The following is a 71,302-nucleotide window of genomic DNA, read 5'->3' as shown; positions in this document are numbered from 1 at the left end:
AACAAGTTTGTGAAGTCGGTTACTTCCACCTTTAAGTGGGTTTTGGGAATTGAACTCAGGTCACCAGGCTTAACTGAAACAAGTGCCTCCCGCCTGAAAGCTTCTTTCTTTCTTTCTCTCTTTCTTTCTTTCTTTCTTTCTTCCTTCCTTTCTTCCTTTCTTTCTTTCTTTCTCTCTTTCTTTCTTTCTTCTGGTTTTTCGAGACGGAGTTTCTCTGTGTAGCCTTGGTGGCAGTCCTGGATTCTCTCTGTAGACCAGGCTGGCCTCGAACTCACAGAGATCCACCTGCCTCTACCTCCCTGAGTGCTGGGATTATAGGGGTGTGCCATCACACCCCACTTACTCTGAATTTCTTAAGAAAATTTTGTTAATTTGGAAAAGATTGAGAGAGGCTGGAGAGATGGCTCACAGGTTGAAAGTACTTGCTGTTCTTCCAGAGGACCCAGAGGGATTCCCAGCACTGTCTAAAACTCCATTTCCAGGATATCTAATGCTCTCTTCTGTCTTCAGTGGGCATCAGACACACACGTGGTGCCCAGACATATATTCAGACAAAACACATACTATCAATACAAAAAATATTCCTTTGAGAAAAAGAAAGAAAGACAGGTGTGGTGGCACACGCCTTTAATCCCAGCACTAGGGAGGCAGAGGCAGGTGGATCGCTGTGAGTTCAAGGCCAGGCTGGTCTACAAAGCGCGTCCAGGACATCCAAGGCTACATAGAGAAACCCTGTCTCAAAAAAAGAAAGAAAGAAAGAAAGAAATTTCAGAATAAAAGGCCTGTCACGATGAGCACAAAGGACAGCCATGCCTCAGAACTCCTCCTCCAAACTCACTCATGAACATTTGGCCACGTTCTGGTCATCCGTGTTCTACTGAGGGAACCAAATTTTATGTTTCACGGTTTTGGGGGGTAGGTGGAGGGTTAAGACTAGGGTCTCACTTTGGAGTTCAGACTGACCTGGAAATTGTTAACACTCCTGCTTTTGCCTCCTAAGTGTTGGGATTACAAGTGAGAGTCTGTCTAGATTTGCTTATTTCCCACAGAGCTATTCTCTGACCTCTACATTTACACAACACAAACACACACACACACAGGGGTTGGGTAGGTCTCTTAGAAACAGAGTCACAGACAGGCTGACAATCAAACCTGGGTCCCGACTGCCAGGATACCTTTCCATCCAAGGCGGACCACTTACAGCCTCCCAGTGAGGTTGTAAGCCAGCCTTGATTAAAGGTGTTCCTTTATAAGAGCTGCCATGGTCATAGTGTCTCTTCACAGCAGTAGGAACATTGACTACGACAGCCACCAGTGACAAAAGAGTGAGACTAAAATTCCAGACCACTAATTTCAGGAGGCTAGGGCAACAGCAGAGAGGTTTGGGTGAGGTCAGGGGCAGTGAAGGTTGAAGCAAGGACACTGAACAGGGCTTTTGTAGTATCCTGGTAGCATTCCCAGCATTCCCCAGGGAATCATTTGACCTCTCCCACCCTATTCACACCTCTGAACAAAGTCATTCTCCTAGGCATCCATTCTCCAGAAAAAAAAAAAAAAAAAAAAAAACGGCCTACGTGATGAGAGAATCCATTCTCAGTGAGCAAGTTCCCTCTCCCACATGCGTGCCGTGCTGGGGATGATGCCAAGCAGTCGCAGGATGGTTTCTTTCTTCAACAATATCTGCTTTGTGTGAAGGGGGTAAGACGCCAAGGCGATGCTGGAGAAACTGCCCTGCGCTGGGAGGCCCCGAGTCCGGGCAATTTCAGAATTGGGCCATGGGAAGAAAGAGACACTATCGTGCGATCTGCAGCATCCTATTGGGTCATTGTCCAGTGAAACAATGGTGGGACTCTGTCCTTCCTACCTCCCAGATGCTACCGTGACCCTGCCAACATCACAGAAAAATCCTACAGAGAGAACAACTTTTCAAAGCAAGCATCAGACCCTCTAGTATGGGTTTCCAAGGAAACCAAACTTTCTTCTTTTTATTTGCAGGGTGGAGGGGTGGGAGCAGGTTACAGCCTGCAGGGCCGGGTTCCAGAAATCAAACTCCGGTCCTCGGGCTTGGTGGCCAGTGCCATTCTCCACTGCGCCATCTTCCTGGCTCCAAGACCGACAAACTTTCAGAGAAGCTAAGTCTTGCGTTTAGTAACTAAGTTTTGATCAAGACATTTTTAGAACTTGTTCCTCGGTCCGCAGGCTGCTAAACAGCTTGCCCGCTGTAAATTGATCTTTCCTTGGTGGTTGAATGTCACCTCGGAGAGCGCCGTTTGTGCCACGCGCTGAAAAATGAAGCCAGGAACGCAGGAGTGAATTCAGCACTCGGGATGTTTTGCTGAGCGGACAGTGATGTCAGCAACAGCCCTGCAATGTGCTTTCTTTAGAGAAACCCGAACATCAGCGAGTTTTTCCCTCAGAAAAGGGTGGCCTGTGTTCCCCTTTCTCCACAGAAGAAGCTGTGTGACCTCGGCCAAGTCCTGTCATCCCTGGGTTCCTATGACTTAATTCTTCATCCGAAACTGGGAATTATCTTGCGTGTTTTGAATTAGGTGGTGTGTGTTTAGGATCCACCTTTGAGGCCTTAGGACAATGCTTGGGACCCTGTTCAGTATATAAATTTGATGCTGTTCTTGCTGGCTGCAGATAAGTCCCCGTATGGAGCTAACGTCACCTCCTTTCACCACAAGCTCGCCAGCCAGCTAAGTCTTGGTAACCACACCACCAGTGACCTCATCCCCGGGTCTCACGTGGTCTCTAGTCATTCTGTCTGTTCTAGTCAACCAGTCAAGCCCCAGCCTGTGTCTCTTCTAGAAAGAAAAAGAGGGAGCTCCTTCCCTGGGTCAGATCCCCCCTGGACACACACAGGCCCCTTGCAATCATGCTAACACGTGTGGAAAGGGAGTGCTCTACAAGCAAGCACTTCCGCCTTCGCCCGGCACTGGACTGAAGGTTAAATAATAAGCAACTGTCATAGTTGAAGAGGCGAATGGCAGTTCTACCCATGGCATGCCTGCTCCACCCAGATGAGAGCGGGTGTCTGAGAAGGAACAGAAAGATCCTGGGAGAAAAGCTGCAGACTTCCTCAGCAGCTTGGGTTTAGTGGCCCCTGCGGGGGGAGGCCAGGGGGTCTGTTGCCACACTCTTTCCTCTAAAGCCTGGATGGATGCTTCCTATCCTCAACTTTCTCCCCCGGGGGTTGCATCGTCCCGAGATCGCCAACTTGGAGGAAGTGAGACCAGAGTTCAACAGACATTGCAGGCACCGTGGCCCAAGCCTCAGCCACCCTGCTCCACCTCGAGCTCCACAAACAATCCTGTGGACTTATGAAAACCTAGGGACCCCTCTGCTCCACTCCATCTCCTCAGGGACCCCTCCCACACCAGCGGCAGGAAACAGGAAAGCCACTTTCCACCCACTGCAGGGTGTGAGAACATGCTCTGTACCAGGCCTGGGAGGGGAGGCTGTTGTCTCAGAGCGCATGCCAATCACACCGTGATCCCTCACCTGCTTCCTCTGCCCTTTCTTTGGAAGGCATCACTCTGAGCTTTCTAAAGTCTGACTCTTTCCATGGATTCTGCCAAGGCGCCGGGCAGAGGCTGCTCTAAGCACACGGCCAGAGCCTGCCCCTGTGCCTTCACAGAGCCCAACTTCATCACGACCTTGGTGCCTTCATTTCATACATTGTGCATACCTGTCCCTAGCTGCCCTCACCAATGGAGTAACTCAAAAAACAGGCTGAAGAAGAGGCCAAGTGCCTTTGGGGAAAATGCCTTTCCCAGGAGGCTGGACTGGGTGGGACAGGGAGTCTGGTACCTAGTGTATGTACATGAATACTCTATGATCATTTATCTCTGTTTAGCCTTTTGCATCTTTTTTTTTTTTTTGACACCATCTCCTCTCTGTTCCTCCATTTACCATTTCATCCCTTCTCCTACTTTCTCTCCCTTGAATGAAACTTCTTATATACCAAGAGCACTCAGTAGAGCTGAGGGGAAGCATGCGTGCACGTGTGACACAGACACACACACACACACTTCTCCCAGTCCCACAAGCAGCTTCTACCCACAACTCTGCATGTCCCTAATGAGTGGTGTTTGGAGATGTTTTACAGGGGCCAACGCTAAGTAAGAGCGTGACAGGTGGCCGGGGAAGGGCAGTCCATGTGGATGGCACAACGTGTTGGAAGGGCACAGAGGTATGAGAGCCGCTTTGGGCTGGCTCCTAATCCACCCCTGGCTTATGCAGTGTAGTTGGTGAAAACATTCAGATCTGAATTAACCAAAATGTCCCTATTTTCTTCCCGAAGTACAAGCACAGTTAAGGGATTTTCTGGATTTGCCAAACATGTCCCTGGGGGTTTCAAAATACCACCCTTTGAATTGGAGCCATTTGGTGCCCATCTATTAGAGAAAAGTGGTGTGGTGCCAGGAAGTTGCTTCAGGAGAGTATAGAAGGCCAGTAAGCAGATAGGGGCGCAGGCAAGGAAGCAATGCCCTGAGTGACATTTCCTGTGACTAGAAAGAAGTGTCACAGTTCTTAGTATTCCTCTGCCTCCTTCCCTCACCACGCAAACTCCAAAGTGATGCTCAGGCCATCGAGGTGGGAAAAATAAAGTCATGAACAAAGACTGGTGGGTTGTAATTAATAACTGTTGAGCACGGGGGTGACGGTTACATGTGAGCTTGCTATTTTCTCCATCCCTTTAGTATGTTTTCAAGCTATTATAATGCTTAAAACATGTAAAGTTTTAGGGCTGGCAAGATGGCTCAGCAGGTAAGATGCTTGTCACGCAAGCCTGAGGACCCGAGTTCAATCCTTGGAGCATGTATGATGGAACCACCTCCTGCAAGACGTCCCATAGCCTTCACACATATGCTGTACTTGCATGGCCCTAAGCACACATACACGGATGGATAAATAAATGCATTAAGGTAAAAGGATCAATACCAACCAGCTGTAACTGGCCATGCAGTGCAACTCTGGGGCTGGCATGTGCTAAGGAATTGCTGGTGGTCACGTTTTTTCTCTCAAAGATGGGCACATGGGGACACTCCAGAAAGCAGGCTTCCTTGGCTGGGCAAAGCTGCTTCACACCTCTGTGCCTTCACACATGCACTGCCCTCCACATGGACTGCGTTTCTCTAACCCATATGCTAGGTTCTCACTCCACTTTGGCTCCTGTCAAGCATTATTTGATGTTCTCTGCATGACCACGGGGTCACAGCATGTAGAAGAATTTTTATCCAGCAACATGGCTGCCCTGGCAAGAGATCACATCCAAAGACCTAGAGATCTATCTATGTGATCCATCTGGAAGGTAAACACACTCTAAATTACAGTATGGTCTGGCTGGAATACAGACATGCTCTTAGTACACACCTTTACTCCCAAACAGTGAAGATAAGGTCCGGTTATAGAAGGAAGTTGCCATTTTGAAAGTAGTGTCCAGTTGAGGGGCAGGCAAAGTGATGAACCAGAGAAAGATTTGACAGAGATAGGATACGCCTAACTCTCACAAGAATGGGACAGGAAGGAAAGGCTACTTAAGAGCAGCACAGGAATAGAAAAAGAGTTTTTTACTGAGAGTTTCTTACTGGAACAGTTTTACAGAGAAAACAAGCTAGACACAGGTGAAGACAGAACGATCTGGAGAATGAGAAGGAGCCAGGAGACTAAAACATATTGCCAGAATTAGCTTGAGGCCAGGAAGAACAATTTAGACAGAAGCCAAGAAAAGCCAACTTGAATCAGTCAATCAGTCAGCTTGGAGAGAAGTTTGGGCCAGAACAGCTGAGTTAAAACAGCCATCGAGAGTTCAGAAAGAGCTAGAGAAGCTTGGGAGTGGATCTCATCTCCTCCCTCGTCTGAGGGAATGAAAACACAATACCACTGTCCTTGGATTCCAGTTGCCTACATGCCTGGCCCTTCCCCACAGCAGACGCCTGGCTCCCCAGGAGCAAGGTAGCTTTTCATTCAACTTCAAATCCCACCCAAATATAACCAACTCAAGGTTGATGCTGCCAACAGCAGAGGCAGCCCATCCAAGCAGGCTTCGGCCCCTCGGTCCCAATGTCCTCTGGACTTCTCTCTCTGTCAATACCTCAAATTGAGTAAGTCCCCAAATGATCACACTGTCTTTCCCTTAACCTGACTCCTGCAAACTCCTCTAGGCCTACCCTACCCCCACTTCTCTCTGCCTTCTGTGTCCTCCATAGATCCTAGAGACATCTACCCCTTTTGTTGCCACAGACCAGACTTATTCAGGGCACCATCCTCTCTCACCTAATGATTTTTTTTTCTTTTCTTTTTCCATTTTAATGTATGTGGTATGCAAATGTGTGTGTGTGTGTGTGTGTGTGTGTGTGTGTGTGTATACAAATGCATGTGGAGGCCCATGGTTGATGTTTAAAATCATTCTCAGTGACTCTTGTACCTCATTCAATGAAACAGGATCAGTCAGTCAAACCTAGAGCTCTCTGGTATGGCTAGATTTACTTCTGGGATCACCTACTTCTGCCTTCTTCACTATTTTGCCCATTTAGCATTTACATGTGCTCCAGAGATCAAAACTCTGGTCTTCTCAGTAGCATAGCTTGGTCACTTGGCCATCCCCATGACCCCCACTGTTCTGTTCCCTAATCTTGCTCATCCATTCCCACCCACAAAAAAGAATCTGATCTTTCTAAGATGTCTCTTCTATCATGTCCTAAGAAACTTTTTCATGTCCTCCTCAAACTCCTCAGCATCTGAGGTGGCTTCCCAGGCCCAAGGCGACTGGTTTCAGCCTGGCTTGATTGCCGTCCCACATCCCAGTATACACAGGGTAAGTTCTAGCCGCTTGAAGCTACTAGCAGTTTCCCAACGTGTCTCAGTCTTTCTGTGTGACACAGACAATGTGACTCACCACATACCATGTGTGACCCAGGAGTCATTGCTAGCACGGATCAGTGAGTCACCCGTGGAGGACAGGTGGGTGCTGCACTCACATGAGACTTCAGAGGACTGGGAAACAGGCTTTTCTTCAATTAAACTACTGGGGATGCTGGGAGCCTTAGGGTTTCCTTTTCGCTGTTGTCATTGACTTTTGGTTTTGTGAGAAAAGAGTCTTACAAGGAATGGTGGAGTGGTGGCTCACACCTGTAATCCCAGAACTAGGGTACTGGAGGAGGAGGAGGATCTCTGTGAGTTCGAGGCCAGCCTAGTCTACAAAGCAAGTCCAGGACAGGCAAAGGTACACAGAGAAACCCTCTCTTGTAAAGCCAGAGAGAGAGAGAGAGAGAGAGAGAGAGAGAGAAGATATACTCAAGGACAATTTTAGGTCCACAGATTAGCACAATCCCTCCTACACTCTCCAACTGTTTTTACTTTATGTTTCAATGTTTAATCTCTTTGAAGGAGGTATGAAAATAACAGAAGAATTGAGAGAGTATGAGGTTCCCTTTTTTTTTTTTTTTTTTTTTTTTTTTAATGACTTATACTCAGCTGGGGAAGTTGAAAAATCCACAGACAAGTCCCTCCTCTACCCGCTCTCTCTGTGCGCCCTTGAGTCTCCATTGCCTGCATAACCACCACTTCACCTCTTCACGAGGCACTAAACCAGCAATTAAGCCACCAAGGCCAGCATCTGCAACCCTGCTGCTTTCTAAGGCCATAACTGTCCTACAAAGCCGCAGCGGAATCAGGTGGCCGGGAGGGGTCAGGAGTCGGGGCTGCAGAACCCCCCATCTCACCGTCAGAAGCCGGTTAAGGCAGGCAGGTCCTTTAGCTTCTCCACTTGGGATTTGCTGTGGACATAGGAGCTCAGATCTCTGGGGATCCAGGCAGGCCAGTGCAATTTTCTGCAAGTATTTCAACTCAATCTGAGTTTAAGCCCCAGGGAATCAGAGGATAAATAAGCAGATGAACAAAATTAACACAATTCAAGGCAGCAATGATTTATCAACACACAACCCAAATCTAAATCCTTAAAAGGGATTTTTTTTTTTTTTAAGTTTCTGTCCCAGGTGGAGATTTCAGGAACCTGGACCTCATGAGAAAACAGGCGTGCAATCCTAGGACTTAGGATGTGGAGGAAGGACGATGAAAAATTTGAGGTCAACCTCAGTGATATAGTGAGTCTGAGGCCAGCCTGGGCTACATGAGGCCATATCTGTAAATTAATTAAGACAATACAAAGCAAGTGATGTGTTACAAAGTGTAAAAAACAGCTTTAAGAATGTTTAGATTACCAGGGCTTGGTGGTGCAGGCCTTTAATTCCAGCAGTGGCAGGTGGATCTCTGTGAGTTTGAGGACATCCTGATCTACAAAGAGAGTTCCAGGATAGCCAGGGCAACACAGAGAATCTTGTTTAAAAAAAAAAAAAAGTTGAGACCTAAGCCAGCTTCCAGGTACACATATGTTGGTTTTAGTCCTGCACTCTCTCCCAAGGTGGAAGGCAACACTAACCTCAGCCAGTGACCTTGGAAAATGCATGCTCAGTGAAGTTAACAGGCCATGGTCCAAGGAAACTGGGAAAAGTCTCTCATTGCACCATAATTCAGTTTAACTCAAGTAGCTTGTATGTTTCCATATTCCTTCATGGTCAGTTTTTATTTGAACTGGTAAGATGTGAGAAAAAAAAATCAGATGTGATTGTTTTAGGACTGGGACACATTTTTGAGGCTGACTATTTCTGAAATCTGGGTATATAAGCTGCCTTAGTGAGGCTCTGTTGATGAAGATCATGAGCCCTTTCCGTCCTGGGTTGCCTGTGTCCACTGTGTAATATTATAGCTAGGTGTTTTCTTTTTTCTTTTGTGTGTGTGGGGGCGTGGAGGGGGCACAGTGTTTTCAAGACTGGGATTCTCTGTGTAGCCCTGGCTGTCTTGGAATTCACTCTGTAGACCAGGCTGTCCTCAAACTCAGAGATCCACCTGCCTCTGCCTCCTGATGCTGGGATAAAAGTCCTATTCTAACCTTCAGCAAATTGGCTGGATACAAAATTAACTCAAAAAAGTCTGTAGCCTTCCTATACACAAATGACAAGCTTACAGAGGAAGAAATTAGGAAAACCACACCCTTCACATTAGCCACAAGCAATATAAAATATTTAGGAGTTACTCTAACTAAGCAAGTGAAGGACTTGTTTGAAAAAAATTTCAAAACTCTGAAGAAAGAGATTGAAGATGACCTGAGAAGATGAAGTGATCTTCCTTGCTCATGGATCGGGAGAATTAACATAGTAAAAATGGCCATTCTACCAAAAGCAATCTACAGATTCAATGCAATCCCTATCAAAATACCTACACAATTTTTTTAAAGACATTGAAAGTTCAATTCTGAACTTCATATGGAAAAGCAAAAAACCCAGAATAGCTAAAACAATCTTGTACAATAAAAGGTGCTCCGGAGGAATCTCCATACCTGATCTCAAACTGTACTATAAAGCAATAGTTATTAAAACAGCATAGTACTGGCACAGCAACAGGCTGGTTGATCAGTGGAATCGAATCAAAGACCCAGATATGAATCCACACACATATGGTCACTTGATTTTTGACAAAGAAGCCAAATTCATTCAATGGAAAAAGGATAGCATCTTCAACAAATGGTGCTGGTCTAACTGGAGGTCTATGTGTAAAAAAATGCAACTGGACCCATATTTGTCACCTTGCACAAAACTCAAATCCAAGAGGATTAAAGACCTCAACATAAAACCAGAGACACTAAGTCACTTAGAAGAAAAAGTGGGGAGGAGCCTGGAACATATTGGCACAGGAGACAACTTCCTGAACAGAACACCAACAGCCCAGGCCTTAATGTCAACAATTAATAAATGGGACCTCATGAGGCTGAGAAGCTTCTGTAAGGCAGGAGACACTGTCAAGAGAACAAAGCGACAGCCTACAGACTGAGAAAAGATCTTCACCAACCCTACATCTGACAAAGGTCTAATATCCAAAATGTATAAAGAACTCAAGAAATTAAACACCACCAAACCAAATAACCCAATAGAGAAATGGGGCTTGGAACTAAACAGAGAATTCTCAACAGAGGAATATCAAATGGCTGAGAAACACTTAAAGAAATGCTCAACCTCTTTAGTCATCAGGGAAATGCAAATCAAAACAACTCTGAGATTCCATCTTACACCCATCAGAATGGCTAAGATCAAAAATTCAAAGGACACCACATGCTGGCGAGGATGTGGGGAGAGAGGAACACTCCTTCATTGCTGGTGGGAATGCGAACTAGTACAGCCACTTTGGAAATCTATCTGGTGCTATCTCAGAAAACTGGGAATAGGGCTTCCTCAAGACCCAGCTATTCCACTCCTTGGAATATACCCAGAAGATGCTCCAGCACACAACAAGAAAATTTGCTCAACCATGTTCATAGCAGCCTTATTCATAATAGCCAGAACATGGAAACAGCCTAAGTGTCCATCAGTAGAAGAATGGATAAAGAAACTGTGGCACATAGACACTATGGAATACTACTCAGCTATTAAAAACAAGGAATTCCCGAAATTTGTGGATAAATGGATTGAGCTAGAAATTATCATAATGAGTGAGTTAACCCAGATACAGAAAGACTTAAATGGTATATACTCACGTATATCTGCATACTAGCCCAAGGGGCATGTCCCGTGAAAGCCTTCACTTACCAGGAAACTGGGACAGAGGGGAGGACGTCCTATTGGGACTCTAGATGAAAGAAGCATGGGAGAATAACAAAGTAGAAGGATCCAGAGGGTCCTAGAAACCTACAAGTAGAACATTATGATAGGCAGATTTGGGCCCAGGGGTCCGGCTCAAACTAAGGCACCAGCCAAGGACAATACAGGCGGTAAACTTTAAACCCCTACCCAGATCTAGCCAATGGTCAGAACATTCTCCACAGTTGAGTGGAGAGTGGGGTATGACTTTCACACGTACTCTGGTGCCTCACATTTGACCATGTCCCCTGGAGGGGGAGACCTGGTGGCACTCAGAGGAAGGACAGCAGGTTACCAAGAAGAGACTTGATACCCTATGAGCATATACAGGGGGAGGTAATCCCCCTCAGGAACAGTCATAGGGGAGGGGAATAAGGGGAAAATGGGAAGGAGGGAAGAATGGGAGGACACAAGGGATGGGATAACCATTGAGATGTAACAAGAATAAATTAATAAAAAAAAAAAAAAAGTCCTATTCTACCACCACCCGGCAATAGCTAAGACTTTTGAGGAGAGCTTCATGGCTCAGTTTTTGTGCCTTTGTGTTTTCCGATCGGCATTAACATGTTTCAATGCATTTTAAATACTCTCATGTACAGACAGTCCTAACTTTTCTCCTCTACACACCAACGCTACAGAGGAACATGCTGAGGTCACAGGGGTTAGCTTACTTGCCCTGACAGAACTATTCAGTTGTACAGACAGGTTTCCGGCCTCCAAAACAAAACAAACAAACAAACAAACAAAAATGTAGCGCACTATGTTCTCACTGAGCATCTTTCTAACCTCTTTTTATTAATTAATTAATTAGTGTGCACTGGTGTTTCACTTGCATGTGTGTCTGTTGAATTTCCTGGGACTGGAGTTATGGACAGTTGTGAGCTGCCATGTGGTTGCTGGGAATTATTTCGGGTTTTTGGTTTGGTTTGGTTTTTGTTTGTTTTGGTTTGGGGTTTTGTGGGGTTTTTTTGTTTTGTTTTGTTTTGTTTTGAGACAGGGTTTCTCTGTGTAGCCTTGGCTGTCCTGGACTCACATTGTAAACCAGGCTGGCCTTGAACTCACAGAGATCCACCTGCCTCTGCCCCCTGAGTCCTGGGATTAAAGGTGTGCCCCACCACTGCCCAGTGGTTGCTGGGAATTGAACCGAGGCCTTCTGAGAGAGCAGCCAGTGCTCTTACCCACTGAGCCATCTCTCCAGCCCCTCTTTGTAACCCTTGACAAGCAACATAGCCCTCTGAGCCTCAGCTGTCTCACCTGTAAAGACATTAAGGGATGGTGCCTAGGGGTGATAGTGTACATTAACATTGTGGCTGTCATCCTTCAAGTATATGACAAGTGACACCAGCAATGACAGTATTGATTCATTGTCTGCTTTTACCCAATGAGAGGCATGCATAAAGCAATCCACAGCCACAGTCAAATGCAGAGAGAATGCTACTTCGTGCTTCTTACTCAGCTCGCCTTCCCACTCTTGTATAGTCCCAGACCCAAACCCCGGCGTAGTCCTGCCTACCTTTAAGCTGCGTCCTTCCAAATCAACTAAAATAATCGAGGCAGTGACTCCCTGGTGCGCCACAGGCCAACTGACCTAGGCAGTCCCTCCTTAAGATTCTCTTCTCTGCTGATTCTACATTGTGTCAAATAGACAATTAGAAGTGACTGTCCCAGGTGGGCACGGTGGAGCATGCCTTTAATCCTAGCACTTGGGAGGCAGAGATAGGTGGATCTCTGTGAGTTCAAGGTCAGCCTGGTCTACAAAAAGAGTTTCAGGACAGCTAGGGCTACACAGAGAAACCCTCTCTTAAAAAGAAGAAGAAGAAGAAGAAGAAGAAGAAGAAGAAGAAGAAGAAGAAGAAGAAGAAGAAAAGAGAAGAAGAGAAGGAGAAGGAGAAGGAGAAGAAAGAAAGGAAGAAGAAGAAGAAGAAGAAGAAGAAGAAGAAGAAGAAGAAGAAGAAGAAGAAGAAAAAGAAGAAGAAGAAGAGGAGGAGACTGTCTCATTGTATAAAAGAGGAAGGAAAGAAGTGACTCTACAGAGATGTCCTCTGACCTCAGCACAAGCACTATAGCAGCAATGCACCTACACACTTATGCATACTTACATACACTCACTCTCACAGCCTCACACACTCACACACTCACATGCACACTCACACACATATCACACACTCACATGCACACTCACACACATATCACACAAACACATACTAGCACTCTGCTCATGTGGATGCTAGAGATTTAATTCAAGTCTCCATGTTTGCTGGCTTCTTGTGCTTTTCTTTGGTTTTTGTTGTTTCAATTCTGGGTCACTTGTTTGTTTGCTTGGGTTTTAAGGAAGGTGTGGAGTTGGGCGGGTAGGGAGGTAGAGGGGGACCTGGGAGGGGATGCAGGAAGGGAAACTGTTATCAAAATAGATTGTATGATGATAATTTTATTTTTAAAAGAAGGAAAAAAAAAACAGATGCTACACTATCCACTTGTAACCTCAGCCCTGAGGGAGCCAAGACAAGAGACTCCTGGGAACTTAGGCTGGCTGGTCAGGGTAGCCTGAAGAAATATGCTTTCAGCTCCAGTGAGAGCTCTTGTCTCAAAACAAAAGGAAACAAGGTGGAGAGCCATAGAGGGAGCCCCAGAGTTGGCCTCTGGCCTCTGCTCAGGCACCACATACACACCCCCACCTCCAACATCAACGCCAATAACAACAACAAACACAAATCAAAAAGCAGCTAGCCACCATGGGCAAAACTAGATGGGCCTAGGAAAAGAGCAAAGCTGGATAAAACAAAGGCAGAGAGAGCAGAGTGGCCCCTGTGCTGTTCTCAAGGGTTTTCTCATCCGGGCCTCTGTCACCGACTAGCCTTAGATCTGCCTCAAAGGGCTGCAGCCTGACCCTGTATCTCCTACCCTGGGCTGTGCTCCTTATAACCTGCTGTCTACAGAACATCTGGCTATGGATGTAGCCCAGAACACTTGGGAACAGCTACCCCTGTCTGCACGGAGGAACAAGGAGAAGGGACCCGTGCTCTCTCCCCACAGTCGCACAGGCAGAACTCACTCACAGTGGCTCTCCTGAGGCACAGGCGCTGTGGTGAGACCTACATTAAACTTTCCAGATTGGGCTGCTGAGACCTAAGGGGTCAGCCTTAGCTGGGCCAAGTGCAACCAAGCATCTGGGCAGAAGGACCCACACACTGAGGTAGGAAACTAACTGGCTCTGCAGCAGCATGCTAACAGTGACTGCTGGGGAAACAGCTCGGTGGTAAAGCACTTGCCTCTAGCACTCACAGGGCTCTGAATGCAATCCTCAGATAACCCCCCCTCCCACCCCTTCAAAAGAAGAAAGAAAAAACAAAACACGAGGCTTTAAATTGAGGAAAGAGGCCAGGCGGGGTGGTGCACGCCTTTAATCCCAGCACTCGGGAGGAGCGGCAGGCAGATCGCCGTGAGTTCGAGGCCAGCCTGGTCTACAAAGGGAGTCCAGGACAGCCAAGGCTACACAGAGAAACCCTGTCTCAAAACACAAAACAAAACAAAACAAAAAACAACAACAACAGAAAAAATGGGGAACAAGCTGAACCTCTAAACTGGGCTAAAGTAGTCTAAAGTGATTCCTCTGGAGGCTTTCCAGGAAGGCTTTCCCTGTAGTACATGGTTAGGGGGAGGCCCGAGTGTTACCCCAGAATCCAAGTGAGGAGCTGGAAGAAGGAAATGAATGGGGGAGCTGAATGTCAGGCCCTATGCAGTAGAGCTCGCCCAGAACAGCCCCCTCCCTCAAGCCACAGTTAAAAGCCACATCGGAAAAAGACACATCATATGGAGAGTTCCTTTTTCTAGCAAAGAAATACCGGTGAAAAGGCCCAGGGTTGTGCTGGAGCTAATGAGCACAGCTACAGACTCGAGGGGGCGTGGCTGTCCTGAGACGGGAAATGGTCTATTCCCTAGAGCCCTTGGTGGAAGGAAGGCTGAGGCCAGGGCATCATGCTGTAGCAGGGACACACACACACACACACACACACACACAGAACGTTGTGTGGGCACCCAGCAAAGAAGCTGTGGCCTGACTAGGCACCCAGGTAAAATCGTCTCTTTAGAGGCCTTGAACACCTGTCCCTGCGGCTGACTCCAGCCTTTAATGTCAGCAGCCGCTACGGAGAACAGTAAGGCACTTCTCCCAGGTGCAGAATGTTCTCTCAGAGGACCCTGGGAGTCCACCCTGCAGTGACACAGCTGGCGCCAGTAGTGACTAACCCAGGTTTGAGGCCAGACTTTCCATGATGGGACAAACCTCAGAAAAAGCCCACCCGCTTCTGCAGGGGCTTTTCTTCGCCCATCTGCAGTTGTCTCATCCTGAAGTCACAGAGAGCTTATCTTCCTCTTCCCCATTTTCTAAGCCCCTTCTGTTCCTACGGGAAAGGCCCAGAGCCTGGCTCTTAGTCACCAGCTGTTCTATCCTGGGCGCCTGCACATCTGCTTTCTAGGGGCTAGAGATGCGAGGCCTGCTGTCTCTACACATACCCATATCCGTATCCAAGCCACGGGCCACGGGGGGACAGACAAGAAAATCAACAGTTCTAATTTGCAGCGTGGCGTGCCCCCACATTACAAAGAAGCGCAGGTTCCTCCAGGGGCCTGGAGACTGCGGCCTCTATCCAGCCTGGGTGGGTTGGGAAAAGCTAACTCAATCTGGCAGACAGTGATCCAGAACTAGGCCCTGAGGGTAATGTGCTAGCCTAGCTGAGAATCCGGGACAAACATTTCAGATGGGGGCTGGAGAGATGGCCATCTGCTCTTCCAGAGGTCCTGAGTTCAATTCCCAGCAACATAGTGGCTCAGGACCACCCTTAATGAGATCTAGAGCCTTCTTGTGATGAGCAGGCACACATGCAGGCAGAATACTGTATAAATAATAAATAAATCTTTTTTTTAATATTTTATTTAATTTTTTAAATGTATGTGCATTGGTGTGAGGGTGTCAGATCTTAGAGTTACAGACAGTTGTGAGCTGCCATGTGGGTGCTGGGAATTGAACCCAGGTCCTTTGGAAGAGCAGGCAGTGCTCTTAACCACTGAGCCATCGCTCCAGCCCCTAAATCTTTTTTTAAAAATTCAGACAGGAGACCTAAGGAGATGGCTAAGTCAGTAACTTGTCCTGAGGACCTGAATTCAATTCCCAGGACCCACATTTTTTAAAAGCCTGGTGTGGAAATACAAACAGGATTGCTAGGGCTTTGCTGGCCATCAGCTTAGCTTAAAAAAATTTTTTTTTTAAGAATTAAAAATTTTAAAAAACCAGCCAGCTCCAGGTTCAGTAAGAAGATAAAGTGGAGAGTGGCAGAACAGGACAGCACCTGGCATGTCTGCTCCCTGATGAAAGGTTAGGTCACAGAGCTCACTTGGTGATGAAATTTTAGCAACTCTGACGCCCATGTCCTTTCCAGACAGGAAGCGTAGTTCAAGAGCCAGCAACCCCCTTGCCCCACCTCTCCAATAGCGGACGCCCCTAAGGGTATGGAGCTTCAGGCTGGACTCAAGAATGGTGACCCCTGTTGATGTGTCTTGGGCACACAGCATGAGAAAATGGAACTGGTTCGTTTGTTACTGCAGCACAACCTAACCTGTTCCTGACTTAGCCATCTGCAAGGCTCAAACAGGGGCTTACTCAGGGAAGGTCAAGGGACCAGCCTGTAGCTCCAATTAGGCTCCTGGCCCTACTATCCTTCCTTCTGACCTCAGAGAACCACAGAGGTGATGGCCAAGTGTGCTTCTAGAAGCTCTCACTACCATTTACCAGCTCTGTGACCTTGGGGGGCCTTAGTTGATCCCTCTTAGGCTAATTAACATTTTGGAATTGAAAATAATAAAAAGCAGTATTGCCTCCTCCATGGGGCTGAAGGCATGCGTGCTGACTTGCTCAGTTACTATCTTAGTACCCCCCTGTTCCCAGGTGCCCTTGGGCTTATTTAAAATGCAAATGTCTCCCCACTCCCAGCCCAGGCTTACTGAATCAAAGCTGTTATACAAAGGCCCAGAGATCTATTCTTCTAGAAAATTCTCCAGGAAGTCCTTTCCTTGGGACAACTAAATAATGACACTCTCAAGGTTTTGATTGACAGGCAAATTTCCGCTTTGAGGAAACAAAACAAAACACTCAGTCTTAGGAGGCTGGCCTTGTCTGAGACCAAGGACTCTTGTCCTAGAGTTAACACTTAGCCATTTCCCCTCAGATAAAAGCCTGAGCCTTACCAGCCCAGCATCGTTAGTACAGCACCTAGAGGTGCAGCCAGCCCAGATCAGGTGCTGAACTGAGAGTCTTGGACAACGCAGCCCCTCCCACCATGGTGCCTGCCAGGGGTGGTGAGCTGCAGGGCCGGGGAGACAGCTGCAGAACTAGGCCCTGGTAAGATGCATCCTGGGTAGATAGTTCCCTCCAATGGAGAGTCACTGGGGATACAAGCCACTCTTTCCCTCCCCCCCGAAACCCCACCCCTGTTATTTATCAATTTAATCTCTTTGCAGCCTGGTCCCAGCCCTCTCCTGCCTTTCTTCCCAGGTCTGCCCTCATACCCTCTTCTCCCTACTCCCTCCTTTCCTTTTTCTCAGAGAGGGGGAGGCCCCCAATGGGTATCAACCCACCCAGGCACCTCAAGTCATAGCAGAACTAAGTGCATCTTCTCCCACTGGGACCTGCAACAGCCCAGCTAGTGGAAGGGATCCAGTGGCAAGCAAGAGAGTCAGAGACAACCCCTACTCCCATTGTTAGGGGACCCACATGATGACCAAGCTGCACATCTGCTACATGTGAGTAGGGGGCCTAGGTCCAGCCGTTCATGCTCTTGGGTTGGTGGCTCAGTCTCTGGAAGCCCCTATGGGACCAGGTTAGTTGACTCTGTAGGTCTTGTGGTGTCCTTGGCCCCAGCAGCTTCCTCTGACCTTCCTCCCACACAGAAGTCCCCGGAGCTCGGCCTATTGTTTGGCTGTGGGTCTCTGCATCCATTTCCATCAGCCATTGGATGAAGCCTCTCAGAAGACAGTTATGCTAGACTCCTGTCTGCAAGCACAGCAGAGCATCATTAATAGTGTCAGGGGTTGGCTCTCTCCCATGCAGACTTCTTGCAGGCAAAACAAATTTTGGGACTACAGTTTTATGGGTAGTGTCCCCCTCCTTCCACTGGAAGGCCTACCTGGCTACAGGAGGTGGCCACTTCAGGCTCCTTAACCCCCAATGCTAGAAGTCTTAGCAAGGATCACCCCTCCCCCCATAGACTCCCTGGAGCCTCCCCTGTCCTGGAGATGCCCCCCCCACTGATTTCCCTTCTTTCTTCTTGTCTTCCCCTCAACACCACCCCTGCTCTCTCTGCACCCGATCCCCACCTTCATTACCCTCCCCACCCACCCCGCTCCCTCCCTCCATCTACTTCAGATGTCTATTTTATTTGCTGTACAAATTTCTCTTAAAGTAGATGATCAGCACAAAATGAACTCAATGGCTTCTTTGGAGGTTCTTTGTCTCATAATGTTTGTCTGGGCATTTTGTTGTTGTTTTATTTTGTTCAAGATAGGGTTTCTCTGTGTAGCCCTGGCTGTCCTGGTATTCACTCTGTAGACCAACCAGGCTGGCCTCAAACTCACAGAGATCCGCCTGCCTCTGCCTCCCAAGTGCTGGGATTAAAGGTGCATACCACCACTGGCTGGCTTGGGCATTTGTTTGTTTGTTTGCTTGTTTGTTTTTGAACCTTGCTGTTCCTTTGCATATGAATTGTGGTTTCTGGTTTTGTTTTTTTTATACAAGTCCTACGTGAACAATATGTGTTTCTACTTCTGTATGTGTCTCTCTTGCTTTTCCTGGGCTCTTTCTTCTGTTTATTTGTTTGTTATGACCTACTCTGTTTGTTTTGTCTTATTTTATTCTTTAGTGCCTGTGTTTTCTAGTGAGAGACAGAAAACATGTGACTTCAGGTAGGAGGGGAGTTGGAGAGGGGAACTCATAATCAGAATATATTATTATGGGGAAAAAAATCTATTTTTAATAAAAATAGGGAGGAAAAAAAACTTGCCTGGGAGAGGAGTTGAGGCCAAACCCCCGTACCAGGTGCTGACTGTGCCCTAACAGCCCCACCCCTTGACATGGGACCTGAAACAGAAGACGAGGAGGGTACCCCTACTTCCTCCAGGGAGGCCAGCTCTGCAGTGAATCAGGCTGAGTGTGTCACGGGTGAGCCTCTTCCTTGTAGGGCTTTGTCACTTGTCACTTGCCCTCTCCTGGTTCTCTCACTTCCTCACAAACGTCCTGCAGAGAGAAGTCCCTCTGGAGTCAACCAGCAGGGAAAGTCCCTGTCCTCGTGGGTTTCTGTTCAGGAAGCTGGAGCTGAAGCACAAGCCTGTCATTCCAGAAATCACCTGGAGGCCACCTTCCCTCCAACTGTAGTTCACTAGGCCACCTTCCCTCCAACTGTAGTTCACTAGGCCACCTTCCCTCCAACTGTAGTTCACTAGGCCACCTTCCCTCCAACTGTAGTTCACTAGGCCACCTTCCCTCCAACTGTAGTTCACTAGGCCACCTTCCCTCCAACTGTAGTTCACTAGGCCACCTTCCCTCCAGCTGTAGTTCACTAGGCCACCTCCCTCCAACTGTAGTTCACTAGGCCACCTTCCCTCCAACTGTAGTTCACTAGGCCACCTTCCCTCCAACTGTAGTTCACTAGGCCACCTTCCCTCCAACTGTAGTTCACTAGGCCACCTTCCCTCCAACTGTAGTTCACTAGGCCACCTTCCCTCCAGCTGTAGTTCACTAGGCCACCCTCCCTCCAACTGTAGTTCACTAGGCCACCCTCCCTCCAACTGTAGTTCACTAGGCCACCTTCCCTCCAGCTGTAGTTCACTAGGCCACCTTCCCTCCAGCTGTAGTTCACTAGGCCACCCTCCCTCCAACTGTAGTTCACTAGGCCACCTTCCCTCCAGCTGTAGTTCACTAGGCCACCTTCCCTCCAACTGTAGTTCACTAGGCCAGCTTCCCTCCAACTGTAGTTCACTAGGCCAGCTTCCCTCCAACTGTAGTTCACTAGGCCACCTTCCCTCCAACTGTAGTTCACTAGGCCACCTTCCCTCCAACTGTAGTTCACTAGGCCACCTTCCCTCCAACTGTAGTTCACTAGGCCACCTTCCCTCCAACTATAGTTCACAGGCCACCTTCCCTCCAACTGTAGTTCCCTAGACCACCTTCCCTCCAGCTGTAGTTCATGCTAGTGCACTACTCAGATCACAGACAAAAAGCCTCGGCCAAGCATAGCAGGCCACACCTGTAGTCCCAGATCTGAAGGAGCTGAGGTGTGACATCTGAGAATCTAAGCCAGCCTGGGCTGCATCGCCCCTAAACTGCCTCAAAAACAAAACAAAACAAACAAAAAACAACAAGAGTAACAAAGAAAGCTGGGCATAGTGACACCCATCTTTACTCCCACAACCAGGAGGCAGAGGCAGGCAGATCTCTGTGAGTTCAAGGGCAGCCTGGTCTACATAGGGAGTTCCCAGACAGCTAGGACTGCATAGTGAGAACTCATCTTAAACAAATAAACAAAAAAGCCATGAAGCAGGACCAGAAAGGCTCACAGACCAAACTAGAATCCTTGAATCACAGTGATATTTAATCCAATTAACATATACAAGAAAAGGAGGAGTGAAGACACAGGACAGACAGCTGGACACACTTGGTGTTGGTGTTAGTAGCTCGGAGAATCTCTACGCAGCTTCCAGGCTTCCCAATACTCATATGCCTTGTCTTCTGCTATGTTGGCCTCCCCTCTAGCCTATATGGGTTCAGGGTTACAGCTGGGGCATGCAAGGGAAACAGCTAGAAGGAGGTCCCTGGAGTCAACACTTGATTGGAGGACTCAGGAGCAAGCTGGTCTACCTCATACCAACAGATTCCCATTAGTCTGCTCTGCAGCTTTGGTTTGCTCTATGTTTCTTGGCGCGAGTTACACACATGAGGTGACATGATCTATGCCTGATAAATAATGAAGGGTAGCCTGTCAGCTCATTGCTGTCTGTGAGTCACATTCTCATTTGTTTCGTCACTTCACACACAGTGCATAAATCCCATCTCCTCAGCAGTTTCTCTCGTATCCCTCAGTAGAATTCAATGTCTTAAGTGCTGCTGCACACACAAGACAGCTCCCTTCCCTGAGTGTCTATACATACCCGTAGGTCCTGCTGCTGTTTGTGTTATACACAGATATAGAGCCACATTCTTCAATAAACAGAACTGGGATTTCAGTGCCAGTCTGTCCGGCCCCATATGTCTGTGATGTCACATAATGGTGTCACTTGGTGTCTTCTGTCTTAGTTAGGCTTTTATTGCTGTGAAGAGACACCATGACACCATGACCATGACAACTCTTTTTTGTTTTGTTTTGTTCTTTGAGACAGAGTTGGCTGTCTTGGCTGTCCTGGACTCACTTTGTAGACCAGGCTGTCCTTGAACTCACAGAAATCAACCTGCCTCTGCCTCCCCGAGTGCTGAGATTACAGGCGTATGCCACTGCTCCCGGCTCACTGTTTATTCATCAAACATCTTTCTATCTGGGTTTGTATTATTGATATTGGTTTCCTTGTTTGATGTTCCTTTTCCACACTGGAAGTAACACTCTGTAAGTATATCTATTTTATCTCACATAAAACAGCCTGCCATATAACAGGTGCTCAGTAAAGGTTTGTGAAGAGAACGACCGTCTCCCCTGTGTTGCTATAGTAACACGCTCAGTCTCTTCCACCTTGAGTGGCATGACCAAAGATCGCCTTGTGTCGTGCTCAACTTCAATGTGGCAAGCCCTAGAAAGGCAACCAGAGAAAGACAAGGAGAAATATACCATCCTACCAAAGGGACTCAGACTGTTCTGGTGACAGAACATCTGGCCTGTTCATACTGCTTGCTATTGGTCTGTGTGTAGCAGAACAGTTCTATAGTGAGATTTTTTTTTTTCTTTAAAAATCCAGCTAGGGGGGCTGGAGAGATGGCTCCGTGGTTAAGAGCACTGTCCTCTCTTCCAGAGGTTCTGAGTTCAATTCCCAGCAACCATATGGTGGCTCACAACCATCTATGCTGAAATCTGATGCCCTCTTCTGGCCTGCAGGTGTACGTGCAGATAGAGTGCTGATAACACATAAAAATCCAACTATGGAGCCGGGCATGGTGGTGCGCACCTTTCATCCCAGCACTCTGGAAGCAGAGGTAGGTGGATCTCTGAATTCAAGGCCAGCCTGGCCTACAAAACTAGTCTAGGACAGCCAGGGATACACAGAGAAACCCTGTCTCAAAAAAATGATAAAATAATAATAATAATAACAACAACAACAATAATAACAATAATAGTAATAGTAATAAATCAAGTTGTGTTATGTGAATATGTTTTTGTTTTAATCCCAGGTGTGTGATATGGGGCTGCTTCAGATTGTTCACAACAGCTGACTATAATGTGTCTCGCCCTAGCAGGGTCGTGATTTTACCAGCTGAGGATAGTTTACCTTTAGAATTCTGGGGACTCTTATAAGTGTCAGAGCCCCAAAAGGGGTGGGGGGGCTCTGAAGAGACGGCTGCTGTTCCACCTGATGCTGCTGCTCCCACCTCCTGCTGCTCCACCTGCTGTGGTTTGTTGCAGTTTGTCAAGTATTTGTGTACAAAGAGATGAGTAGAAGAAATTGAATAACCTATCTGTTAAGATCAAATTTGCCCCCAAGGAACTCAATGCCCTGGTCAGCAGGAAGTAGTCTAAAGAGGTCTACACCCCTTTCCCCTCTAACCTTTTTTCTCTCCTACCTAGTGTTGAGGTAGAGAAGGGTAGTAGATTATAAGAACCCAATAGATGGGGCTGGAGAGATGGCTCACAGGTTAAGAGCACTGGCTGATCATTCCGAGGTCCTGAGTCCAATTCCCAGCACCCACGTGGTGGCTCACAACCATGCATAATGAGATCTGATGCCCTCTAGTGTCTGGTGCTCAAATAGAGTGCTCATATACACAACTAAATAAATCTGTAAAAAAGAACCCGATACGTTAGCCAAAAAGCCCAGTTCCCCTGTTTTGTTTTGTTTTTTGGGAAGAGCTTTGTTTTCACAGGTCTGACCTAAGACCAAGAGGCCTCTCTGAGTGTTGGGCTTTTTTTTTTCCCCTGTTAAAGCCCTGAGGCATTATAGGGTAAGGAACAGTAAGAGTTGGAAGGTGTGCACATGGCTACCTCCTCTCATCTCCCTCCTTAAAACACTAGGATTCAATCGTGGGCCTCTATCATAATCACCTCCTAAGGCCCTGCCTCTAAGTCAGCACTTTAGTCAGCTCTCACGATGGACCACATACTGACACCTGAAATATTGAGGGGCACTCCAACCACACCCAAGCTACGGTGCTGCTGTCTCTAAGCAGTCCTTCACCGGTTTGTTTTATTTTCTGAGGTTCTAGAAATCAAACCCAGAGGCTTATGCACATTACATGGGAGTTAAACCCCTGAGCCACATCCCAGCCCCTGTGGCTCTGGTTTTAATAGAGGCAAGCCAATGAAGCCATTTTGTCTATGTACAGTTCACAAACATAAAACACACAGTGTTCACAGACATTTTTAGTTCTTGTTTAAAAGATATAGTTTATGTGTTTGCGTGTTTTGCCTACACGTATGTCAATGCACCATAAGCATGCAGTGCCTATAGTAGCCAGAAGAGGGTGTCAGGACCACGGGGACTAGAGTTTATACATGGTTGTGAGCCGCCATGTTGAGTGCTACGAATGGACCCAGGTCCCCTGTGAGTGCAGCCAGTGCTCTGAACAGCTGAGCCATCATCTCTCCAGGCCCTAGTTCAGAGGTTTAGTCAAAAAGACCAAAGCCTATGTCATCTTCAGACTCCTCAGATTGTTCTTTCTTTGCTTCGACTTTCTTCTTCTCAGCTGGGGCAGCAGCGGTAGCTGGCACAGGGCCTCCTGCATTGCAGATGAGGCTCCAATGTTGACATTGGCCAGGGCCTTTGCGAACAAGCCAGGCCAGACAGAGTCAAAGTTAACACCGGCTGCTTTAATGAGGGCATTGATCTTATACTCCACAACTGTCACCTCGTCCTCGTGAAGAATAAGGGCAGAGTAGAAGCAGGTGAGCTCAGAGACGGAGGCCATGTTCAGTCCTAGTCACCAATGAAGTGAGGGCCTCACCCCAACACACTTAGATTCCTAGGAATGACGGAGCACCTTGGCAGCAGCTGAGGGAAAGCCCCTAGTTCTTTTTCTTTTTTTCTTTTTAAAGATTTGTTTATCTATTATTATGTATACAGTGCTCTGCCTGCATGTACACCTGGACGCCAGAGGAGGGCGTTAGATCATATTATAGATGGTTGTGAGCCACCATTTGGTTGCTGGGAATTGAACTCATGACCTCTGGAAGAACAGTCAGTGCTCTTAACCGCTGAGCCATCTCTCCAGCCCCCCTTAGTTCTTTTCCTAGAAATAATTTGTCGCTACTGTTGTGTGTGTGAATGTGCCATGGCATGGGTGTGGAGGACAAGCTTTGGGGACTGGTTCTCCCCTTCCACCTTGGGTTCTGAGGGTCAAACTCAGGTTGCGAGGGTTGTGCAACAATTGCCAGTCCTCTTTCCAGCTCTTAGTAAGCACTGAATGTATCAAGCCCCGTGGGGTCGTGGCAGGCTTGCCTTGGCTCCTGCTGGCTGAAGGCGTGCAGAGGTCTTAGCCAACATGGTTTCACACTGTTTGCAGGTTCTCCAATCACAAAATGAGAGCAACCCTGTCATTTCTCCCAGTGAGATCACTGAAACATAATGTGATCCCTGAAACGCAAAGAATGGAAAGAAATGAAAGCCACAGACTTAGAAGCCTTTCTGGCCAGGTATAGTGGCCCAGCTGTTATAGATCTGAAACGGGAAGGTGGTGACTTCCAGGCCACCCTGGGCTGAGTAATGAGACCCTGTCTCTAAAACGAGCAAATGGAAACGGGGCAGGGGATGTAGAGAGGAGCTTGGAAACGATATAGTCAGTAAAGTGCTCGCCACGCAAGCATGAGGCCCTGAGGCAAAACTCCAGTGCTGTGTCACTTATCTACACCCTGATCTGGGGGTGCAGAGGAAGACAGATCTCAGGGGCACACTAGGCAGACAGTCTAGACAAATGAATGAGTTAAAGGTTTGGTGAGAGACCCTGCCTCAAAAACTGCGGTGGAGAGGAGTTGAGGACGATATCAGTTGCCAACCTCTGGCTTCCATGCATGTTTGCACACACCCAGACAAGAATACACACACACACATCTCTCTCTCTCTTTCTCTCTCTCTCTCTCTCTTTCTCTCTCTCTCTCTCTCTCTCTCTCTCACACACACACACACACACACACACACACACACAATTTTTAAAGAAAGAGGAGGAACAGGGGAGAGATTGAGCTGGGCAGATCTCTGTGAGTGAGACCCAGGCCAGCCAGGGTTACATAGAAGAGAAAAAGAAGAAGGAGGAGGAGAAGGAGAAGAAGAAGAAGAGGAGGAGGAGGAGAAGAAGAAGGAGGAGGAGCCGCTACCAATTTTCCTGGCTTCAAATCTCAGCTCTGCTTCTAACTAACAGGCTGGTGTAAGAAAGCTGCTGGGTCTTTCTGTGCCTCCATTTCCTTCATCCATAACAGGGAACATAGTATAACTAGCAACTGTAGTGCTGTGAAAACAAATGAGTGACTGTGTGTGAGAGACGAGGAACACCGGCTCAGTTCAGAACCAAGAGCTGGCTGCTATAGTGTGTGATTCAGTGTTGCACAAATCAGTGGCCATATGAGTCTCCCTCACTTACACATACACCCCCCACTCATACACCCCCAACACATACACACACATAACACATACACACCACAGCTCATGCAGCAGACCACACATTCAATAAAATTTATACACACACATACACACACACACACACGCACACACACACACACACACACACACGACACAGCCAACCTTTTTTCATATCCTATACATTGTGTACTTTGTGGCTTCATTAACTCACCAGCCAAATCCTTCCTTGCTCGTGACCTTCGCTGCTCTTCCCCACTGAATGTCATCGTGACCTCAGCAATGTCATGCAACTTAGCAGTCATTCTAATCGCTCCCACAGCGTGATGCTCGTTAGCCATTTTGCTTCATGGCCTTCTCAACAGCACCGTCTCTCCAACACACTAGAGTTTAAGAATGGAGCTTTAGTTTTGTGGACTTGGATTTGTATCCTGACGCTGCTACCCGCCAGCTGTGGGTGTACGGGCAAGCTGCTCAGCTTCTCTGGTTGTGACTTTATTCCCATGAAAAGGGGTCATAAGATACAGACCACAAAGGCCACATTAGTAAACACGACTTTCCTCTGGTCTGACGGTGCATGCTTGAAATATCAGTGCTTGGGAGAAACTGAGGCAGGAAGATGGAGAGTGTGAGGCTAACCTAAGCTACACAGTGAGACTCATTCTCAAAAGGAAAAAGGAAACAAAACATTATGAGTCTGTGTTGTTGTCTTTTTTTTTTTTTTATTCCCATTTATTGGCTCTTAAGATGAATTAAAAGATAGACTGCGTATTACTCGGGCTAGAGCCTGGCATATGGGGAATCATGCAGATACAGTTGTGTTCAGTAAGTGCTGGGAGAGACTGATGGCATTTCTTTAGACCAGAGAAGTTGCCTTGAATAGAATGCTCGCAGTTAAAGGGACTCCGCGATGGTGCCTTGGTGGGAGTGCTGCATCTCTGCTCTAGATTCCATGGCCTTCCATCCAGCTTTGTGTTGTAACCGCGCCGTTTCCCTTCATGAAATTTGAGTGGTGACATGTTGACATTGTTCTATTTAGTTCCATTTCCTCTTCAGTGGGCAAGCTTAACCTGTTTCTCAATTTAGCCAGAGCAAAGGAAGGAGAATTCTGAGTGGCTGTGAGACAGGAGCTGGGCCTGTGCCCTCCTCCTGAGAATGGGCCTGACTTTCTTTCCTACTTTGCCAAGACATAGGTGCTTCTTCCGGGTTCTCTCTAAGCACCGGTTCTTTCTCCGTTGCTACCACGACTCACCTGCCCTCCCGTTGTCAACTAGCCCATGACACTGGAGACACACACAAGAAGCCTTGCGATGAACTCACCTTTCTGTCCACCAAGTGCTCTCAGATCCAGTCTCCACAGTGGGTGTAAGGGGGACACTAAGAGCCCCTCAAGGACCCCACAGGCCTGAGCATCAGCCTAAAGCTCCTGTCCCTACCTAGCTAAGATGCAGTTCAGTGGAGAACTTGTCTAATCCTAGCGCCAGAAAAAGACAAAAAGAGAAAGAGAGAGAGAGGAATGTCATGTCTCCAGGGCAACCTGAGGTCACCAGCTTTCACTGTGGCAACACGCATATAAGATGAAGCTTACCATTTTTACTTTTTTGTTAGTTGTGTGTGTGTGTGTGCGAGTGTGTGTACTACTGGGTATTGAACCCAGGGTCTCCTGTATGCTAAGTAGGGATTCATCTGCTGAGCCATTAGCCTCTTCTTGTTTTTGTTTGCTTGCTTGTTGGAGATCGGGTCTCACTGGCTAGCCTGGGACTACCTGTGTAAACCAGGCTGGCCTCAAACTCCCTCTGTCTCCCAGTGCTAGGAGTAAAGGTGTGTGCTGTGCCACCAGGCCTCGCATGCAGGGGCCTTTTTAAAGTGCGCAGTTCAATGGCGTTAAGTGCTGTTGTCGGAGCATCACACGGTCCACCTCCAGAACAAACACAAACTCCACCTCCACTAAGCACTGCCTCCCCCTCACACACATATATGGCCCCTAATCCCCATTCCACTTTCTACCTCTTCAGATGTGACCCTCGAGGAGCCCTGTAGAAGTGAAGCCATGGCGTGTATGTCCCTGTGAAGGACAGACACTTTTGTAGTAAGATGTCTACGGAAGTGCCAAGATGATCTCCACTGCACTGCAGGGGCCAGAAAGGATGTCTCATTTTTGTCCTAAAGTCACCTTTCCCCATAGACGTGAATACTCAAAAGATCATTTGATGAATTTGTGATCATTGTCATCACCATAATAAAATATACAGGGCATGGTGGCTCATGACCCAGCACTTGAAAGTTGAGGCAGGAGGGTGGTAAGTGTAAGGTCAGCCTCTGCCACATACAATAAGTCCTAGGCTAGCCTAGGCTACATAGAGAGGCCGTATCTCAAGTAACCAAGCATATACATACTCCTCCCATGCATGCACACACAGAGACACAGACAGACAGATTCCTGAAGAGCATAATAAGGTACCCTGCATTCTACCTCTGAGATTCCCAAGTCCACTCTTCCTCTCCCATATGTGTGTGTGTGTGTGTGTGTGTGTACTGTTTTTGTTGTTTAAAAAAATATATATATTGTGATCCCACACACATGTACCTGTATGTACGTATACACACACACACATACACACACACACACACACACACACACACACACACACACACACACACACACACACACCACCCTTCTATAATCAACTTCAGTTCATCTTTTGCCCAGAAAAATCATCCCAGCTGTGAATCCTTTCTGCCAGGAAGGTCTTCCAGCTTTTCCATCGGCCTTCTCTTCGGTGCAGTAGCTGCTTCTGGCTCTCCTGCTGGCCTCCCTCAACCTCCAACCCCAGGCTCCCCGCCAGCTTTGCCAGCTTCTGTGAGAAGAAGGTGCTGCTCCTCTCCGAAAACAGCCAAGCCCGCCCTGTGGTTTCTATTAATTAAAGAAACCCAGGCTCCCCTGGGCACCAGCACCCCCCCGCCTCACCCGCCCCATCCCCACCCCGGGCTTCCCCCTCAGAGAACTGGCTCAGCTGTCGGCTGGTAAATGAACAAGCTATCACCAGGCAACGGCCTGGCCTGCAGCCGATTGACGGGATGACGCCATTCCTGATGCTCCTCCCAGCCTCACCCAAATCTGTTTGTTTGGGCTCAACTGCGCGTTTGCCAGGCCTTCATTTGCTAGTCAGTTTGCAACAGCTCTTTTGTTGATTGGCTGCCAGGGGGCTGAGGTCAGGAGCCCTGGATTCGGGGAAGGCAGCTCCCTGCCTGGGCAGGAATTTTTTTGGCTCCCTGGGGTATTTCCCCATCATGGTAACAATATCTAGAAGAACCCAGTGTGATGACACATGCTAACCCCTTGGGCACAGTGGAAACCACAAAGACAGTGGGGCATCAGATAATTCGCTAAGGCTCTGACCCCCCGTACCCCGCTTCAATCCAGAGCCCTACTTACTGCTAAGCTGTGTGGGCTTCAAGGATGCCACAGGCATGACTAAAGGCTAGCCTGCTGTTTAATAAAACTAAAGAAGCATTTCAGAAGCTGGCGATGGGAATGATGGGTACCAAACGCTGGAAGCGAAGGGTGAGGAAGGGGTGATGAACTCTGGCCAACAAGAACTGGATGAGAGCAAAGAACAGGAAGTTCTGGTGTGTGGTTGCATAAGACAGAGACTATAGAGAACAGTGATGTATTGTGGGGCTGGGTGGGGGAGCGGTTAATCTCAGTAGTTGAGCACTTGCTTAACAGGCACAAGATCCTGGGTACACAAACACACACACACACACACACACACACACACACACACGCACGCACGCACGCACACGCACACAAAGCAACAATAGGAATGTATGATACATTTCAAAAGGCTAGAAGAACTTTGATGGTTTTTACCATAAAGAAGCAGTCAGTGGGGCTGGCTAGACAGCTCTCTCAGCAGGTGAAGGTATTGGCCACCAAGGCTGACAACCCAACTTCAATGCCCAGAACCCACGCTGTAGAAAGGCAGTCAGAAATGCACATGGTAACAGTAGATAGCAGGGTTCCTGTCAATCTTTGGCTCCCTGAAGAGCGCCCTCTGCTGGTCGTATTTCTCCAGACAGGCGCCTGCTACCACTTGCAAATTGTAAAGGGATTTGTAGACTTAAGGGGGGCTTGTTCTCCATTAGAGGCATTCTGGCGGACCTGGCTCTATAATGGCTGCCGGAATAGACAGAGGTTTCCCCCACCAATGTTGAGTTGACAGCTATGTGAACATTTTACATCTCTAAGAGTGCATCAAGGCGAGCCATAAACTGTCTAACTTAGTGAACACTTAAGTTGAGATTTCACAGCTCAAGGAACCAAAGACCCTCCCATAAAACATTGGCTCAAGCCCAAATTCCCCATCCTCCATCCCGCAGCCTGCCCTTAGCCCTCTACTTCCAGCCTTGAGTTCCTTCTAGCTTGGGGTATCTCCTGGTCTCCTGGACAAGCCGTTCTCATCCACACATACTAACCCTTGCGGTCCACAGAGCTTTTTCCTGATGATCCATCTCTGACATTACCCTTTCTTCAAAACCTTCTCCTGGGCTCCTCCTCCCCAAGACCAGCCAACCCCCCTGGCATCCTACCCAGCAGGCAATCCTCATATGGAAGACCACAACACACGCCTAAGAAACCATTTCATCACATCCTGTCAAACAGAGGACATGGCCTTTGGAGAGATGGGGCGTGCCAAGGATTCATGTTGGGGGATGGTCTGGTGTATTTTGATGCTAGTTACTGCTTGCTGTCTCTGTGACTCACCTTTTGATTAATAAAAAGCCATCTCACCTAGGCAGGGCAGAGGAGATAGATGTGGCTAAGGTTCCCAGGCTTAGAGAGACAGAGGAATTCTGGGAGGAGGAGGAGGAAGAGGAAGAGGAAGAGGAAGAAGAAGAAGAAGAAGAAGAAGAAGAAGAAGAAGAAGAAGAAGAAGAAGAAGAAGAAAGAGGAGGAGGAGGAGGTCCTGAGAGAGAGGAGAGGAAGGCCGCCATGGGCTAGATGAAAAAGAACCTCATGGCAGGCATGGATGGAGATTTGGCCCAGATGAAGAACATTAGCAAGTATTTGGGATTATGGATGGGAGGTAGCTTGATAGAAGTTATTAGAAGCAGATGGCATGGGATTGGGGCAGGAATTCCATACCTGCCCCACTATGGGAAGTAGTTTAGAGGATTAATGTCTGCCCTGCCCCAGGTTAACTAAGGCTGTTTTAAAATATAACAAGGGTCTGTGTCTTGATTGATTGCTAGCCGGGCATACTGATAATATAGACAATTAAAAACAAGTGGCCCCCAACTAAAAACCCCAGGTTCAGGTCTCTGATCTGCCATCTACCAGTTGTGTGTTGTGAGGAAAGTAATGTCACCTTGTCAGCCCACAGAGATTGGGGTACTCTACAGCTCACAGAACATGTGGGAGCATGGAACACAGGGAACACCCTCAGCCCATCCTAGGCTTTGTTGCTTACATGAGAGAATGTGGACAGGGCTTACAAAGCAGTATAAAGCAGTCTTAGGCCTGTTGTAGAAAATGCCCTTTGTTAAGAGTGGAAATTTTTTTTCCTGAGACAGGATTTCTCTGTGTAGCCTTGGCTGTCCTGGACTCTCTTTGTAGACCAGGCTGGCCTCAAACTCACAGAGATCTGCCTGCCTCTGCCTCCCTGAGTGCTGGGATTACAGGTGTACACCACTGCGCCTGGCTGAGAGTGGGGATTTTTTTTTTCAGGACTTTATACAAATATTTTCATTTCTTTTAAAAATCACAAGGGGGAAAAAAAGCCAAACTTTTAGATTAGGAAAATAGTTAACATAGGGCTGTCAAGATGGCTTGGTAAGTAAAGCTTTCATTAGACAAGTCTTGTGGCCCGTTTTCAACATCTAAAGTCCATGCGCCAAGGGAGGGAGAAAACCACTCCATAAAATGTCCTCTGGCTTCTACATGTGCCTAACGTCGCACATACACTAAAAATAATAACAGTAATAGTAATAATAGTAATAATGTAATAATAGTAATAATGTAATAATAGTAATAATGATACACTTTAAGAGAAAACTACTTCGTATCTGGTATTAATGCTTTCCTCTTTACAAGAGGACCACAGACATAAACTGTAATTTCAATGGTCAAATGCCTTTTGACAGGAGTGATAAGAACACTCCCTACCAAGAAGAGTCTCTCACTGCCTCGCAGGCTCTCCATATTCCTAGCGTCCAGAGACTAGGTCAACAACTCAGCCCTGTGCTCTCAGGGTTCTGTAAGTAGTTAACATGCTTTTAAAATGAAAAGTCTAGGCCTTAACAAAGGAAAGTCTTCCTAATAATTGGATAGTCACGTACAAAGAACGAAGTTGGATCTTTCTCTATCATTATATACAAGGCTAATTCAAAGTGGGGTTCTGAATGTAACCCCGTTAGAAGCATATGCTTGTCATTTGTGAGGCCCTGGGTTCAACTCCCAGGACCCAGTGGGAAAAGGGAAAAACAAATTCACAGCAGAACAAAGACTTCAAGTTAAGGCCTAAAACTATATTAGAAGCAAACATAAGGCAAAAGTTAGCATTGGGCCCAGCATGGTGGTGCATGCCTTCAGTCCCTGGGAACTCCCCGGGGCAGGTGGATCTCTGTGAGTCTGAGGCCAGCTAGGTCTATAGAGTGAGTTCCAGGTAGCCAAAGCTACATATAGACAGTCTGTCTCAAAAAACAAAAGGCACTCTTAGGGTTGGGCATGGTGGCCCCCTCCTTTAATCCCAGCACTCGGGAGGCAGAGGCAGGTGGATCTCTGTGTGTTTGAGGCCAGCCTGGTCTACAGAGTGAGTCCAGGAAAGCCAAGGGCTATACAGAGAAATTGTGTCTCGGAAAGAACACCCTTAGGCTGCATGCGCTGCCCGCTGGTATAGTGTCTGCCAAGCAGGGTCCTGGGTTTAATCCCCATCATTAGAGGGAGGGGAAGAAATTGTCAACAAAATAAAATAACAACCAACAGAGTGGGAGAAAACATTTTAAAAGTCACATATGTATCTGACAAAGAATTAATATGCACCAGGGCGGTGTTGATACACACTTTTAATCCCAGCACTTAGGAGGCAAAGGCCGGTGGTTCTCTGTGAGTTCGAGGTCAGCCTGGTCTACAAAGCGAGTCCGGGACAGCCAAGGCTACACACACAAACCCTGTCTCGAAAACCCAAAAACTGGAAATTAATTAATTAATTAAAAGGGGGTGTGCAATGCAAAGCAGCAGAGGCAGCCGGAGAAAAGGGCTCAGTAGCTGAGGTAGCTTCCAGGCCCAGAATCCTTCAGTTCCTGCAATTCCTTGCATCTCTGGATGGCAGGGGTCCGAAACAGAGTGAGTGGATTCTGCAGCGCCTTTACTAACTGTGCTCCTCCGCCTTTAGCAAAAGTTTTTTCCGCCAAGAATTTTGTCCTTGTCATATTCCATAGCTGCCAGAAGAGGGCGCAGCGAGTCAATATTAAGATGGAAATCACAGCCTGGTAGCTTATGCTGCAGGAGGAAGATAGACCCGGGAGCTAGCTAAGTTTCTCCCACAGCTCCGGCCTCCAATCGGTTCCTTAGGCAATCCGTTGGCATCCATCAACATAGAATTAAAGTTCTTCTGAAGTGAGGCGGAGGGAGCGGTGGGGGGGGCATTTTACAGATTTCAAATGAACTGGTTTTTCTTTGCATAAATGCCCACTGGGTGTCTAAAGCACACCAGCTTTTCACAATCCAACAGTGAGCTGAAACAGATTTGTTTGTTTGTCTGTCTGTTCCATCCCCACCCCCACTCCCACCCACAAGAAGCTTCGGGGCTAGTACCATACAGAGAGAGGACCCTGAGACTATCAGAGAGAAAGGGGAGCCCTGATTTATAGGTCTGGCAGGCCTGGGGTGGAGGGATGCCTAGGGGTTGGCTGGGAGAACTGGGAGTTCCTGTTAGGTGAACAAAGTGTTCAAAGGCCACACAATGCGGAAGAGCCCGGAGTGCACTCAAGGAACTGAAGGACAGGCACAGCAGGAGGCAAGAGGGCCCAAGAGGAAACAGAAAGCCACCGAACCAGGGACCAGACATCCAGGGCCCCCTGTGACCTATGGAGGTGGCCTCTCAAGGCCTCAAGTCACTGGGTTTCATTCTGTTTGCCAGGATTTTCACTCCCAGTGCCAGATGTGGACACAGTTTGCCTGGTCTGTTAAGTTTTCCTCTCCCTGGCAGCCTGCCCTTTCCTCTGCTCATCTGTTCTTCACCCAGTCAACACACGCCCTCCACACCTACCTTCCACTCATCTGTACCTCCTTCCTCATTGGACTCAAACCTGCTGAGGCCTCACACACACTAAAACTGAAAGGACACAGAGGCTCCCTTGCCCCTGTGCAAACTTATGAAGTATTCTGTATTTGTTAAATATTTGCCTCTGTGTGTGTGTGTGTGTGTGTGTGTGTGTGTGTGTGTGTGTGTGTGCACTTGAGTTGGAATAGGTGCATATGAGTGCAGGTGCCCTCAGAGCCCAGAGGCATCAGATACACACACACACACACACACACACACACACACACACACACACAGCCTCTAGAGTTACAAACCTGGTGCTGTGAACCGAACCTGGGTTCTCTGGCGTTCTTAATTGCTGAGCCACTTCTCTAGACCCTGGTCCATATTAACCAAGCCCACCTTTGAATATCAGACACAGTGCTACACACCTATAATCCAGCACTTAGAAGGCTGGGGATGCCAAGTTTGAGGCAAGCCTGGGCTACATGGTGAGAGCCTGTCTCCAAAAACCTAAAACAAATGAACAAACCAGCTAGGGGCCTCCACCCAGCAGGAGAAACAACCACTATGTCCACACGCTTCTCCACCCTGAAAAAGACAGACAGACTAGAAATCAGAAGCAATTTCCAAGCACATGCTGTGCCAAGTATCTATTTTTAGAAACCTTTTTTCAGAAAATTCCCAAAACAATGTTTAAGAGCCAGACATGGCAGTACATCCTTGTATTCCCAGCATGCCCAGAGGCAGAGGCAAGAGGACCACCACGAGTTTAGAGCCAGCCTGATCTTCATTGCGTTATCTTATCTTTTTTTTTAAAGATTTATTTATTATTATGTATACAGTGCCCTGCCTGCATGTACACCTGCAGGCCAGAAAAGGACATTATATCACGTTATAGATGGCTGTGAGGCACCATGTAGTTGCTAGGAATTGAACTCAAAACCTCTGGAGGAGCAGACTGTGCTCTTAAGCTCTGAGCCATCTCTCCATCTCTGTGTTATCCTATCTCAAAAACAAGAGTAAAACGGCAAATGTAACTCGGCAGGAGGCTGCTAACCTTGAATGCATGAGACCACAAATCCAACTCATACCAATACCAAACAAAGACGGAAAGAAAGAAAATTACAACAAAACAACTGTATTAAATATCGCCTACCATATTCCAATTTTATACTTGAGGGAAGGAGTACTTTTCTCAGCTGTAAAGAGGATTTAGCCAGGCAGTGATGGCACATGCCTTTAATCCCAGCACTCAGGAGCCAGAGGGAGGCAGACCTCTGAGTTTGAGGCCAGCCTGGTCTACAGAGAGTTTCGGGACAGCCAAGGCTACACAGAGAAACTCTGTCTCAAAAAACCAAAAGAAAAGAAAAGAAGAAAGGAAAGAGGAAGGAAGGAAGGAAGGATGAGTATGTAATTTCCTCCAAAAACACAGCAACTGAGAGTCCTTGCAGGTGGAATACCTGTTATTCAAAGCACTGGGGACTGGAAGTGTTTTGGATTCTGTTGATATCTGATGCACTAAGGTATTCCATCTAAATATGGAATACCTTTTGTGCACTGTGTGAAACAGCGTAGTTCAGAACAGAGGGAGGTGAGAGGGGGAAGGGGCCCTCCCAACTCTCCTGCTCTGATTTCCCTGCCTGCCTGGCAGCCTAGACGGTTCAACACAACGGGCCAATCCTTCTACAAAACAACTCACTCTCCTTTCTGAGAAAGTTCACATATGAGACTGTTGTTTAAAATGGCTAATGGCCAGGTGTGGTGGTGCACGCCTTTAATCCCAGCACTTGGCAGGCAGAGGCAGGGGGATTAATGTGAGTTCCAAGGCTAGCCTGGTCTACAAAGGGAGTCCAGGACAGCCAGGGCTACAGAGCAAATCCAGGATAGCTAAGGCTGCACAGAGAAACTCTGCCTCGAAAAAAATAAATAAATAAGGAAACAAACAAACAAAAAGTACAGGCAAGCAAAGAAAAGAAAAAATCTGCGTTTACCGTCCCACTGTACAGCCAGTATCTGCACCCTCATGACTTTGCAAGCTGGGGTTTTTTATTGTTGCTGTTGCTGCTGTTGTTCTTGGTGGTTGGTGGTGGTGGTTTGTTTTGGATTTGTTTGTTTGTTCATTTGTTTTTATTTGAGAGGGTGAGTTTTAAGGTTTGTTGTTTGTTTTGTTTTGTGGTGTTTGTTTGTTTGTTTGTTTGTCTGGTTCCTACACAGGGCCTCCTCACCAGCCCTCCCCCCCCCCCCCCCCCCCCCCCCCCAGCTATGACTAGAAACTGGGAGAAGGAGGTTTCCCGTTTACTTTGTACTCTTCAAACAGCGGCTCCAAGGCTAGGCTGCTTAGCTTTAGCCTTGTTTGGGATCCCCAAAGAACAGCTTACTTAATGGGAGAGGCCTGGCCTTCATCAGTTTGAAAGCACAAGGCACCGGTGTGCTGTCACAGGGGACAAGAGCTGTCAAGTGTGGGGTCCGCCGTATTATGATTCTTAAGACATTGAGATTGCAACACTGACACTGTATGATTTTGCAACCTGCTTCCTTCTTCAAAAAGAACTGAAAGAAAGATCCAGCCATTTGCATAGGCTGGTTAGTACTTTTCCACACTCGCGCAGTTGAAGGGAACTGAAATGAGTGTGGCTCCCACAACCCTCCTTCCCCTCACCTCCCCAAGAATTACTGGCAATCTGTCCCAGGGCGCCCTCAGTGAAGGCTGGGAACTGCAGCTCCGCGGGCAGGAGCTGTGCAGGCAGGTTCTTCGTTCACAGGGCCCAAGAGTCCATGACCGGGGCTAAGATGTCCCTGGGCCATTCCCACACACAGGCAATGGGTTGCCAAGGCCCACCCAGCACACGCCCTCAGTGGCTCAAGCCCCCCTCCCTGGGAGGAGAGCAGGAGAACCTATGGGCCCTGGCTGGCATCCAGCTCCACTGGCCCCACACCCTCAGCACAGCCCTGGGGCCGAGCCGTTCCTGGAGTGAAGGGATGAGCTGCTTACACCTCACGAGGCCCGATCATTCCTGCTTGCTTCAGAAATGACACACGCTCATGGCTCAGCCCCAACCTCTCCTCCCCGGCAAGCTGGCTAGCCAGCTGGTCTTGTTCTGAGTCCTCGAGTTCTGTCTTTCTTAAAACCTCTAGGATTTTTGGAACCCCATTTGTGGTGACTCTTGACTTTGAGCTCCTGATATATATGCCAGGCATTTTATAAGCCTGTAACACAGCCGTCTTTGGAGGCAGATATCACCATGCCTACCTCACACACTATAAATCTAGTCCAGGACATGGAGCGGTCAACAACCATGGAACAGATAAGAGGCAACCTTGACCAAGACAGAACCCAGAAAGCTGGAAACCTCATCAGTAGTCCCCGAGTGCTCAATATTTGCCTGGTGTGTTTATAAACGGGGCAACCCAGCTTGCCCCCTGGCACTTGTTTACGTAGAAGAAAGCTGGGACCCGCAGCGAAAACCATCCAAGGCCGCACAGCAGAGGGAGCCTGGACTTGAGGCCAGCTGTAAAGGCTGTGCTGTCTCTCCAAGCCCAGGCACAGAGGACCCCTCTCTCTGGTCTTCCTCCTTTCCTGGGGGCTACCCTCCTCATTTTTCTGAGTCTACTGCGAACTCCCTCATCTCTCTCCGGGTGGTAGTGTTTCTCTTGTGAAACTGCGCGTTGTGCAAGGCCATGTTTGATTAGATCACCCTCTACACCCCACCACCACCAAGAACTAAGAGTTCTAGAAGACTTATGTGTGCAAAGGTCCAGAGCAGGGTCTGCAGAAATGACCAGTTAGTAAGCAATGACTTGTGGAGAGCCATTTTTGTCCCAAGCCCTATGGAGGGTCCTATGGGGGACATCTATAAAGACAAAAGATAACATATGACCCCCATCTTCCAAGGAAAGCAGTGAAGAAGCCAGCATATAGGCTCCACGTGGTGGTACATACCCCTACTCCCAACAGGCAGGGGACCGACACAGGAGGATCATGAATTTAAAGCCAGTGTGCACTACATAGCCAAACTCAGTCTCAAAAAATAAAAGTAAAGATCGAAGGAATGAATGAATGAATAGAAAAGAAAAGAAAGAGGGCTGAGCAAATAGCTCAGGCTCCCAGCAAGAGAAATTAGAAAACTGTTTTCCTGTGTCCGCAGGAAACAAGTCCTGAGAAATAAGGCACGGAGAACAGCTAGTTTTATGGTGTTTTATTTTGGTTTTGGTGTCATCTGTCAGACTGGCTCTTCCCATCAGAGTGGGCCCTCAACATGGCTCGACAGGTCAGAGGTGCTTGCTGCCAAGCGTGACAACCTGGGTTTCATTCCCCGGGAGGGCCTCGGTAGAACAGGAGAAACAACTCTCACACTTGGTCCCCTGACCTCTCCCCAACAGACTCTCTCGCCTCTGTGAGGACGCGCACTTGGTTCCCACAACCACTAGGTGGCAGAGCTGCCATTCCGAGGCTAACAGCTCCCAGTACAGTCAGAGGGAAGGCGGCGGGGGTGGGGTGGGGGGGTCCCAGACCACTCCTCAAATCAGCTGGTGAGAGATTCCGGGCAACCAGGAGGCGCCAGTGTTCTCAGCCAGCCTGGAAGTTAAGGAGAGAGGTTGTGAGAAGAACCCGGGTGAAGCTGAAAGGGAATTTTGACGGGTACCTCCCTTGAGCCAGACTCTGAGAACCGAGAAACCTTCCAAGCAGGGATGATCCGTACGTAGCCTACCCACCGGCTGCAGTCTGAACAGGCTGCCTATGGTTTACAAAAGCTGGTCTAACGGGGTTTCAACACAGATCACTACGGTTCTCACCCATCTCTAGGCAGAGATGCAGCCGTGCGCGAGAGGAGTGCTAGTGCCTTCAAGGAGTAAAACACCTCTTGACAGTCACCTCGTTCTGCTGCTGAGTTGTGACATTTAGATACTCTAAATCTAATATTTGGCTCAACTGTACATCAGCTAAGCCAAGCAATAGGGCCCTACAGTCACCTGAGCTCAGGGTTAGGCACACCTCGATACCCACTAATGAGAGGGAAAGACACAGCTTGAAGCCAGAAATCCGACTGTTATCTGTTTCTAACTATCTGTTCAAGCTTGATTGGGTGAACCAACTTCCACAAGCTTTAGGGTCCTGGTCTATGAAATAACAAGTTTAATCTCTGAAGTCTCTTCCAGCTTCGAAATTCTGGAAAACACCCACTCCTGTGGCCAAAAGGACCTGGGGGTGGGGGGGTCGTGGGCGACCTGAGCACAGCAGGGCAGGGGAGTGTGCTGGCGTTGGAGGGAGATAAGCCGTCCGAGGAATTAGCCCCACTCATCTCGCTAATTGCCATAGCCACTGCGGCACTGCCGCCCCACCTCCGCCCCCACGGCCCTGCCGCACACACCCACGGCTCCTCAGAGATTTCTGGAATCTCGATGGATTCCTTTACATCCGCATGTTTATTACCCTTTACATCCGCAAATCGTTTTACATCAGCAACCCTGCCGCGCGATTATTAATCATCTCAATATTCTCTCCGGCTGTAAAAGGAATTGCGGGGTCCGGACTTATGAAGGTGAAACCTGCCTCGGATCCATTCAATCATCAATTAACTAAAGTTAATTAAGCGTCTAATATAAGCAAGCCCCAGGAGACACACAGATACAACTCGTGCAGGCATCAGAACTGCAGGGGTCCTCAGGAACTTCACCCACTTTGCAATTATGTCACCAGGAGGGGGTGAGTTAGAAAGTGATGAAAGACCTCCCCAGCTCGATGACAGGGCTGCAAAAAGAACGACCCCGCCCCCAGCCAGAAGAAAATGGCCTTCCCAAGGTCACTTATGTCCCAAGGGAAAATACTAGACCCCAGAACGTCTATCCTCAAAGCTTTCCACTGCGCCAGTGACAAGAATCTGAAATCAGGTATATCAAAGAGAGCGAGGGTTTGAACACGACTGCTTCCAGGATTTCCAGGCACAGAGAAAGAAAATCGTGATCCCAGATCACCCACCCGGAACAGATGAGCCAAGCCCTAAGCTTTGACTGCTGCCTCCACTAGCAGAGCCCCTTGGAAGCTGGTGACCCGAGCCCCCGCCCACCCCCGCACCGTCCCGGTTGGAGGAGGGGTGCGCAGCCCAGGGCTCCGCAGGCCCGCGCGGGGGCGGAGCCAGGCGGGGGGCGGGGCGCCGCGGGAGTCCGGCTCCCACCCACTCCCTGCCCGCAGCGCCTTTCCAAATATGGTCATAACGGAAGCAGCCGGCAGACGTCACGGCGCCGGGTGGGAGCCGCTGACGGGAGGCGCTGACGGCGCCTACGTGTCACCGTGGAAACCAAACAGTAAATAGTGCACTGGCGGGCTCGTGTGCTGCTTGCTGAAGCGAAGTGACCTGGAGTAAAGGCCGGAACTGGGAAGGGCTAGGAGACACCTTGGCCTTGGCAGGGCAGGGCGCGGGCGCCGGGAGGGTGTGGAGAGGGAGGCAGGGGGCTCCGAGACCCTTGGGAGGTGCCGGGGAAACCCGCAGTAAGGAGCCCTTCTACCCTTCCGGAGCCTGCAAGGTTGTTACTTAGTTTTTTCTTACCTAGCTTCTGGGCATGCAGACATTGGGAACACTACCCTGGCCTCGATTCCAGGGGCGCCACTCCGGGTGGTTAATAAAATGCAGGCCACGTCTTTCTGTGCCCTAGACTGTTATTCTCTATAAAATAAGCATAATAGTAAGACCTACGAGGGTACTTGTGACTATTTTGTGTATTTATGACATGGGCTCACTATCTGATATTGATCTGGACTTCACTATGTAGCTGAGAAAAATTACCTCCAACTTCTGATCTCTTTGCTTCCTCTTCCCATGTATGAGCCAGAGTACCCTGCTCACACAGTTCTGGGGCTCAAACTCAGAGCTTCTTTCACGCTAGGCAAGCACTCCAGCAACTAAAACACAACCCCAGCTCTGTGACTTTTTAATATAGATCTATCTTTATTTATTTTTTTAAGTATGTGTCTCTGCACGTGTGTACATGTGTGCCGATTGAATGGATAGATGTGCTGAGAACCAGACTGAGGTCCTCTGCAAGACCAGTGTGCACTGTTGGCCGCTGAGCCAATTCTCTGGTACCACCCAAACCCCTCCTCCCCACCCCCCTCGAGACAGGGTTTCTCTGTGTAGCCCTGGCTGTCCTACACTCATTTTGTAGACCAGGCTGGCCTCAAACTCACAGAGATCCGCCTGCCTCTGCCTCCCCAGTACTGGGATTAAAGACGTGTGCCACCACGGCCAGCCCACCCCCTTTAAAAAAAGAAAATAGTTGTATAGTGTTTTGAGCAGAGCTTAGCACACTGGGAGCCCAGGTTAGTGCTGGCTGCCTATCCCGAAAAAGCAGGAGAGAAGCGTCACTGTGCCACCACTGCAACATATAGCTGGCATCATATTTTCCTGATTGTCTTTTAGTTTGAAAGCAAACAATTGTTTTTTAATCTTCCATTTTAAAGAGCACACAAAGAAGTTAACATCTAATAAAAAATACTAAATGTGTCTACTACAATGCATTTGCCAACAGTATGACAAAATATTGCTTCACAATAGCCTGTAAACACACCTCAAAAACCAAGGTGCCCATACACAGTGACAGAGCTGTCGAAGTAACTCAAGTTCAGTTTGTCTTCACAGTCGCTGTGTTATATCAGTTCGGTCTTTCCTGGGTTTGTTTTGTTTTCTCAGAAAGAATTTGTGCCATTCATGTTGGTCTCAGACTTGGTATGCAGCCAAAGATAGCCTTGAACTATCTTTCAGAGGTGTGCCTTCTATAAGCACTTCTCAAATGTGGGGTTACAGGTATAGGACACCATAACCAGCTACTTCATTTCAAATCTGTTTCGGGGTGGGCATGGTGGCACACTCCTATAATTCCAGCACTCGGGAGGCAGAAGCAGTCGGATCTCCATAGTTCAAGGCGGGTCTGGTCTACTAGCAATTTCCAGGCCAGCCAAGACTAAATAATAAGACCCTTTCTCAAAAAAACAAGCAAAATTTATTTAAGGGGGCCAGCAAGATAGCTCAGCTGAGGAGCTGGAAAGATGGCTCAGTGGTTAAGGGCACTCAGTGCCCTTCTGAAGATCCTGAGTTTGATTCCCAGAACCCACACGGCAGCTCACACCCATCTGATGCCACCTTCTGGTGTGCAGATGTACATGTGGAAAAAGTACTCATATGCGTAAAATACACAAATAAATAAATCTAAAAGAGAAGCAGCAGCAGCTGGCTCAGCTGGTCAAGCGCTTGGCTGACACAGCAAGCCTGGTGACTTGATTCAATCACTGGAAGCCAGATGGAAATGGAAGGAAAGGACTGACTCCCAAAAGCTGCCTTCCAACCTCCATACCACCGTGACCCAAGTGCGTACACACACACACACACACACACACACACACACACACACACAAATAGATACATGGAAAATACAGAGATCCCCCTGCCTTGGCCCCCAGAGTGTGTATATGTGTTTCTTGTTTGTTTGTTTGTTTGTAGAGTTATGTCTTTCCATCGTGTAGGTCTTTGGAATGGAACTCAGGTCTTCACCCTTGGCAGCAAGCACTTTACTTGCTGAGTCATCTCTCCGACACTAACTCAGAGATAGTTTAATCCCACCCTGTTGAGCATTAAAAAAAAAAATCTCAGAGGAAGTAGCGCATACAACTAGAGTCAGATTCTAATGATCCAGTAATGTGGTTAAGCAGTTTGGGCTTCAGAGTCATGAAGTTTGTATTCAAATCTCAGGTCTGCTACTTACCAGCTGTGGGCCCTTAGCCGATGTGCTTGCTATCTCCAGGCTCATGTTCCACTCCTATGAAATGAAGATACCAATGTCTGTCTCATTGGACTGTTGTGTTGTGAGGACCAAATGAGGCCACCATTTGACAAGATGACATAACAGGAGGCTCATGTGAAACCTTACCCCAGGACCATAGACCTTGTGCTCTGAATAAACCCAATGATCTCATGGGTCACTGTGACCATGTCCACCTCCCCTTAGATGTCCTACAGGTATTGCAAACCTAGCATGGTCCATATGCAACTTAACATCCATGTCGCCCAAACCTGTGCTGCTTTCTATGGACGCAAAGTCACCAAGGGCATATGCCTCCCTATGTGTCAAACTTGGTAAACCTGGAAATGAACTCAGAGTCCTCTGTCCCCCCTCACCACTCGCATGGACTCCATCACCAAGGCGAGGCAGTCCTTCCGCCTAATTACCACTTGTGTTCCCTCTGAACTCCCACCACCGCTGCCTCCACTAAGCCTTCGAACAAACTGAACTCACCCAATACCAGGCTCATAGAAACCTGGCCACAGTTACCGATTCTTAAGCTACCTTTAACCTCCTCTGCTTTGGATGCTGCAATATTGATGGTAATGTTAAGCCTCACTCCCTTCCCCCAACCACTTAGCTCCACCCCCCATGCATATTATAGCCTTAGCCTATGCAAATCCAAATTCGTTGTTTTGTGAGTCTGTGCCTTAGAATGGTTCAATGCCTTGAATATCTCTATTACAGCCCACCACCAAAGGCCAACTCAGAAGTCACCTAGAAACCTTGCCCTATAGGGTACCTCACTCCCTTCTTCCTTTTATCTGTCACACCTGCTATTTCTGGTGTGACCATGTATTATAGTATATTTATATGTCTCTTGCCTTTACCGAATTCCAAACTCTGAAAATACAACTGTATCTTGCTCGCTTCTGAATGCAATGTACGATACACAGTAGGAACCCAGAACCTTGTTATTCTGTGCCATATAGGCCCTGTCTCTTTCTCTGGCTGACCACCATCTCCCAAAGTCATAATAACAACCATCACCCCATGTTTCTGCATGTCTAGGAGCTGTAGTAAGCTCTCTCTATATGCCGATTTGCTTTGCTGAATGCTCATAACAGTCTCAATAGGCAGGCACAGTCATTGTCTCCATTTTAGCACTGAGGAAACCAAGTACAGACTGCTTAATTTGCCTAAGGTTGGGGAGCCAGGATTCAGAGCTACATCTATTTGCTGGAACACTTTTCCATATTAGATCCAGATTTAAATTACTACGTTGTCTTGATAGTTACCTGTGATGTTAGTCTTATGATTGGCCAAAACAAGCAAGCAAACAAAAACAAAAACTAATGAATCATTGTTTTCGTAGAACTGATCACAAATTGCTCCCCCAAATAAACATGGCATCTGGATCCTGGACCACTTACATGTAAGATAAAGATGCTTACTGTCCCGGGCCTTTTAAATTGAGCCCTTTCCACACAGGCTAACGTGTGTTCATTTTGGCAGTGCCCAGAAGCCAACCCAGGGCCTCACACCAGCTAGCAAGCCCCATACCACACTGTATCCCAAGCCTCTGGGCCTGTTGCTAAAATGAAGTGTTTCTCACATAGGCAATGACTTGACACCTGTGGGTCTCCAGGCTTCTAATCACCTGCTTGAATCAGACCCAAGCACTGGGGCTGAAAGTAAGAAAGGGATGAAGAGGAACTGATCGCCAGACCAGGCAGCCTCCTTGGGACAATAGCCAGAACCCTTTGGGCCATGTGTCCTCCTAGTACCAGGACAATTCTTTAGGGACAACGTAAAGGAGGTACAGTTTAGTCCACTAGTGAGCGTGTGAAACTATGGAAATGGTTTGGATCTCTGTCATTTTTCTCCCTGCGGACAAAGGTAAGAAATCTACCCAGCTGGCCCCTTCCAGAGACCAGAGAGATTCACCAGTATCGAGTGTATCTTAACCACCTCAGGGCTGGACCTTCTCCTGGCTAATGACACTAATAACGGGAATGGCTAGCCCTTCCATTCTAGTGCAGACCAAATTATAGGTTTCCTCCTCCCGCACACTGAGTGAACTCGAATAGGCTTGCATTATTCTCTGAACTTTTTATACCAAAGTGAAAACATTTTGGTTATTATTTTTTGTTTTATTTTAAAAACAAAATAAAAATTTAAAAATAAATTTAAAAACAAAAACAAAACAAGCTGGGTGTGGTGGTGCGTGTCTTTAATCCTAGCACTTGGGAGGCAGATCTGTGTGAGTTCAAGGCCAGCCTGGTCTATAAAGTGAGTCCAGGACAGCCAGGGATGTTACACAGAGAAACTCTGTCTCAAACAAAACAAAACAACAACAACAACAAAAGCTAGGGTCTCACTCTGTAGCCCAGGCTGGCCTGGAATTCACTATGTAGTCCATGCTATCCTCAAATTCATGGCACTGTTTTGTTTTAGCCTCCCCCAGTGCTGGAACTGTCGATGTGAACCATGGTCCTTAAAGCAATGTGAATTTTTTAAAACAAGTGTGGGTGTGCAAATGTAGGGGTCAGAGGACAACTCTGTGACACTGACTCCCTCCTTCTACCTCTACCTGGATTTCAGAGATGGGACTCGGGCTGCTCTGCTCTTTTATCTACTGAGCCATCTGGACAGCTTACTATCCATTGCCGCTTACATTCTATTTATTCTACTTTTAGTTTATACGTATGTGTGTGGCTATGTGAGTGAGTGGTGGTGCCCAAAGATGTTGGGTCCCCACTGTAGCAGGAGCTGTAGGCAGTTGTGAGCCACTCACTGTGTTTGCTAGGAACTGAACCCGAGTCCTCCGGAAGAGCAGCCAGAGCTGCTAGCAGCTGAGCTATCTCTCCAACCTGAAATTTGTATTTAATAAAGGGCCATGCTCTTCTACCCTTGAAGTCTATGAAGTAAATCATCACTCCTACGTTTCAACTGTTTTATGGTGGTGTGTTTTTTTTTTTTAATCATTTTTCATCTACGTTCATTCATCTATTTTCCTTTATTCAACAACCTTAAAAGATACCGGAGACGTGGTTGTGATCAAGATATAAAAGGCCGCTGCTCTCATGGAATTTCCAGTTCAGTAGTGAGGAACTAGACACTTATTAAGTAAAAGAAAACCTAGATTGGATGTTGCAGCTAATGATAAACACTATGGAAACCCATACTGTGATCCTGAGACAGTCGTGTGGAGGACGTGTGTGCAGTAGACACCCTAGATAGGGAAGGCATCTCAAGGGAGACTTGCTTTGAGTTGAGCCCTGAATGTCAAGAAGCAGCCATCTTGGGCAAAGAGGCCCAGATAGTGGCTCAGCAGCACATAAAAATACCCTCTTGAAGGGATAAGTGCTAGATGTGCCCAGAATGGTAGGAAGTTGCATGCACTGTGTGCTTATAGGGTATGGGGACTTGAAGGGAGTGGACGAAGAATCCAGGGTCAACCAGTCAATGTTAACAGCAACCCCAGGACCAGTCCATGCGCCTGCTCCCATCGGAGGAATTGTTTCAGAGGGAATTTGTGCACAGATTTGTTTCTTTTTTTACTTCAGAGACATTGAAACTTCCAATGACTTGCTCAGAGTAACCGTCTTAGGGTTTTTACTGTGTCTTAGACTTTATCCCTTAGTTAAATAGAGCACAACTGAGTAACTTTTGATCACAAATGGCGATTGTTATTGATACAAAAATTAGAGCAAAAAGTGTCTCTCTTCAGTTTTGATAAATTTAAATTATGCACGAGATAGAGATATGTGCAAAGGTGATGTGGAGCCTGCTATCCACTATTCTACAAAGATGAGTACTATTTCTTCCATCACCTAAAATTAATTTCAGTCAGCACACAGTGGCATTACGTTCACTTCCCTGAAGCGGCAGAAGGAATCCAGGGGAGGCAACGAAGGAATTCCAGGAATGAAGGCTAGAAGTGGGGTGTGTGTTTGCAGCCAGATGTCGAAGATGTAACGTTTCTATTGCTTAACATCCAAAGGGCGCCTGGAACAGAAGCTACAGGACATGCAAGACTATTTTCTGGTTGTGGAAAAAGTATAGGATTTATTCATTCACCTACTGAGTAAAATGTACATTAACCTGGTACTATCGCTCGGAACTAGGTCTAAGAGCCATCAGTGGGTCAGACTAGACGTGGTCCCCAAAAGGAAATGTTCTTTAGCCGTTCCTGTTGTATGTTCAGGATTTGAATCTGGGTTCGTGGCAATGAAGCCAGCCATGCAGGTCGGTATCCCACTGAAGCTAGTTTGAGGCTGTGCCTTCTGAGCAGGGTAGAGTGTTTCCCAGGACAACACTGACATTCCTAAGTCAATCAGCCTCTGGAGACTTTTGAATCCTGAGCCCCGATTAGGGGGATTTGGAAGGAGTCCTGTGGCTAGGCAGGGAAGGTACTCCTTTCTCACAACTAGACCTTGGAAGTAGCTGGCAAGGAGCTTGGAAGGAGTCAGTCCTATGGGCGATCCCATGCACCCTGAGAAACCTTGTAGAGATTCCGTCTTCTTCGAGTTTCTCATTCTCCCCTGCATGGAGTGTAGTCGGGGCTGTGGTTAACTGGAAGGAAGGCTTTGTGTCAGGGCTGTCAAAGGAAAAGTGACACTCTTCTTCCACAGCTAGTTTGCAGCTGCCAGGGCCATTAGTGAGGGCCCCTGGGGCAAGCTGCTTTCCTGTGGTTCCCTTCTTTATCTGGGAAATCTCTCCCCGGTTGTTATCACCACACATTGAAAAGAGCTCACTGGGTCCTTATAAATGTTACTTTAATTCTAAAGCTAGATATTGTGTTTAAAGGATATTTACCCTTTAAACAGCAAATAATGAACCTAAACTTTTATTTTATTTTATTTAACATTTCATTTTATTTATATCGCATCTCACAGTGTGGTCCAGAACTCAAGGTGAACCTCTTGCCTCAGCTCTGGGCCTCTCTCATAATTCAAGACTGACAGAAACAGTGTGCAAGTGGTGTGTGCTGTAAAGAATGTTCTAGAGAAGCTGGGGGTGGTGGCGCATGCCTTTAATCCCAGCCCTTGGGAGGCAGATCGCTGTGAGTTCGAGGACAGCCTGGTCTATAAAGTGAATCCTGGACAGCCAAGATAACAAAGAGAAACTTTTTCTTGAAAAACTAAAATACAAAAACAAAAAATGTTCTAGAGATACTTGAGTGAGTTGCTTTGAAGTGTTGATCATTAAGGTAGGAACAGGAAGATCACCTGTCATTTGAACTGTCATTTGGAATTAAAACATAACTTGAGATCCACTATGACCAATCGTAATTTTCATTACCACTAATGACCCAGAGGCTCCCCTTCTACCCAGCAAGTGTGGAAACAGTCTCTGGGTTTTAGGCCTTTGAGAGCAAAGGGTAAAGGCTCAGTCTCCTCTCAGTGCAGTTTGTCAGTGTGTAAGTGAGAACAGCATTCCCAGACAAAGGTCGTGTTCTTTGAGACGATAAACTTTCTAAGCTAAGCTTGTTCAGAGTATGCTGGCTCCTCCCACTATTATGTAACTTCTTATTTACAGAATGACCAGCCATTATTTGTGCTGCTTGAGATCTTTGAATTGTCAGCTCCTTCTCCCATTACTGTAATCTGAATTACATACGGTGTTAAAGTAACTTCAGAAGTTAGAATTTGTTTTCCACGGTGGCACAGGACAAGAAATTGCCTCCCCTCCTCCCTTCTGAGAATAAAAAGGGTCAACCTAACAAACATACGGTACAGTGAGGAATGCAAGCCAGGTATGGTGGTGCATACCTGTACTGCCAGCATTGGGGAGATACAAACAGAAAGATCAGGAGTTCAGGGCCAGCCTTAGCTACGAAGCAAGTTTAAGGTCAGACTAGACTACGTGAGACTTTTTTTTTTTTTTTTTAAATAAGCAAACAACTGAAATTTTGAGTTTCTTTTTTTTTCTCAACCAAGGGAAAACTTTGAAATCCAAGTGTTAAGAGGCAGCTCAGGAGGGCTGGAGAGATGACTGAGCAGTTAAGAGCACTTGTTGGTCTTGCAGAAGACCCAGGTTCAAGTTGCCAGCACCTGCAGGCTTGGCCTCCATAGTCTTTTTAACTCCGGGTTCATGAGACCCACAGCCCTCTTCTGGCCTCTGTGGGCACTGCATGCACATGGTGCATAGACGTATGCCAGCAAAATACCCTTACACATAAAATAAAAATAAATACATCTCTTAAAAAAAAAAGTAACAGGAGGGGGATTTAGCAAGATTGGTTCAGAGAGTAAAGGTGTCTGCCAATGAGTTCAGCCCTCAGGACCCATAGCTTCTGGGAGTTGTCCTATGACCTCCTCCAAGTGTCATGGTACATGAGTGCCTTCCCCCATAAATAAGCACGGTGTTAAAGCATAATTAAAAAACAAACAAAAAGCAGGAAGTTGAGCTTAATAGATTGGACAAGAGTGGAAAGTAGCGATTTGGTTTGCAGTGTGGAAGGTCATTTATTTCAACCATTCCTCAAGTCATTCACTTTTAAGCTAAGAGTAAATCTTCACATGATTTTGTAGGAATAAAAAGGCAACCTTGCTGCTTGTCTATAATAACCAGTACTCGCAGGACTGAGACGAGAGGATCACTGTGAGTTTGAGGCCACTTTGGGCTACCTAACGAGATCTTATTTCAAACAATCAAAAAGAAAAAAAAACCAAAAGGTTAAAATAGTTTGTATAGAGCTGGGCTCTGGTCACAGGATCCCTTTCCTATGTGCTCTGCCAACCTGAAGGTGAGCATAGAAGTTTAAGAGTGTTCCCTCCAAAAAGCAGAAAAGAGAAACAAGAAGGCATGTCACTGCACAAGCTGTTACATGCAGCTTTTGGCCCCCAGGGCAGGTAGGTAGAAAATCTTAGCAATGTGATATGAACACACATATCTGTAAAATGCCCTAACCTGGTATTTCCTCTGAGTGATAAAGGGTACAGAGAGAAGGTGCCCCCCCCCACCCTCAGGACCTACCCATCTCGACAAACTGGTCTCTGGTCTCTTCTATCACCTTTCAGAAACCATACAAAACTCTCAGAATAAAAACAGCAACAAGATAGTCGCATTCAACTTAAATGCTTTTATTGACAATGTCTTAGAACAATAAGCAAACAATGCTTAAATTTTTCATTCAAATTCACTTTCCACATGTCGAAAGACCTCAGGGTAGAAAAAAATAAAATAAAAATATAAATATCTGAGAATCCATCTTAATAAATAAATTGAAAACACAATAAAACGTTTTCATGGAAAACTGTTAGTGTCAGAACATTCAGACCACCTCAACAATGCATGATCAGTAACATTACGATGAACATTGATGTTGGAGAAAAACTACAGTACATGGATATAGCTATTTAGTTCTATCTACTGGAAAATAAAGTTCTGTCTTTTCTTAGTTTAATATTGGTCATTTCTAATTGGAACACGCTATTGCCAGGAACACAGTAGGTATTGTTAAAATCAGCTGCACTAGATACAATCTGAAATTATCCAGCACCAGGTTAATTCCAATAATGAACCCAACAGATTAGTTAATGCTATGAGAAGACTAAGGAGAAAGAGAAAAGAGAGACACAGACCCAGGCCTGGCTCACATGCTACTAACTACCAGCTCTCAGGTGTCACTAGGAACAATACACTCCATGCGTTTTGTTTTGTTTTGTTTTGTTTTTTTGCTACATCTCCGGAAGAGGTGAGGACTTGCGTCCAGATGTGGATGCTGTCAAGTCCTTGAGGCCCACAGCCTGGTGTGTTTCACGCACAGATAAGGTCCTCCCTAGGTCTACAGGAACCCTCGGGGAAGACGTCTCTCCTCTCGTAATGCACCAGCTCAGGCAGTGGCGCTTGGGATGCCGCTGCCCCCCCTTCCCTGACTGCTCACAGGGCCAGCAGTGTGGGTGAGCTCAGGGAGTCAGAGGAGGGCTCATTGCTGCTGCTGCCCTTTCGGTGGGCCGCTGCGCAGCTGGGGAAGGAGTCAGCCTCCGGGTAGGTGAAGACAAAGGAAGACGTGTAAGTGGTGCAGCTGGGAGTACAGGTGACCACCGGAGTGCACAGGGGCTCCAGCTCTGTGACCATGGGCCCCATCCCCAGGGAGCTGCTGTGCAGAGGCTCCCAGTCTGCTGCGTAGAAGGAACCGGACAGGTCCATATCTGGCACAGAGCGAGCGGTCTCGGAGCCGCTGGGCCTAGAGGATGCCGGGAACAAGAAGTCATCAAAGGGCTCAGCCTTCAGCTCCATGTTGCTAATGCTCTTGACGGGCTCCAGTGATGGCTTGGGCTCGGGGTCATTGAGAAGGGGCAAGGTGAAGGCCTCCTCGGACTCTGGGGTGGTAGCCTCAGGCAGACCCCCAGTCAAATCCAGGGAGGCCACAGACATCTCTTCTGGGAAGCCCAGGTCATCAGGGATCTTGCAGGCAGGTCGGTGGGCTGCCAAAATAAACTCCAGTTTTTCCTTCTCTTTCAGCAGATTGGCAATCTCAGTCTGCAACGCAGACTTCTCGTCTTCAAGTTGGTCTGTCTCCTGCACAGAAAGAGAGAGATGAAGGAAAACATAAGACATGGTTCTTGCTCAAGGACTCTGTTCCCTTAGTCCCAACTTCCAACTTTGAAGGTTCAGGAGTAGCCAGCAGGCTCAACCTACCGCTTGGAGAGTATCTGTCAGTTCCCTCCTCCGATTCCGGCATTTGGCTGCAGCCATCTTATTCCTTTCCCTTCGGATTCTCCGTTTCTCTTCCTCTTCAGGAGATAACTATGAGAAGAAGAAAAGGACCAACATTCAATAAGGTTGTCTGGTGTCACCTCCATTCAGACACCCTATTGAAACTGGCTCCCATAGCACTCGCACCTCTTGGTAAAGCAGTTTTTCTAACCTTCAGTTGGCAGCCTGAGTGTGATTTGCATTTAAAGTAACATCTTTAGGGAGGGAACAAAGAAGCACCCAGGCTTTTCACAAAAAAAAAAAAAAAAAAAAAAAAAAAAAAAAAAGAAAGAAAAGAAAAAGAGGTAGGAAGCTGCCTGGGAAACTGTCAGGGAGTACTTCTTGGGGCCAACTGTCAGAATCTGACAAGGGAGGGAAAAGGGCTTGGAGTCATGGCTCCAGCTCAGGAAGTGCAGTCAGTCAGCTGCAACAGGGTTTCACCCTCTCTGTTGTGTCCTAACACACACACACACACACACACACACACACACGCTGTTTTCCAGTCCCAGGTCCTGAATAGCTGCTCACCTGCTCTACTTTGCCCCTTCTGCCGATGCTCTGCGCTCTGCAGCCTGACATGGTCTTCACCATTCCAGCTCTGGAGTAAGCCCCAGTCGATGGAGTTGGGACTCCGTAGGGATGGGGCGCTCTGGTCTGCGATGGTGCCACGGAGGAGACCAGGGTGGGCTGCACTAGCCACTGCAGGTCTGGGCTGGTGGAGATGGCTGTCACCGTGGGGATAAAGTTGGCACTGGAGACGGATAGATCTGCGCAGAAGTCCTAAAACAAAACAGAGGAAAGCGGAGGTGAGCAAGGAGGTTTCAAGACACAGGTAGAGCAAGTGGTCTTAGTGTCGCATGCAGGAGAGAGAGAGAGAGAGAGAGAGAGAGAGAGAGAGAGAGAGAGAGAGAGAGAGAGAGAGAGAGAGAGAGAGAGAGAGAAGAGCATTCAGGTCACAGACTGCTTGTGTCTTTCTGTTTGCATCTCATCCAGGATAAAAGCTCTCCCAATATCCTCCCATGAATTCCGCAGCGCAGCTTTTCTCCTCCATCCTACTGCTGCGTTCCCGTTATCCCTTCAGCATCACTCGCTCGAAAGGGGGTTTGTTATAAATATCCCTGACGTCTGCGCTGACGCAGGCGCCGCTCCGGAGTCTCCAGAATGAACTCGCTTTTTATCAATGAAACTGCTTTACACACCCGCTCGCAGCACCCTCCTCCCTCCTCCCAGCTCCAGGCTGCCCCAGAATGGGGAATTGGGGCCGTTTGCCGCCTCCCAGGCTCTAGTTAGAGAGTCTTTGCTCGAGACTGAGACAAGTCAACGAGAGAGTAGCGCAGGCCACTCAGAATAAACCTGCCGCGCGGGAAGGGGTCACTAAGTCTTACTATGACAAGCGTACATGTGCTGACACAAGACCTGGATTCCCAGGCTAGGGCTGCTCTGATCCCGCCAGTCTCCCTCCAAAGCGGAAAAAGGAAGATACCCCTCCAACTGACGTCGCGGAGTATCCCGCCCCAGTGTCCCCTCCTCAGCGACCCCCAGCGCAGACTTGGCGGCTGCACAAAGCCAAACTCACCTGTGCGTTGACAGGGGAGCCCATGCTGGAGAAAGAGTCGGCTGGGGAATGGTAGTAGGAAAGACTGTCCCCGGCCGGGGAGGCGCTGCTGCAGCGGGAGGATGATGCCTCGTAGTCGGCATTGAAACCCGAGAACATCATGGTAGAGGTTTGGGGAAAGTCCAGCGAGGGGTCCAGGGGTAGACACTGGTGGGAGCTGTGGAGCAGAGCTGGGTGGGAGCGCGGTCACTGCTCGTTCGCGGCGCCGCTGGCTCTATCCAGTCTTCTCAGTTGCTCGCTGCAGTCGCGGTTGGAGTAGTAGGCGCCTCAGCCGGCGCTTTTATAGAAGCGCTTGTGAATGAATCTTAACACACGTCACTGGGCGGAACCGTGGCACTGGAGGCGGGGACGCGCGCCCCAAGGCCCTGAGCGGGCACCCTGTCGTCAACTCTGCGCCCCAGGATTCCAACCCCCGTCTTGGCATGTAACTTTCAAAATAGGGGTCTTAGGGGGTCTCCTTGACTCTCCACATGTGGGATATCGGAGATGGTTCCCCCCCTAAGACTATAGGGAGCAGCGTGGAAACCTGCTGACGCAGATGTCCTAATATGGACATCCTGTGTAAAGGAGGGAGGGATTGACGGGAACAGCTCTCCGGCTGCAGCCAACTCTGAGGGTGCAGCGCAGGGGGGAGCGGGGGCCGAGGTCGGGGGAGGGGAGGCGGGGAAAGGCAGAGAAGGCGAGCGAACATTCGCACCTGATTCAAAGTGGACCCTGTTCCCAGGGTCAGGGGATGAAACGGAGGTCTCCTTCTTCCCATTGTCCAGAAATCTGGAACATTTTCTGAGTCTCTGGTATTAGGAGAAACAGGTCCGTAGCCCTAAAGCCTTGAAGCCTCTGTTCCCAAAGGAAAGCTTGCTCACCACAGCGCCCATCCCAAATCAGTGCCAATAAATAAATAAAATAAAATGGGTTCAGCTTCTCAGCCTCTCGTCTCAAGAAACACTAGGACTGAGGTTGGAAGCAGCAAGTAAATATAAGTGTAAATAACCTGCTTTACCTACGATATTGAGTTCATTGATTCATACACTCATTCATTCGTGTATTAAAGGAAGGCAGTACCCCGAGCCCTTAGCCACTTAGAGCTATCAGGGTGACTGTCTGTCCCCCGGGAGACACTGACGGATAAACATTGTGCAAAACCTCCCCACAAGGTTGCCCGAAGGGGTCTTTTGCTTGGTTTGGAGCTGGGGCCAGAGGGCGGGTGGGGGCAGGGGGCAGCTCAGGATTTCAAAGTGAGATGAGCTGGGGGGGTGCGGGGGGAGGGGAGAAAAGGGGTCCTGAATCCGTGCAGCCAGGAAACTGCGCCTTCAGGGAGCCAGCAGCCGGTGATTTTCCAGTTGGGGGGAGGGGGAACAGAAAGGATTGGAAGCACAGTGCCCAGCTCTGCGTAGAGGAGATTTTGGCGTTTGGGACCTGAGCATAGCTCTGAGTCTTGGAAGATGGAACTTTAGGAAGGCCAGGTGTTTCAGTGCAGAAAGCACTCCTACATGCCCTCAGCCTCCTGTCCTTCTGTAGAGGACAAGCCGGTTCGACTGACTGGGCTCGGCCCCAGAAAGCCGGTCACCTCTAGGGTAGGAAACCGCAGATCCTCGCAGAACTCAGATGTCCCCCAAGTCTCTATTCCGTGTGTTCTGGGGGTCAAGTCAACCGGTGGGCATTCCAAGATGGGCTAAAGAGAATTAGGGCAGAGGATGGATCTTTAGGGGTGCAAGGGGCGCAGAACCACAAACCTGCCTCGGGCCGCCGCACCCGGAAGCTAGGCGATCTTGCTATAGATAGTAACAGCGAAGCGGCTGTTTACAGCAACACAGCGCCGCCAGGGCCGTCTCCAGGCGACGCCGCGCGGCCCGGCGCACGGTCCGCCCATCGAGGCCACCCGCCCTCTCTGCTCCCCAGGGGCCGCGGCCTCCCCAGCCAGGCTGCGGCCGCTCCCGCCGACTGACATCACCCTGGGGTTCGGGGGCTGATCCCGGCTGGCTTCTAGCTGTGTGCTAGCCTCCATTCTTAGAGATCCAAAGCCCACGGGAGCGGGGAGGGCAGGGAGGCGGGGATTCGTGGAAATAGGCCACTTGCTATTTTTGCATTCCCTGTCACAGGCAGAGGTGAAAACAGAATTTCATCATTGTATGTCATTGGTTTATGTTGGTGGGAATTTAGGCACTTTTTTCCCCCTCACTTGAAAGAGGGGGAGGGGAAAGAGAACAGCATGATGCCAAAACCCGGGCTTCTTGTAACTGCTCAATCCTGAAGCGATTTCATGGCCTTCAGCATTCTGTGAATTCTAACATCTGTCTTGCGCTTCCCCTGTCCTTTACTGTAAAAGAGAGAGAGGAGAGAGAGAGAGAGAGAGAGAGAGAGAGAGAGAGAGAGAGAGAGGGAGAGAGAGAGAGAGAGAGAGAGAGAGAAGCATACAGAAAGATTATGCAGACATCTTTCCACTTATTAGTTTCGACAAAGTAGGTCAAGCTTTGAATTCCTGGGTCTGTCTGGCCTTGCCTTCCACTGTTAACTGCGTTTCAGGGGCTCTTAGGGGAAAAAAAAAAACCCTGGAGTGATTTGATTTACTTCCTCTTCAGGTTTGAAGCAGCTCTGGCCAACACCTCAAAGATGTGTCAAGATTTTATATCCAAGATTTATCTCAAACATCACTTACCTTGGCAATAAAAAAGGAAAAGAGGTCTGTGGGTGAGTCTTTCTCCTCCAAATAGCTTAGCCCCCCCCCCTTTTTTTTTTTCCTTCCTGGCAACATTATGACCAGAGAGTTGGACGCCTAATACATCTGTCCTCTGAAAAGGACAAGCCAGCGACTAGAGAGATGGCTGAGTGTTGACGAGCACTGGCTGCTTTTCCAGAGGACTCAGGTTCCTTTCCCTTGGGCACATGGCTGCTGTAGCTCCAGTTCCAAGGGACCCAACGCCCTCACCTGGCCTCCCTGGATATCAGGCACACATGCCTTGCACCCACATACATGCAGACAAAACATCTACACACATAAAATTGTAACACTTAAAAAGGACAGGCCATGTGTTAATATTGTCTCTCATTTTATTTAGCGAAGAACTATTGAGGGACTAGGGTAGAGGCTGACACTTCCTGTAGTGAGTAGAGTGGACCTATCCTTACCTGTGCGCACAGAGACCCGCGCCTCTGGGGGAAGTGAGGTAAGTAAGTCAACAAAGTACTCTGGGGCTGCAGTAAGTGGCTTGGCAGATCTAAGAATAGAATAGCAAGGGGCACAAAGAGGGTTTGGAGACAGAACTCAGAGCAAGTGACTGCAATACCAAGGTGGGGGCAGAATCATCAACAGCCAGGGTTGAAAATGACAGAGCATCACGTAGGGTTCAAGTCCTCAGACTTTCCCATCTCCTCTCCACTAACAACCAGTGCTGAGTCTAAAAGACACCCTCATATCTCAGCCTGCGCAGGCACCCATTCCACTCACTAGTATAAAAATCACACCTTAAGAAATGGGGCCAAGCGTGGTGGCGCACACCTTTAATCCCAGCACTCAGGAGGCAGAGGCAGGCAGATGGCTGTGACAGTTCTAGGCCAGCCTGGTCTACAAAGCAGGTCCAGGACAGCCAAGGCTAACACAGAGAAACCCTGTCTTGAAAAGCAAGAAGGAGGAGGAGGAGGAGGAGAAGAAAGAAAAAAAGAAATGGGGCAGGCTGGGGATGTGGCTCAGTGGTGCAGCGCTGCCTGATGAACACAAGGCCCTGAGTATAATTCCACTACTACAAAAACCTGATAACGAGCAGTAAAAAGAAATTACGCCAGGTGTGTTGGCACAGGTGTTTATATCAGCATTCATCACAGTGGCCAGAACATAGCAACAGCTGCGTCCATCAAAGATAGATTGGTTTTTAAATATGGTGTACATGTACAGTGAAGTACTACTTTCACTCTTTTGAAAAACAGAGAAGATGTGTGTCATTTGCCACAGTATAGAAGAACCTACGGGACATCATGCTGGGTGAAATAAGCCAGACACCAAAGAACAAATATCACACAGTCTCACATCCGAAATCTCAAAGTGTGGCGCTCCTGGAAGCAGAGAGAAGAACCCTGGTTACCAGTGGCTGGAAGGAGAAGGGAAGTTGGCCAACAAGTACAGATACAATTAGGCAGGAAGAATAGGTTGTGGTCTTCCATTATATAGAACACACACGCGTGCGCAGGCACACACACACACACACACACACACACACACACACACACACACACATACTTTCATGGTTGGAGACATGGCCTCAGAGCTGAATGAGATTCACTCTGTACCTGAGGATGACCTTGAACTCTTGACCTCCTCCCTCCACCTCCCAAGTGCTAGGATTACAGATGTATGCCACTAAACCTGGATAATAACATATACTTCAAAATATCTATAAAAAGAAGAGAGGATTTTAGATATTTTTAACCACAGAGAAAATATAAACATTCGAAACGATAGAGATACTAATTGCCCCGGTTTGATCATTACAAAATGTATACATGTGTTAAAATACTTCCCATAGAGCTATACAATGTCTACCAATTAAAGATAAAGGTTTTTTTTTTTTTTTTAAGTGAAGCTCACACAATGTAGCCTAAAAATAAAGACAAATCTGTGCCTACATGTGAAATTATCTTTGCCATTTGCAAAGGTCAAAGCAACTCTGAGAGAGGTGTGCATGCTCCTGATTGTCCAGTGCTGTCTCCCACGAGGTAGGTATTCTGTGCTCTGGACATGTCTGAGCCTGAAGCACCAGAACCTGGGATGAATGATTCCCTGTGTGCTGAGTTCCTCTCCCTGGAAATTCAGAAGTCAAAAGGCTACAGAAGCTCTAGTCTGACTTTAACCCAAATTAAAAACCAATTGGAAGTTGGTATACTAAAGCTCCTGCCTGAAATCCCAGTACTCAGCAGACAGAGGAAGGAGGCAGGGAGCTCCAGGGCAGTCTTAGTTACAAAGTAAGACTGGCCCTGTCTTATAAAAACAAAACAAAACAAAAATAAACAACCAAACCAAAAGGGGGGGCAGGCATGGTAGCACAGGCTGTAATGCTTGTACTTCAGTAGCGGGTGTATGAGGATCAGAAGTTCAAAGTCATCCTCGGCTACACAGGGGATGTGGGGCTACCCTGAGCTAAGGGAAGAAATGAAAGGAAGGAAGGGACGGAGGAGGAAAGGAGGAAGGAAGGAGAATTCCTTTTCCTCAGCAGGTTTTTCTCATCCCGTGTAGGCTTTTCTGATTTTTTGCTCTGTTGTGTGGTGGGATGGTATAGAAACCTGAGCGGAGTCAAGACACCCGATGACTTTTGGAAGTTGGGTGTGCGTTGTTTAGCCGGTGTGATTGCAACATTAAGTGAAAGGCTGCCGTCTGCACCGCCTACGTAAGCGCTGCCGCACAAGCCCTGTCCCCGGCATGCAGAAGTAGTTACTTATTTAGGGAAGTGTGGTCTAGCGGTGAAGGGCTGTGGTTGGAGCACGAGACCAGTAGTCAGGAAGACGCGCACACCAAAAAGCAACTCTTTTGGTCACTTGGGAAAGCTATTTCTTAGACTTCTTTGGTCATTTTTATGCATTTCCCCCCTCCCCCTTCTGAGCCGAGGATGTTTAGTAAGTTCAAAGTCAGATTAGATTACACGAGACTCTATCTCAAAAAGCCGAAGGGGAAGAGGAAAGGATGAGACCCACTTTCTTGAGCATTGAGTAGTCAAACACTGGGAAAGAGAAAATGCACAACATGTTTGCACTACTGTCAGCTGACACAGCAGCCTATGTGTAACACACCAGTGGTCCGTGGTGGGTGAAAGATCGCAGAATCAGACTGACCCTGTTAGCTTAGCCCATACATAGACACTACATTGTCTACAGTGACGATAACTGTGCAGAGCGCTCCAAATATGTTCATTCTGGATGTCCAGAATGAAGTGTCTCACAATCTCCGTGAGACTCACACGAATGTGAGCCCAACACAGGGTCTTTAAGGGACCAAGGCTACCTACCCACCCTATGCCTCTGCTTGTGAACCAAGCCCAAGTTGTTCTTATATAGAAAAGCTCGGGCACAGATTTGCCACTAGCACCACCCCACGCACCCGCCACCACTGTGGCTAATTAGTGCGAGTGATTTAGCCTCTTTGGGAAGAATTCTGTTTTCATTCTGAACAACTCTTGGCTTTCTGACAAGAGATGATGCTTCATTAGGAACCCCCGTCCTGCTGCTAATGTGAGCGCTTAAACAAGGCTGTGTAATCCCAGTACACGATCCATCTGGAGCTGAGGAAACGGGAAAGCTTGGGTGCTGAAGCTCAGCTCGCTGCAGCCCAAGCTTGCTACTTCTTTCACCACCAGCACCGAGTCACACACCCATCTGTCTGCCGTGCTGAGCTTTGCTTCATAAAACAAGAACAAACTATCAGACAACAAGGGAGGTCTTCTTTGGGCTCCCAGCTGCTTCGGTGTCCTGAGATGACCTTCTGTGGCTCTGGTCAGCTTAGCTCCTGGGATTCCTAAGGAACCTCACATCCGTCACTAAACCTATAGGGCAGCAACACGCCCTGAGAAACCTCAACTGCAGGGCACCCATCCAACAAGAAAATCTCACCATCACTACGGGCAGGGTGAGGGTGGCTAGGAAGGGCTGGCACATGACGCGCTTCAAGGCGTTGAGACATCCCATCCATCATCTTAATAGAAGCTGAACGAAGCATTGATCATCGCAGTGCCAAAGAAATCCTCCTTTCCCAACTTGGAAAAATCCAGACCAGTCTATGGGAATGCAGAGTGAAGCTTAGATGTGGCAACATTTTTCGTCTTAGTATCTGATTATGCCCTATAAGAAAACTTCCAGCTGCAGCTCACTGCCAGCTGGGGCCTGATTTTCCTTGGCTGTTATTTTTACCTGTAGGGGTTAGAGTTAGAGATGCCTGATGAAATTCTAAAAGTGACTCACCAAAGAATTTCAGCTTCAAGGCTTGGGGGTAGGGGGGTCTTCCTTGCCTAGGGTGTCAAAGGCCATGGGTTCAAGACCTGACTCCGGAACAAAAATTTTTACCTTTACACTCTGATCTATCCTGAATGTGGAGTCATCAGTTAAGACAAGGGCAGATGGAGATAGCTCCCTCACCAGCAGTTTCTACTTCCTCATTTAAAGGTTGTGAATCAAATCACAACTCCACACAGACCTGCCATCCCACCCACCCTGCTTAAAAATCAAACATACAAGCAAACGACACCCTCTCCTGGCATCTCTTCATCTCCTCCATCCTGCCCTTCTCCTTCTGACCTCACCTTGTGCCACCTGCCCTCCCTCTACTCCATGGGGGTTTGTTTTTCTTTTTTCTTTTTCTTCCCCGTTCCCCTTCCCTGAATATGCCCAGCTGGTTCTGTTGCTGGGCCATCACATTCCCCATTTCTTCTTTCCCCTCCAGACACTGACCAGCTGACTTTTCTGCATAGCAAAGTCTGCTCAGATGTCACCTTCTCCAAGAAGCCTATCACGTCCCTCTTTCTGATGCTGCACACTCCTAGGCTCCAGTCACTTTCTGTCATGTCCCTTGGTTTTCCTTTGGGCACCTATCACGACAGTGCTGATACTGTCTGTTGGTCCTTGCACTTTTTCATTGTCTTCCCCCAAGTAGACCAGAAGCTCCTCAAAACTGGGGAGCTTATCTAGTTTAAGGAGTATCAATCTTCACTCAGTTGCCTGGTTTTCTGACATGAGCTGGTATTCGGTAAATGCCTGTGGAATGAACGGATGTTAAACAGAAGGCTCGTGTGCCTCGTGGCTAAGAAAACAGCATGGATCTCCTTATTTGGATAAGAAAGTATTGTTTGTTTTTTGAGACAAGGTTTTGTTGGGTAGCTCAGGTTGGCCTCAAACTCATGGTAATCCTCCTGCCTCAGTCTTTTAAATGTTGCGATGAGTACAAAGAGTTGTAATGGGCATGACCTCTTCCCACAACCCTCTTCAGTGAAACCAAAACCCTGGTTAGCATTTTTGTGATCAATGTAGTTCAAATATTTATCAACCCAAGGTGTGTACACACCTGTTCTTAGAATAGTACAGACCTGCCATGCCTGCACTCTCAGTGTTTCTAGCATCTGGCACACAGAAAGGAAGAGCTGAAGTACTTTCTTTTTAAATCCATAACCACTCCACCCACAAAAGATTAGTGAGACCTAGCACACATGAGGACCTTACACACACACACACACACACACACACACACACACACACACACACACACACACACAGGGTGGGTTGTCCTGGGCTATAACCCAGATTCTTTTGCACAAACTTAACTGTAATGCTACAACTAACTTTTTAGAAAATATTCGCATATCAAAAATTTAACAAAGCCAGGTGTGGTGGCTCACACCTGTAATCCCAGCACTCAGGGAGGCAGAGGCAGGTGGATCTCTGTGAGCTTGAGGCCAGAATAGTCTACAAAGCAAGTCCAGGACAGCCAAGGCTACACAGAGAAACCCTGTCTGGGGTAGGGTGGGGAAACCAATGTAACAAATGTTTAAATTTAAAAGCACTTGTTAGACAGAGTAGACTATGTTTATGATCCCTGTATTAGGAAGGAGGAAACAGGAGGAAAGCGAGTTTGAGGCCAGCCTGGGATACAAAACGACAAGACTCTATCCCAGTTAATAATACAATACAAGCAAACACTGTATGGTCTGGGCATAGTGGCACACACCTTTTAGTAACAGCACTTGGAAGGCAGAAGCAGGCAGATGTCCATGAGTTCGAGGCCAGCCTGGTCTACATAGAGAAACCTTGTCTTAAGGAAACAACAACAATGTTGGCTGGGCCTAATGGTGCAAGGCTACAAGCCCAGCTAGCTGGGAGTCTGCAAAAGAAGCATCACAAGTTGAATGCAACTAAATGAGACTTTATCCCAAAATAAAAAATATGAACAGGACTTGGGGTGTAGCTCAGTGGTGGAGTATTAGTCCTGGGTTTAATCCCCAGCACAGCAAAATATAAACAAATGTATTACCCTAATACTGAAATGACTAATTATAACCCCTAGTAATTCAAAATAAAGACAATATTGAACTGAGAAGGAGTTTTTAATTCAAAACAGGGTTTCTCTGTGTAGCCTTGGCTGTCCTGGACTCATTTTGTAGACCAGGCAGGCCTCAAACTCACATTGATTCCTGCCTCTGCCTCCTGAGTGCTGGGATTAAAGGCGTGTGCCACCGTGACCAGCAGGAGTTTTTATTTTTAAAAACTAATTTACAAAACTGTAGCCCTAGCACTTAAGATTTGGAGTCAAGAAGACTAGGAGTTCAAGGTTATCCTGGACTATATATCCAGTTCAAAAGCAGCCTGGGCTATATGAGACCTTATCTAAACACACACACACACACACACACACACACACACACACACACACACACACATCCTTTACTGTATGCTAGGTTCATGCCAGGACATTGAGAACATTCCACAGAGGCCGGAGAGCTGCTTCCCCAGCACCAGGAACAGCACCTCACACAACAGTTTCTTGAATAGCCCTCACCCCTGCTCTCCAGCTACTGGCTTCTGGAACAATCTGGCTGTGACTGAACACACTTGGGTGGGGGAGGGTCAGGGTACACTGACTTGTTTGAACTGCACAGAAAAAGGGGACTGGCTATCACATACCAAGAACCACTAAGACTCTGGATGCAGTGGCTACATCAGCCCCACGGGGCAGGCCTGATCTCTGTTGCTATAAACACCACCGTGTGTTTCTGCCTGATCCACAGACATGTAGCATGAAGGCATGGCCTCTCTAGCCCTCTGTCCAGACTCATCGGATGGCTTGGAATAAGTCATGGGTTACAGCCCAGAGGCCGTCTGTGGGTTAACAGTCTTCGCTTTTGCCCGGCCTCCGCTGCAAATAGGAAATGTGTGTGTTTGCAACTAGGACTTGGCATCCAAGTCAAGCTCATTTGAACCCAGAGCTTCAGCTAGCTGAGGTCTCTCTGAATTTAGAACCCGGAAAAGAGAGAAGCAAAGGGTTGTGGGTTGTGAAATAGTCTGAAGAAATAGAAAAAAAAAAAAAAAAATAACAAAACCCACTGATGTTCACCCCATGTTCTCCTCATTTGCCCACTGAAACAGCTAGCCACATGAATCATGGGAGCCACGGGAGCCACCTGAGCCACGGGAGCCAGCCTTTCCACCATTCTCAGCCACTTCTTGGGACAACTCTTCCTCCTCCTCCCCTTCTCCCTGCTGTGTTATGTCTTCTGTGTTTTTGGTTTGTTGGTTGATTGGTTGGTTCGTTGGTTGTTTCTGTGTTTCTTTAAAAGACAGGGTCTTGCTATATATAGTGAGGCCTGACTAGCCTGTTACTCACTATGTAACTTCAGGTGGTCTTGAACTCCTGGAAATCCTCCTGTCTCAGCTCTGTGAGTGCTGGAACTACAGGCAGGCACCACTATGCGTGGCTCTTTCTAACCCATTTATCACTCATAAAGTAGAGCGACCATACAAAGAGAGTAAATAAAGGGTTTCACGTTAAGTGTCTAAGACTGTGTGTTTAGATAAGGGTGGCTCTGAGGTGTCTGTATCACACATCTATTTGAGATAATTTAGCTGTATTGTTATCAGATGACTGTTTTGTTTTCTATTTCCCAATGGCTTCAGAATTCCCTTCAGGGAAGAAAGGGGCTTTCACATACTTAAAAATATCATTTCCTTGTATATGAGCCAGAAGGTGCTGAGATGGAGCCTCTGCCGTTTAATCTTTCACTCAAATTGTGCAGACTGTTCTCCTGTTCTGTCTATTCACTCAACACTTTAGATTGTGCAGATCTCTGGAATCCATAGTAAATAGGCAAGCTTCCTAAGATGCTGGGCATGGTGGCTCATGCCTTTAATCCCAGCACTTGGGACACAGAGGCAAGTGGATCGCTGTGACTTCGAGGCCAGCCTGGTCTACAAAGTGAGTCCAGGACAGCCAAGGCTACACAGAGAAACACTATCTCGAAAAACAAACAACAACAACAACAAAAAGCAAATCCTAAGGTGCTGCTAAGATGCATCAGTGGGTAAAGGCCCTTGCCACTCAAGTCTGACCACCTGAATTTGAACACGCACAGGTGCACGTGCACACGTCAGGAAGATTGACTTTTTAAAAGTAATGCCGAGTTTAATTAAAAACAGGATATGTTTTGTTGTGTGACTGTGCTGCTATTTGGGGGAGAAGAAAGGGAAGTGACATAACATGAAGTGAAGGACAAGAGGAAGTAGCCACCAGGTAAGATGGTGCACACCTGCATAGCCCATGAGATGCTGTGAATTTGAGGTCAGCCAAGGGTTTAGAGAGAGAGAGGGAGGGAGGGAGGGAGAGAGAGAGAGAGAGAGAGAGAGAGAGAGAGAGAGAGAGAGAGAGAGAGAGAGAGAGAGAGCACACGCAAGAGAGAGAAAGAAAGGGAGGAGACAAATGTGCTAACAGGTTCACCCCTACCCTACCAAGTGGCAAAGGGCCATCCCTCCCCTACTGTCTGGGTGAATGACTGTCCCTTTCCTAGACCTTAAATGCCAACTTTCTGGATCAGTGCTACCAAATTTGGAAAATTCCCAGCTCCATTCTTGCTTCATTTCCTCTCAGGCTGCCCCTCCACTTCAAACAGGATATAGACAGATTTATTCGCTCTCATGCAAACGCCAGCCCTCCAGAACCTTTTTCTGGGTGGCACCACACTCAGAGAAAGTGGTTGGTGAGATCGTCCTCCATAGCTGAGAGGGTCTTCCTACGAATGAAGTCAGCCACTCACTCTTCCTCCGGGCTTTGAGGTCTTCCAGGGCTCTTTTTACAGGAATGTGAAAACAGGCACATTCCGTTTCGCCCTTTGTTGGAAAGCTATTGACAACAAACAGGGCTCAGCTCAGAAACCGTGCTGTAAAATAGCAGAACACTGAGCAAAGCAAGCCTTCTCACCCAGGGCACCACTCCCCTAAATTCTTACCCAAGGTTTGACTGAGTGTGTTAGGGGTGGGAAGGGGGGATGGGGGGGGAAGGGGGGAGGATTGTGGAGCAGTGGCAGCAAAGCATCTGTTTCTTGAATTCTTTGTTATTTTGACTGCACTGGAGGCTTTTCCACAAGCCACTATCAAATCCACCCATCCTGAGTTCCTGTAAATATTATGTCTTCACTAAACTATGGGAACTATTTCACAGCTAGAAAATGAACCCGACTAGGAAAGCTTGCTAATGGGAGTGACATAAGCAAAGCATTAAAAGTTAAATGAGAGAAAATTCAGTAGCAAAGGGCCAGGGGACAAGTGCTGAGGGAGGAGGGTAGCTAGCGCCTGAGACGATCACACAAACCACACTCTAGCATTTAAATCCAGCTGCAAATGTAGGCTGACACATTCCCGGGGTCACTCGGGTGACTTTCATTACAGCAAGGACAAGAAGTCGCGTCAGTTCCCAGAGAGGCCATTTCTATCATAGTACAGACGGTTCCAAGCAATGGAGACCCAGGGAAGCTGAGGCAGCAGCTGTAGGCAGTCAGGGATTCCAGGGAGGAGAGAAGCTGTCCCCTGGCAAAGAGCTGAGGCCTGAAGTCAGCTCAAGCGCACAAGGGATGTGAAGAGACTCCTCTGACTTTAGGCAGTCCTGTGAGGACTGTTGGGGAAAAGGCCGGAAGAATTAATATTCGTCCCTAGTGTTGATCGTGCGTTCTCTTCTCCACCCATCACTCTTTGCTCAATTCATCCTCAAACGTACTCCCATGAGCGCCCAGGCTGAGTCAGGCACCTCTTAGAATTCCTCATTCTGTTCTAGGGTTTCCACTGAGTACAATAATGCATATTTATCTGCGAAGTGATCGGTCTAAAATCTAAAACACGAATGCCATGAAGAGATCTTTGTAGAGTTCAGGCAGTTTCTTTGTTTCTGTTGTCCCACAAGGGATAGACGGCCCGGCCATGTTGTGCAAATGTCTACCACAGAGAGACGTTCTTCCCCAGCCCTGTGCTTCCTTTCTACCTTGAGGCAGGGTCTCACTAAATCACCCAGGATGATTTGGGGTCCTCCTGCCTCAGTCTTCCAAGTAGATGAGATTATAGGTCTGACCCACCAGACCTGGCAGTGCTTTTGTTTACTGATGTACCCTCAAGCACTCGGAGAGACCAGATTCTAGTAGCTATTAACTGTTGGGTATTCGGGCGGATCTGGGCCCAAGGGTCCTGCTCAAACTATGGCACCAACCAAGGACAATATGTGCAGTAAACTTCGAACACCTACCCTGATCTAGCCAATGGACGGGACATTCTCCACAGTTGAGCAGAGAGTGGGGACTGACTTTCACACAGACTCTAGTGCCTCATATTTGACCACGTCCCCTGGGTGGGGAGGCCTAGTGGCACTCAGAAAAAGGATAGCAGGCTACCAAGAAGAGATTTGATACCCTATGAGCATATACAGGGGGAGGAGGTTCCCCTCAGTCATAGTCATAGGGGAGGGAAGTAAGGGGAAAATAGGAGGGAGGGAGGAATGGGAGGATACAAGGGATGGGATAACCATTGAGATGTAATATGAATAAATTAATAAAATATATTTATTTTAAAAAACCGTTGGGTAGCTACATTTGGTGTCTACTGCCTAACTCCAGAAAGGCAGACACTTCACATGTTTTACTTATCAGGACTCTCTCCAGCCTAATACAGTAGCTACCACACAACAGCGGGTCAGAGGCAGCTGTTTTCCAGGGGCTGGAGGGATGGCTCATGTTTAAGAACACTGGCTGCCTTTTCCAGAGGTCGTGAGTTCAATTCCCACCTACATGGTGGCTTATAATAACCTATAACCCCAGCCAGCTCTAGGGGATCCAACACCCTCGAGACAGGGTTTCTCTGTGTAACAGTCCTGGCTATCCTGGACTCCCTTTGTAGACCAGGCTGGCCTCAAACTCACAACGATCCACCTGCCTCTGCCTCCTGAGCACCACCACACCCAGCATCCAGCACCCTCTTCTGGCCTCCTTGGGCACCCACATACACATGGCATATGCACACAGGCAAACACACACACACACATATAAAAAAAATTAAAAACTTTTTGAATGAGTAGCACCAGGGTTAATAGTTTGTGCTTATTGACTGCCTACTCTGGAATATGGCAGGGTGGTCACTGAGATTATTTAATATTCATTCAGTTCAGTAATGAGCTTTGTTAAGTGTGTTGTTTGGGCTGCCAAAATAGGTTCAATTATTTTGTTGGTTGAAACTAAATCAATGTGAATGCCATTATGGCTCAAACTCAATCATTCTCAGCGTCCTGAGACCTGGTGTTACAGGCTTGGATCACCATCCTTCCCTTAGGTTCAATCTTCTTCTTCTTCTTCTTCTTCTTCTTCTTCTTCTTCTTCTTCTTCTTCTTCTTCTTTTAAATACTGATGTTGTAATTGTTAAACCCACAGTGGATAATTGGTTTAAATATTCTTCCCTTCTTCCCACTGTAGTAAAAGAAGTGCCCTGGTGACCTAAGTGAATTTGTTTCCCTAAGTGCCTACCAGGGAGAGTTTGATTAAGAGAAACGCAGACTCGAGGGCCTTAATTATGCTTACATTACAAAGACCTAAAGTACAGCCTCGTCCCCTAGATACATTTAATGACACTTTAATAACACATATTTATAATTATACATGTTTATTTACCAAGAAACTGGTCTAATATAAAAAAGATAAGCTCCACAAAGAGATTTTTGTAAGATTTAGTTTGCTTGTTTGTTTTATGGTGGCTGGGATTGAACCCAGGGTCTCTTACATGCTAGACAAGACAAGCACTCCACTGAGTTACACTTGCACGTGTGTGTGTGTGTGTGTGTGTGTGTGTGTGTGTGTGTGTGTGTGTGTTGTTTTGGGGGCTAATATGTTCATATGCAATCACAGAACATATAAAGCACTTCCACTTCTAAGAAAGAAAACTAGAAGCAGGAAAAATGGGCAGAGCTTTCTCAGGTGCTGGTTAAACTGGCTCTGCCAGGATCCCTGCTCTGTCCTGGGACACTGGGTTGTTCTCCACTCTGGGAAGTATGCCAGTCCCTGCTGCTTAGCTCCATCAGATCTGGCTGAACCACAAATAGTGCAGCCGGTAATTGCACCTCCCTGGGGTTAGACCCTTAGTGTTTAGGCAGGTGGGAAACAGCCCAAGTGAGGACCCATAGAAAGCAAATCAGTCTGCCCTCAAAGTGGAAATAATTCCAACAGAATTATCCCTAGAACTTTTTCCTGTGTTGTGTGACAAAAACCTTTCGTGGGGAGATGCAACACTTATCTACTCACCAGATAGGGAGCCCATGACAGACCCAAGTGTGGGTACCACCAAAGACCAACTTGGCGAACCAATGAGTTTTATTGGTTACTTACAGGAATGTGGGTGAAGGGTCATTTACAGGCGCACCGATGATGCAGAGACAGCTGCATCACCAAGGCCCACCCCAGCATGGGTGACAGCTCACCAAAGCCCGGAACCTGGAGCACACTGCTCAGCCTGCAGGCAACTCAACAGGCTGGAGAGGGTGCTTTTCAATTGGCTTTGGCCTAAATATCTTCCAAGCAGATGGGCTGGTTTCTGCTTCTTCCAGGAAGCTGTTCTGGTCTCAGAGTCTTGTTTGGTTTTGTTTGTTTGTTTCTTTGTTTGTTTGTTTGTTTTTGGAGACAGGGTTTCTCTGTGTAGCCCTGAAACTCACTCTGTAGACCAGGCTGGCCTCACAGAGATCAGCCTGCCTCTGCCTCCCAAATGCTGGGACTAAAGGCATGCACTACCACCCGGCTTCTCAGAACCTTTTTTTTTTTTTTTTTTTTTTTTTTTTGCAGCTTTTCTCCTATCAATTCCCAGAGTCTTTTTTTTTTTTTTTTTTTTTTTTTTTCACTTTTTCCCTTCTCAGATTCTTCTTTACAGTTCAGTTTGTCTGAGAGTCTCCTTTGCAAGTTCTGTTCCACCAGTCCCAGAGGGACTCTCACTTTTGTTGCTTACTCTGACAAGGAGAGGCCTAGAGAATTTAGCCATTTTCAGAGACTTCCTGAAGCTAGTTTGTGTTGTTTACTTTCCTGCTTAAGAACATTCCCTGCAGGATGGAAAGCTCCAATTTTGAAGGAAACTGTATCCTAATAGGGGGAAATCATCCTAGTGGGATAACATGCCTCTCTTTTATTGGTGATCCAAAGATGCTAGCGCAAAAAAAAAAAAATGGATTGGTTTTGTTTTGGAGAGAGTCTCACAGTGTAGCATAGGCTGGCCTCAAACTCACAGAGCTCCGACTGCCTTATGTAGCATAGGCTGGCCTCAAACTCACAGAGCTCCGACTGCCTTGCTTCCCTAGTGTTGGGATTAAAGGCGCATGGCTCTATGCCCCTCCAAAAAGTAGTTTGGACTTTGTTTTTGTTTTGTTGTTTACTGGTTTGTTTGTTTTTGAGACAGGGTCTCATACTGCAACCCAGAGTCACCTGGAACTCATGGCAACTGTACTGCCTCATAGCCTCCCCAGTGCTGGGATTCTAGGTGTGAGCCACCATTTGAGACTATAAATAATTCTTGAGTTGAAAAATGTCACTTCTCTTTGTCTTCTTCTTAACCACTGTGAGCTTCATGGACATCGGACTAGAACAGATTGGAGAAAGACAGGGAAGAAAAGACAAAGCAGTATTCAAGGAGAAGCACTCATCTGACTTTTAAAGAGCTGTTCTGTAATATGAGGTTATAACTCAATTCCTTTCTTTTTTAAGATAGGGTCTCATATATTCGAGAATGGCCTCAAACTCATCACGTAACTTAGGACAACCTTACGTTTTTGCTCTTACTCTTTTCTTGTCTTGAATGCTGGGATTATAGGCGTGCACCACCACATCCAGTTTATGCGGTATTGGGAATCGAACCTAGGGTTTCACGCATGCTGCCCCATGTATCCAACCAACTGCGTTACATGCCAGAGCCTGGCCTTAAACACTTACAAAATATTTTTAAACTTGAAAAATCATTCTGCTGTATGGTTTCAGCAGGACAGCCAAGACTACACAGAGAAACCCAGTCTCGAAAAAACAAACAAAAAAGAATTACTAGTGTGAACTCAGCAGAAATGAGGGGTAAGCCCACCGACAGCAACGTGTCCACTTTTACACCTGAGGAAAGAAAAGGCAGACATGAGAAGCACAAGCAGAGAGTCACCTTCCATCCTGGCTGGGATGTGGAAGAGGTCCAAGGTGCACATAGGTTTTAGGTCAAGCAGGTCACTCCTCACCCTGCACACTCTGGCCTTGGACAGAACCTATGCTCTGGAAACCTGGTGGGTAGAGGCTCCACTCAGCACTGGGACAGAGGTGTGGTGGGGCCAGTGTGCCCAATCATAATAACCAGCAGTCGGTCTTTCCCCGGTGCCAACAAAGACTCCCTGCAGCCACATAGTCCTCTTCAGTCAAAGCAAACAGGGGGAGTGTCCAGGTCCCATGTTACAAAGCGGGAAATACACTGGGGAAATTAATTATCCTGTGGTTTAAGAAAGACAGCAACATGGAAGGTCATTGTGGTCCTTTTCTTGAATTAGATCAGAAAAAAAAAGAAGAAGAAGAAGAAGAAGGCAGCTGAGGGTTGGAGAGATGGCTCAGGAGTTAAGAGTGCATGCTGCTCCTGCGGAGGACTCCAGTTCAGCTTCTGCGGCATCTGCACTCATGTGCACAGACGCACAATATGATAAAAAAAAATCTAAACAACAACAAAGTAGCACAACTGAAATACAAAGTAGGAAGAGAAAGAGTTGATATCAGTGTGTGTGCACGCAGAAGCATGTGAGCTCGTGCTCCGTACAATACCATTACATTGTAATCAGTTTAGGTTTCCCTGAAGTGAGGACTCTTTGACCCACATACCGTGGCCCATGTCATGTTTGGGTCTAACAAAAAGAAAGCTACACATAGAAGCTTTATTACAATGAATGACCTTGGACAGGGTCATAAGTCTGATTCCTGAGCTCAAGTTCAATCTAGGACCTAGAGACTGTGCCCTGCCTCCTTCCTCTCCCCTTCTTCATCTAACCCTGAGAACACCCCATCACCATGCATGCAGTGTAAACATCACCGCATCAAATACAGCCCAGATATTTAGTCTTTTAGAAACGAAGACGCTCTGTATTCCTGGAAATGCAGAAAGAAACAATAGCATTAGAAAGCAAAGCATGATGGTCTAAAAATGATCTTGTATCAGATTTTCCAAATACCCCCTGGCAGTGTCAAGACAGGAGGGAGACTTGCCGAGCATTCTAATACATTTACTGCTGTGTAAACAGTAAGCGCTTGCAGTTCCTGACTTCATCAGAATGAAGTTCATTATGATAAAGAGCTTCGCCCTTTGCTCCTATTTGCATTAAGCAAGCTCCTAATTTCATTTAATTTCACTCACATCTCTGAAGGGAATTATAGGCTGCAAGGCAGGCC

At 47.5% G+C, this 71,302-nt stretch overlaps 1 protein-coding gene, 1 long non-coding RNA gene and 1 pseudogene across 3 annotated transcripts; 1 reads left to right on the top strand and 2 right to left on the bottom strand.

Annotated features, from left to right (window-relative positions):
- Positions 1-23,545: 23,545 nt before the first annotated feature.
- Positions 23,546-23,847, bottom strand: LOC127196475 (60S acidic ribosomal protein P1-like; annotated as a pseudogene).
- A 26,380-nt stretch (positions 23,848-50,227) lies between these two features.
- Positions 50,228-53,143, bottom strand: Fos (Fos proto-oncogene, AP-1 transcription factor subunit). Its single transcript, XM_051149477.1, has 4 exons — positions 52,836-53,143; positions 51,788-52,039; positions 51,203-51,310; positions 50,228-51,082 (listed from the first exon to the last, which is right to left on the bottom strand). The coding sequence occupies exons 1-4, from the start codon at positions 52,974-52,976 to the stop codon at positions 50,441-50,443; spliced, it is 1,143 nt and encodes a 380-aa protein (XP_051005434.1). The 5' UTR covers positions 52,977-53,143; the 3' UTR covers positions 50,228-50,440.
- A 1,616-nt stretch (positions 53,144-54,759) lies between these two features.
- On the top strand, positions 54,760-55,980 carry LOC127196474 (uncharacterized). Of its 2 annotated transcripts, none has more exons than XR_007831485.1 (3): positions 54,760-54,979; positions 55,454-55,562; positions 55,931-55,980. It is a non-coding gene; the product is annotated as an uncharacterized LOC127196474 (long non-coding RNA). The 2 variants fall into 2 exon arrangements; XR_007831486.1 differs by having other exon boundaries at positions 54,760-55,001.
- The last annotated feature ends 15,322 nt before the right edge of the window (positions 55,981-71,302 follow it).

This window comes from Acomys russatus, chromosome 1 (genome assembly GCF_903995435.1).
Source record: "Acomys russatus chromosome 1, mAcoRus1.1, whole genome shotgun sequence".
NCBI classification, from domain to species: domain Eukaryota; kingdom Metazoa; phylum Chordata; class Mammalia; order Rodentia; family Muridae; genus Acomys; species Acomys russatus.
The sequence above is the reverse complement of the archived record's forward strand: the minus strand, read 5'-3'. Positions and strand labels throughout refer to the sequence as shown.

What these genes read in the sequence shown, in the direction of transcription:
- Fos (XM_051149477.1), bottom strand. Translation starts at nt 52,976, where the DNA reads ATGATGTTCTCGGGTTTCAATGCCGACTACGAGGCATCATCCTCCCGC. An exon ending in GCTCCCCTGTCAACGCACAG is followed by an intron (nt 52,040 to 52,835) that starts GTGAGTTTGGCT and finishes GTTTTGTTTTAG; the next exon opens with GACTTCTGCGCAGATCTATC. An exon ending in TGACAGATACTCTCCAAGCG is followed by an intron (nt 51,083 to 51,202) that starts GTAGGTTGAGCC and finishes CTTTCTGTGCAG; the next exon opens with GAGACAGACCAACTTGAAGA.